At 42.3% G+C, this 72,089-nt stretch overlaps 2 protein-coding genes and 3 non-coding genes across 5 annotated transcripts; 3 read left to right on the forward strand and 2 right to left on the reverse strand.

Moving 5' to 3' along the window:
- Positions 1 to 9,429: 9,429 nt before the first annotated feature.
- On the reverse strand, positions 9,430 to 9,501 carry trnat-cgu (transfer RNA threonine (anticodon CGU)). Its single transcript has one exon. It is a non-coding gene; the product is annotated as a tRNA-Thr (tRNA).
- A 794-nt stretch (positions 9,502 to 10,295) lies between these two features.
- trnai-uau (transfer RNA isoleucine (anticodon UAU)) lies at positions 10,296 to 10,389 on the forward strand. The gene is made up of 2 exons: positions 10,296 to 10,333; positions 10,354 to 10,389. It is a non-coding gene; the product is annotated as a tRNA-Ile (tRNA).
- Positions 10,390 to 13,588: 3,199 nt separating this feature from the next.
- Positions 13,589 to 14,266, reverse strand: LOC148813195 (uncharacterized). Its single transcript, XM_088908430.1, has one exon. The coding sequence runs from the start codon at positions 14,264 to 14,266 to the stop codon at positions 13,589 to 13,591; it is 678 nt and encodes a 225-aa protein (XP_088764556.1).
- Positions 14,267 to 23,432: 9,166 nt separating this feature from the next.
- On the forward strand, positions 23,433 to 23,490 carry LOC148813196 (U7 small nuclear RNA). The gene has a single exon (XR_016086278.1). It is a non-coding gene; the product is annotated as a U7 small nuclear RNA (small nuclear RNA).
- A 21,729-nt stretch (positions 23,491 to 45,219) lies between these two features.
- LOC148813197 (uncharacterized) lies at positions 45,220 to 59,499 on the forward strand. The gene is made up of 2 exons (XM_088908435.1): positions 45,220 to 45,778; positions 54,336 to 59,499. Exons 1-2 carry the CDS (start codon positions 45,484 to 45,486, stop codon positions 56,444 to 56,446), a joined length of 2,406 nt encoding a protein of 801 aa, XP_088764561.1. The 5' UTR covers positions 45,220 to 45,483; the 3' UTR covers positions 56,447 to 59,499.
- Positions 59,500 to 72,089: the final 12,590 nt, after the last annotated feature.

Genomic DNA, 72,089 nt, shown 5'->3' on the forward strand with positions numbered 1-72,089 from the left:
TAGATATAACCATAAATGTTGTTAAGCATATTGTACTTTTGTCGTACTTTTTAAAACATTTAAGCTGAGGACTACATGCAAGACATCTGTAAACGAAGATATAATTACAATAAAATTGGCAATTAACAGAAAACCACAATTTGTATAATATTTTTCATTGATATCGATGATCAGTTGAAGGATTTGAAGAAACTATCAAAGAAACAGCAGATGATTTTGGTTTTGAACCCATCTTTACACCTCAATAATCCATTTGTCCTCGAAAAAAGAAAAGACAGGCATATTTTGAGTCTCATAATTATCCTCTTCTTGATCCAAAAGAAACGTATACATTTGATTGCTTCTGTAGTATTTTGGATTTTCTTACAAAGATCTCACAAAGTATTACCAGGATCTATATTTAGCTTTCGGTAGCGATAACACTGCTGATATTGATTGAGTAAAAATCTATGATGTATTGACAGCTTTATCTGAAGCGAGAAGTCCTCGAACGCCGCTTATGAAGTGTTGGGATTCATACCAAGAAATACTTTTTGTTTTCCCACCCAAAATGCTGCTATTGCATTACACATTATATGAATATTACCAGTTTTGGTAGATTCTGGGTGCGATTTTCCAAAACTGAAACTACAAAATTATTTAAGATGAACCATGTCCGAAAATTGTAAATCATGACTAATATTAATATCAACTGAAATTACTACAGAAAAAAAGATTTAACCGAAATATTCATAAGGCTATGCAAGCCTAAAAGTAGAACAATTAAATTCATATAACTTTTATTTATTTTTTTTTTAAATGGGCTCACACACCTGAAGACACTAACGTTTCTCTCCGTTAGAGTATGTGAATAACAGTTTAACCCAAAATGTTTGTAATTGTGATTTTGTTCAAATGCAATAAATCGTCTATCAGCAGTAAGAAATTATTAAGAAAGTAAGAAATTGTTTTATTTCATAAACTGTAAGACGTGAAGAGAGTTTACAATTCGTATCCTTCATTTTGTCTTTTAACTTAAGCGTTCAGGATCCAAGCCCGTGTGTGGACGGTTGTGTTTCTTGAATCTCTTGTAATCATCAAAAGTCGTTGTTTAGTCCTTCAGTTTTTTCTCGAGTTGTACCATGGATATTTTATACGATGCAGCTTTCAGCTCAGTGTGGAGTGCAGAAGGAGGACTCGCTCGCTGAACGATCTCTCAAGAAATCCCGGGTGAGATTCAACCGGTGGCTTCTTCAACAGCCACGACAAGTCTGAGGACTTCCTCTGAATTTCCTGAATATGACGTTAAATTAGTTCGAATAATTTGGTAGTTAACACAACTAAACGCTTTGGAGGTATATTTAAAACAGCAGAGCAAGACTTCAGGCACTTCGAGTATGCATGAAATTAATTGTGTAAACCTGGATCTATATGAACAAGAGTTCTCTTGTTCATAATATCTTTTTATATTTGTTAATTGAATATATCAATTGAGTATATCTGTTATATTTTTGAATGGGATGGGACTGTACACTGGTGGTTCCCAGGGGAAAACGGGGTTATTGAGCCATTGGACATTCAAATAGTATATGTTGTGTGGGCGAATGTAACCGTGTGAGAAAGTAAAAAAATCGTCTTAAATGATCAAAGAATAAGTTGGGTGGGTGAATGTAACTGTGCTCTAACAATCCTCTTAGATGAAGCGCTACAGATGCAGCCCCTGAAAGTGTATTCGACTTACCTGTATAGTACTGCTGACACAAATGTAGCCTCTACATCAGACAGAAAAGGCAATGTGTTTGCTTAATCGCGTGAAGGATCTCCTTGTGAATCTGTCTCATTCACCAATGGAAATAGAAGCCATTACAATACGATACATGTTCACCTTCAACCCCACAGCTGCCGGACGTGCTTGTTTTGGGACTATTTGCAATGAGTATCGCATTAGTAGGTATGTGTCCTTAAAAATGTAAGGGACATTCAGTTAACGGGACAGAGACAAAGTAATAATCCTATTTTAACGTGTCCTGCATTTTAACTTACTGAACAGATAAATTGAAATGTGCTGATTTAGAGCCCCTGCAGTTTATGCAAATAAGAACCACAACAATACTCCTGAGCCCTGAGCACCACACTGAGCACACGATCAGCTAGGCTCTCACTTGTTCAGCATGACTTCCTGTTGCGGTTGAGCTCAGAGCTGGAGATGATCTCCATATTCTACCACACTAACTAGTCCTAAATGTAGCACACAGTGCACACTTTTTTTAAACAATTTAAAGTATTACACAAAGGCTGTAAAGCACACTCTGAATCGATCCGAATATTTGATTTCCGCGATCTGTTTAGGCAACAACAGACAACGTGGCGCTTCTCCAGCAAAGCATTTCTCAGTTTTGTGAACTACTGGTGCTTTTAACAAAGTGATGTAAGGAGCTTGTCAGGATAGCCGAGTGGTCTAAGGTGTCACACTCAAAGACTCCTGTCTTTCCAATGCTTGGGTGTTCTGGTCTCTGAGTAGCAGTGTGGGTTCAAATCCCACTCCTGACAGCTGCTCTCTCTTCCCTCTCTTGCATTTTTCCCGTCTTGTTGTGCCCACTGACAATGACAGGAAGAGGAAAATGGAGAAACCAGTTTGAGGGCACATGATGGGCAGGGAAATGTTTCGTGAACACTTACACGTTATTAGCAGAAAGTCAAATAGGCTTCGATTTCTGCCTTAAAAACTGTTTGGGGTGCCTGTAATCGAGTAAAGATTTACGGCCAAGCTATGCATTAAAAGGTGAAAGACCGAAATATAAATCCAGAAGAAGATTTATTAAAACGCGCGTGTCCTCCCTCCATTATGACCTTCATACACTCCTCTTAACATTAAGCACTCCTCTTAACTCTTAGCAGAACATTAAAGCTTCACAGACAGAAGCAGTACGCCAGCACAACCGACATTAAAACACAGTACGATTTGCACTGACTGGAAAGTGATCTCAGCAGACGTTGTTCCCTGCATAACGCTAAAGGTGGCAAAGCGCATTTGGGTTGAGAGGACGCAATACAGCTTTTGTTTCCTGCCTTGATGTCAAGCTGACAAAGTATCTCTAAAAACTTTGCTTAGGTTCTCAAGAGACTGTCAAAACAAAATTCCACTGATTGCTTTCCAAGTCAGAAGAAAAAGGGTCACAGAAGCATCTGGCAGCGGTGGGATTCAAACCCACACCCCCAAAGAGACTGGAGCCTTAAGCTAGCACTTTATATAAAATATTCTTTACTCAGCAGCTTATTAAAAACAGCTCCCATGATGTTCAAACCGACACTGACACAGCTTTGTGTTCTGAAACTCTTTTTCTCGTGCTTTTATTTAATGTGGCACAATGCACTGGGATAGAGGTATTCTGTTCACAAACTAATAGCTTTTAAACCACAGCACCCACAATGCTGCAAGTAAGTGTTTTGCACACTAAGCAGGTCCTCTGACTTTTCCCAGCTTTGTTTTGGGTTGTGGAACCTTTATTTTTTTATGATTTTTTGAAGAGAACACTACAGGTAATACACTGGGACAGGTGGGTCGTCTTCATGGCTCAATAGCATTTCAAATACAACAGCCACACTGCTGAAACCAAGTGTTTTACACACCAGACAGGCCCCCAAACCGTTTTTATGATTTTCTGAAGGTTGACTGCTGAGGATAGGGATCCAATGCGGTGCCCTTGGTAGGGTTGGCGCGAGACGCAGGCGTAGTTGGAGTAAACAGGCAGGGGTCCGAGTCCGGGAAGGCGTAGTACAGGCGTAGGCACAGAATCGACAGGCGAAGGCGTAGTTGAGGGACTGGCAGGGGTCGGAGTCCGGGAAGGCGTAGAAGTTGCATCGGTGTGGATTCAGAAGGCAGAGGCGTAAACGAAGAGACAGGCTGGGGTCAGGATCAGAGAAAGCTTAAAACAGGCGAAGGTACAAAATCGAGTGGCTAAAGCGGTAGTCGGAAAAGCGGAGTCGAGGTCCAGGGGAGAAGTCGTAGTAAGGCAAAGGCGTAGTTAGTAGGTAAGCTCCGGGAGAGAATCTCAATCGTGAGCAATGACCGGGGGACAGATGAGGGTTTAAGTAGACGACTGATTGATGTGTGCACGTTTGGTATGGGGAGAGCTCGTGGGAATGCGGGAGCGCTTGCCTGCGTGAGGGAGATTCGTGACAGAACCAACAGAATCAACCTGAACTCATAGAAAAACAAGAATGCCCCCGAAACACCTGCACCCCCCTCCTGGACCACTCTGGTATCAACACCCCCAAACCCATCCATACCAGCTAACAAGACTCAGAATCGGTGCAACCCTTCAACCTGGACCAAGAGCAGGATGGGACAAGAACCTGAACCACACTACGTACACAAGTTTGTATTTTTTGGCTGAAGATGAAAATGTCTAACATAGATTGTTTTGGTTCTAGCAAACAATAATAATAGTTGTTAAAATCCAAACACACATAATGAGATCACTCTCTGTCAGTATGTGTAATATTCTGGGTCTGGGCTCCTCTGTATTTGGGCTAAAGAGAGTTCAACAACATTATTAAATGCACTGACATCATAATCTGACAAGAGACATTGTTTAGGGGAGACTTGACCACCCACTGTCCCCCTGGTATCGTGAAGCTCATTGTCCTTTAGCTTACCAAAACCAGAATCACTTGGGTTCATCAATCATTTGATAATTTTTCAGCATGGAATAAACCTATTACTTGTTCCTTGGAGACAATCTGCTGATAAGATATGATCACTATATTGACCATATACAAATTCTTGCATAAGGAATTCATATTTTGCATACACCGATCCCCCCGGAGTCCCAAGTGATTCTGGTTTTGGTGAACAGAATACCGCTATCCCAGTGCATTGTGCCACATTAAATAAAAGCACGAGAAAAAGAGTTTCAGAACACCTAGCTGTGTCAGTGTCGGTTTGAACATCATGGGAGCTGTTTTTAATAAGCTGCTGAGTAAAGAATATTTTAATCTTCCTGCTGTCAGTAGTATTGTGAATATAGTTGACCCTTACCTGAATGAAAACAGGACGTAAAGGAAGGGTTTCAGAAATCAAACAAAACTTTATTCCCGTGCTTACAGTCTGGGTAATTGGAGACTGCGCTGTTCTGTTTCGTATGGTCATATACGGGTTTTTCGCACGAAGCCGTATTGAACAGTATTTCTCGCGTTGTGAACGTGTGCACACAGCGGTACCCCGGGTTCCAGTTAGTGCGTAATTACGCATCGATGAAAAGCCGGAGGTTTAAAAAAAGATAATTAGCTCACTGATAGTTTGGTGTAAAGGCTGTGGAAATATCCACAAGTCGTGGTCTTTAAAATGCATTTGGTTTGAAGGCGTTCTGTGCTTCCATTGCGAAGATATCGACAAAAGAATATTCGTGCTTGGTCAAAAAAATGTCATAAAAACGAAAAAATAAAGGCTGAGAAAGCATTCACAATGTATTTTATACACAAAGGTAGTATTCTCGCAACTCTAAGAGGTTTCGTGTAAACGCTACAGGCGTGCCAAAATCGTTTTCGAACTTCAAGCTAACTTTACCCCGGTAAAGTGAATTTCCAGAACGCCATATTAAAGTCTCCCATCCGTTCGTTTCAAATACATGAATTAGATGAGTTCGGGTACTTTTCTGATGTATTTTAATAGTTTGGCACTGTGCCTTGTTAAATATGTCACAAGCAAAGTTTATCAACTTCACTTTCATGCGAGGTTTTGCGTGGATACAAAAACATTATATGATATCTATAACACACGTGAAGAGTGAATCTGAATTAATCAGAATGCCTCGCTGCACCAGAATTGTCAGAATACGTATTTTAAAAATACATGTGGTGCATCTGAAGACAGAATAAAACCCAGAAAAGGACGACAGACCATTAAACTGTCTGGTGATATTGCTGCATGGGGCGCAAGATCACAATAGAACACGTTATTGTAAAAAATGTTAACATTCGTGAATGAGAATTTTTTTTATTGTACCAAATGTCCGTTAAATAATGAATGACGTTTTTCAGACCATAAACACTATTATATGAAAAAAAAACATTTACTATATATGCATTTAACTTGCTTTTTTAAAAAACATTACAATACGGTAGATGAAAATTGTTGTTCACGCTCTTGTATTAAATATACTCTAGTCATGTGTCAGAAATAAAGTGTATAAAATTTGCTAAATCAAACAAAACACAAGCGCTACGAAAAAGAAAAAATGTGTTAATCCTGCAATTTTATCTCGTTGAAACGTTTTTTTTTTTCTCTGTGGCACTAACGGGCTAACGGTTAGGATTCCTGGTTTCCTGATTACATAGAAATGTGTCTCTCTTGCCTTACGATGTCCAAATGATCAGTTCAGTGTAGAAAAGAGCAACGTAAAACCCCGTCAGGCGTGCGAAACGTATAAATAAAAGAGATCGCTTTGTTTCTGCCCGCTTTCTCACTGAAGCCCTTTGGTGTGTTAATAGAAGGTTATAACCGCTACACTGCGCGATGTGGGGAGGGGTGACTTGCAAGCAGAGTTGACCTTTGAGAAAGGACTCGTCTCGGGAATATATTTCCACATTTTGAAGAGATTTTCTCCATTTCTGTAGCCTGATTTCCACTATTGCTAGAGAGCTGTAGAATCTGGAATCACCTATCCAGCTCTGGGAACAGTGTGTAGATGACAGGTTTGTGACTTTCTCATGAGCACGGTATATGAATCCATCAGATTAAAGAGACTGTGAGCATTTGAATAAAATTAACGATAGTCTGTCCCAGCTTGCCGCGATGGTATAGTGGTCAGTACTTTGTGCTGTGACCGCAATACCCGCGCTTTGAATCCGGGTGACAGCAGCCCAAGACAAGAGAGTTTCCTTCGTCTATGTTATTTCAGTGAAGGGGGGCATGCGTGTACAGCGAACGATCATCGAGTTGATGTGTTGCCCCATATAAGTAATGTGAACCAACACTGCTTTACAAAGGAGCACGGTCTGATCTTATAGTTGATAATCTGGAGACCAGACCGACCTCTTCTCTGACGAGAAGAAAATGACAGGAGCCGCAGTATTTAATATAAATAAGAAAATAATTTTCTGTGGCGCAACTAGTACCAAACACTTAATCTCGGGGTTGTGAATTCGAGCTCCACGCTGGTAAGAAATCATATAGGTTATGATAAATTTAAAAAGTAATATTATAAAACTTTCCCGATACCAGTTTGCAGGTGACATGTTCTTTATAAAAATAATCTTTAGTATGGGATCAATAACCGCGCCAGAACAAATATCGGAAAGAAATCGCCTGTAACTAAGGAATTTAAGTGAAGTAGAGACATAATCAGAAAACCTACATATAGGAAATGTTAGTTACTTTGTATGTGCTTTAGCGTTTTCTTTTATATACCGAAAAAAAAGTTCAAGGCGTTCTAGTCGCTGTACTCCTCGTAGATAATCTCAACGAAATCACAATACAGTACAGGACACGCAGTGAGGAGCTCACGCAACGAATAGTCTTGAACATGCCAAGCGTAAAGGCACACTGCACATCTGCGAAATATCACATCCTAGTTAAGTTACAGATTATAGACTGAAAGCTAGGAAGTCTCAGATCACTGTTTTTATTAAAGGTTCAAGCAAACCCGAATACCTTTGCAAGAGACATTTCAGAATCTCAGTTAAATCCAGTACGATTGCTGGATCCCTCTAATTCGGCTATATCACAGATCTGCAGTCCACGATTAGAATACTTTAGGTGCGTTGTGTAAGACATACCGCCCAGAGCATTTCTAAGACAGGAAAAACATTTTCGTTACGAAATGAGATATACTGTACGTAGAGTGAAATGGTCTGGTACGAGTCCTAAGTTTGAATAGTTCAAAATAGACGAAAAGGGGTAATTACAGACTCTTTCGAAATGTAAGAACATTAAAGCTGTGCGGACCTTATCTTGATTTACCTAGTTTAATCGTTTTCAGAAAGTGTAATTGTATTATTTTATGTACCCCTGACGATTCTACTGATGTTATAAGTGCTCTTGTTTATATTGAATCTATTTTGTTGTTCAAATAAAAAGTAAAAAAAAAAACTTTCCGGATGCGGCTGCTGTAAAAATAAAATGACATCAAAGGCGTTGTACGTAGAGTTCTGAAGCCTGCTCCACAGAAGAACTAGCTGAGATGAAAAGTTCAATATTCTACTGAGAGGGCTATTCCCGTCAACTCAGTTTCTTTCTGAAACAACGTTTTTCAAGAAAAACTTACACTTACGCAAAATTTGAAATAAAATACTTGCTTAAAAGTGCAGATTATTTTTTTCCCAAAAACTGTAAAAGGAGAAAACCGACCCGTTGGAGTCTCTGTCGTACCATTGCTCAGTGCGGTCAGGTCGGGACTAAAATGATAGTAAGGTGCTGTTTCAAGCACATCTAGGCACGCCTTTCTCACTATTCCATCGTGAACATCATCTAGAGAAAAAGTGGCATGTAATGTTTAATACATTATTGACCTTATTAATAATTTGAGGGAATACAAATGCTTTGCATGTATCGAATTACAGCACGTAACAACTGACTACCTGAGTCGATATCACCGGGCAATTTCCAATAACGACCAACATCAGAAACTTCAAGAAAAATAAGATTCCATATCTTGGAATGTAGGGCGGGAGAATTCATTTATACTCCTGTTGCATCTTGAGCTAAACTTTTTTTTAAAATATGACGCAGATTTGCTCAAGATACTTGTAATCCCCTTAAAGAGAGTTTTCATGAAAACGTACATCGGCTAGCTCTCCACTGTTAATTGACAGAACTTTTGAAGAAACTGTTCTTATATAAGCAACATACAAATTACACATCTTAATGAACATGAAGGGAAATCTATGGAAGCCCGTTTCCGCCAGGGAGTAAAAAAAAAACGCGCTATGGTATCTCATTGTCTGTCCTTTTTTACTTAAAAAAGGTCTTCTTTAGCTCAGCTAATAAGACCTGGGTTCGAGCCAATGCAGTGAGGCACGAACTAGGGTGGGAGCGGCGAAGGCACAAGCCCTAGAACCCGAATCCGTTACAATAACAAAAGGACAGACAATGAAATATGGGCTATTTCGAAGTCGCAAATGTGAGATATAAAGTCGGAATTCTGAGTTGCTAAGTCGGAATTCTGACTTACTAAGTCGGAATTCTGAGATACCATAGCGTGTTTTTTTTTTACTCCCTGGCGGAAACGGGCTTCCATAGAAATCCGGGTTGTGAATAACAACTGTCACTACACACGATTGAGTTCTTGAGGCTGGCACCTAAGACCACTCAGCCATCCTGACAAGCAGTGGAGGATGCCCGTTGCTTTGTCAAAGGATTATTAACTACTACTGACAGTTCTTTTCTTATTATTACAGAAATTTCTACATTGCAAGACAATTGACGATTTAGATAAAGGTAAGTAAACCAGGCACGGACGGGGCTTGAACCCGCGCTCTTCGGTTTACGAGACCGACGCCTTACCACTTGGCCACCGCGCCCACAGTTTAATTTTCTTTCCCATCAAGACTAATATATTTTGAAAATAAATAAAAAAAATCTTTGTGCACAAATTGCAATGGCAGGAGTAAAACAAATATGATTATGATGTACAGTAATTGTTCACTTAGTGAAATACTTTTTTTGGCCCACTGAATATAGTTCTTCTGTGGAGCTGGCTTCAGACTCTGCTTATAGCGCCCGTCAAATAAAATAGATATTTTATTTTTACAGGAAGACGCATTCCGAAATGTATCTCTGCAGTTTTAGAAAAGTTTTGAATGGCATATTTTATACAACGCACAAACCGTATTCTAATTGCAGACTGCAGATCTGTGCAGCAATCGTACTACATTTCACTGTGATTCTGAAATACTTCGAGAAAAGATTCAGGTTTCCTTGAACTTTTAATAAAAAACGACTTCGCTTTCAATCTCTGATGTCACTGTAAACTCGGACGTGATGTTCCGCAGATGTGCAGTGTGCCTTCTTGTCTTATTCAAGTTTACTGGATTTTTGAAACGAAAATACAAACTGGACAGTTTCAGACAGATGAAGACTCATAAATGTCACTACAAATGACAAATTTGTAGTGTAAATCCGCCGGGCTGATTTACCTGTCTGACCATCTCTCTCCTCCCTCTTTTGCAGTGAGCACTATTTTTTCATTTTCTTCCCTTGTAGTTTCCTCGCTCTTTTACTGTCCCTTTCTCCCACGGAGAGACGGAAAACATGCCGAAATCGTTTTCACTGTGTTTGTGCAACGTCAGTGTGTGAAGGGAAAGCAATGTACGCAGCTCCAGTGGCGCAATCGGTCAGCGCGCGGTACTTATACAGCAGTGCACAGCGGAGTCATGCCGAGGTTGTGAGTTCGAGCCTCACCTGGAGCAGTGTAGCCTGCCTTTAGCTACTGAAAGCAACTGTCCACTTTAGTTACTGCTACTTATAGGTCGTCCTTAACACCTTATCTAACGGGATTGTAGCCTGTTAGGTATTTGCTGGAGACCCGGTCTAAATTAACATCAAAGGAACAGGTAAAGGTTTATTCCACGTCACACCCGAAGAAGGGTCCACGTTGTGTTTCCTTCTCTTTTCAGCGTGGAATAAACCTATACTTTTTCCTTTGCAGCTGATGCAGGTCACTACTTAATTTCCCATCAGCTGTGGACCCCCTGCTGGTCTCTACACAGATAGATGAGAGATATCTTCTTAGCCGAGAGGTCTACTGGGACTAAGGGAGCACGATGGGGTACCGAAGACTTGAAAAAGCTCTCGCATTAGATTCTGTTTTTGTTGTTTCCCAGATTTGTTTTTAATGTTATTTTTGTTTTGAAGTTGTTCCGTTAAGTATTTTTTTATTTTATTTTCTGTAGTCGTTAGACTACTACAGTGATTTACCGAGGTTCCCGGAAGGCTTCTTGCATTGTGGTTGTTGTGTTTTTGGGTTACAAGTATTTTTTTTTCTATTGATAGGACCCCACGCATTACTGTGGGACTAGTTAACTTAAGTTCTTACATTGTACCTGAAATTACCACATAAACTACTACTCTGTTTTTCCTTTTTTTTTTAATAAAGGCACAAATGATGTTTTTTTTTTTCTTGTGGCTGATTGGCAATGTCCCTACAACGGGTCATTGCTACGAACCTGGCTGCTGAAATTTGTCAGCAGCTCTGTACTAAACCTGTTCTCAACTGCAACAAACCTAAAATAACATCTGCTGCCCATTAGATCTTACTGATGTAGGAGACTAACTTAAACCACCTCTTCACAGGGTTTAAGTAACTCAGTAGTGGAACAGTCGATCGCTTTTGAACTGTTCTGAATGTAGTGGAAATAATATGGTCACAAAGTAACGAACATACAGTATTCACCACTCGCTTGAAATATTTAGCTAAAATTGTTTTCTAGACACCACAACTATTCACAATGAATTTGATCAGTACATGTCTTTATTAATAAAAGTGTAATTTATTAATAACTAAGATTAATGTAAACCTTTATTAGTAGCTGTATTACCGGTTAATCTGATGAGAATTCAGAACACGAGTCTCTCGCTCAGTAAACACGCTTTATCGTTTACTGAGCTTTCGATGAACGTCTAAGTGAAAGACAAATTTACTATTTTCACTTTTTGTTTAAAGAACACTTTTATCACATATTCTGCACTCCCGATGGTGTTTAACGGTGCTCTTTTCTACACGCCTGATTTGAGGATCCCCAGCTAAAATATTTTTTACTTATCAGGCTGGATTTGAGCGTCTTTACAGAGAGCTGATTTGGAAGCCTCACATATGCAAATGGTGACACTTTATCTTCGCTCCACATAAGAAACTCATAAATCTTTGAATGCTTTCCTCTTCACCTGCAGCACTAGCATTTGTCTACAGTTTGTGGCATCTTTTCAACACAATATATTTCACCATGGACTGAAAGATCAAATGGTTTTGGCAAAAGATAAGGAGATCTCCTGGCCTGTAAGGGATCAAACCCACAACTCTGGAGTTATTAGAACGACAATCGATCCAACTGAGCTACCTGACCACGTACATGTGAGGCTCTCTGTGCAGCATAAAATTTAATTTAGAGAATTATTTTTCCCTCTGAATTTAAACCCTCACAATTATGTGTACTGGCTTTCTGGAAGTGGTGGATATGATGAAAAAGAGATCAGCCTCTGTGATGCAATATCAAGTGACACTGATCTTCTGTTATACCGTTCCCTGCTGCATTTTAACCTATTGGGGAAATACTGGTATCCATGCATGTAAGGTTTCCTCCTTGTCAAATTATTTTCAAGCACATTTTTGTTGTTGAAAATAAACCTTGTGGATTTACATGTTGTGTCCCTCTTCTGTTAGTATCACCCAAATTGATACATTGTGCTCTGGCGATTCTTCAGATCATACCATTTTGTACAATACTGTATCAGTATTGTAGAACTCATATCATTAAAGAAAATAAGGCTTTTTTTGTATATTTTATTATAATTGTATTTATATGTGGAAATATGTTATTTTAATATCGACATGTACATTTGAAAAATTATTTCCCCCCCTAAAAGCAGGCAGCCTAACATTTTCAGCTGACAAAAAATTAGATGAATTTTTAAAGATCCAGACTGAAAGTTTACAAAATATTGTTTTACACTATATGCTGCTGTTTTGGAAGTATACTTATTTTACAGGTGCAACTGTGGTTAACATTGCTGCCATGCAGTGCTGGAGCTCTGTGTTTATTTCCTGACCTGTTGTTCTATCTGAGTGGAGTTTGTATGTTCTCCCCATGTTTGTTTGGAGTTTCCGCCAGGTGCTGCAGTTTCCTCCCACAGTCCAAAAACATTGTGATATCATTTTAGGAAGTGAATTTCATGATCATAAGTTTTCTAATGTCATTTTGTCACACCTGTCAAAGTGTGAATTGTTTGAACTTTCATCTTTCCTGTCATGTGAACCCAGATGCCTTTGTAACAATCTGTAGTTAATATTTCTGCAGTTTTAAGTGAGGTAGCGATGCTGTATATTTCGACAAGCCGTCCCTTCTTGCAGGACGAGGACCCTTAATTTCTCTTGATTTGTAGGGAAATGTAAATAACAGTCAGAATGTCTCATGTTGTGTCTGGATTTGTCCACAGTGGCTTTTCTCCTTTGTGTGGTCCAATGTATACATATTGATAACAAACATTTAAGTTTCCCTTTCCATTGGGGTTGATATTTTCATTGTGAGTTGCCAAGAGCTCCTTCATTTTTAATTGATAGTTTTACAGGATAGTTGGTACAGGGTGTACTCCTGCATCTTATTTATAATAACTCACCTGACAGAGTCTGGACTCTGGGGCACACTCTTTTTCCAAAACTCTCCTCCTCTCCATCTTCTCCTTCAATTGTTGCTTCTCCAAAACTCTCCTCCTTTCCTCTTCCTTCTTCATCTGTTTCTTTACCTCCTTTTCACAAACTCTCCTCCTCTCCTTCTCCTCTTTTGCTTGTTTCTTCTCCTGCTTCTCCAACAGTTTCCTCCTCTCCTTCTTCCTCTTTGCTTGTTGCCTCTCCTCCTCTTCCCAAAATCTCCTTCTCTCCTTTTCCTCCTTTGCTCATTTCTTATTCTCCTCCATGAGCTGATTCCTCCTCTCCTCCTCCTGAGCTCGCCTCCATTCCTCCTTCTCCTTCTGCCTCCTCTCCTCCTCCTGCTGCAGGGGTTTCTCCAGCCCCCGAACGTAGGCCTTCCACCTCTTCTGCTCCTTCTTCTCCCATCTCACCTCCTGCTTCTGCTGCTCCCTCCTGTTCTCCTCCGCCTCCTGGGCACGTCTCCGCTCCTCCTTGTTCACGGTCCTCCTAATTGCATCTGCTGCCTTGGTGCATCTCCTCTCCTGCTTCTCCTCAGTCTTCCTCCTCTGCTCCTCCTCCTTCTTCCGTCTCCTCTTCTCCTTCTCCAGCATCTGCCTCCTGTCCTCTCCCTCCTTCTCCCATCTTCTCTCCTGTTTCTCAAACACCTTCCTCCTCTTCTCCTCCACCTTCATCCTCTCCTCCTCCAGCTTCCTCCTCTCCTTCTCCTCCTGCACCTCCTGTCTCCGATCCATCAACCACCCTTCCTGCTTCTGCCTCCTCTCCTCATCCCGCTCCTGGGTGTTCAGGGACCGGTGCCTCCCGACCCGGACACTCCTGACTTTCTCCACTGGTGCCGTTGTCCTCTTGCCCCCTTGCGGCTCTTTCCATCTCTTCAGCTCTGTAGTGTTGCTCTTATCCTCATCGACCCCGGAACAGCACAGCATCTTGGTGATGGAATGGGAGGAGCTGACCTGCTTTGAGAGAGAGGAGTTAATATAGACACACTGACTGGACACTCCAGTACATTAACACTGCACCAAGAGAGAGAGGAGTTAATACAGACACACTGACTGGACACTACAGTAAAGGTTCACTCCTCACCTCTCCTAGAATCACAGGAGCTACAGGGTCCTCTAGGTGTCTCAGCACCTGTGCTCTGACTTTCAGCAACTCTGGAGGCCTGTCTTCAGGACTTGGACCTTCCTGACTCTCCTGATTCCTCTGCCTCTTCTTCCTCTTTTTCTTAGTCTCCTACACCTCAGTCTTCTCCTGGGAGGTGATGGGAGGGAGGTGAGGGAGGGGTCTGGGGACAGGTAGCTGGCTGGGTAGTGACCTGGGGCGGGTCAGTGTCAGGATTGGAAGAGGTGGACATGTTGTCCTCTTCATCTTTTTCAGGGCTGACTTGGAAAGCACGCCTCTTTGCACCTGGACACTGAAGGCAGACACAGGTCTTTGCTGCTGGGGTCAGTTCTTGACTTCTTATTCTTAATATACCCTCAATATATGCATTGTGACTGTAATAAGATCCTGTACAGGTGAGTCTGTACAGTGTGTCCAATAAGAATCTGTACAGTTGACTCTACTCAAGGACAGAGGTTCTGTTCGCTTCTCACCTGTCTCAGAAGCTCAGGAGCTCTGACGCTCCTTAGAGGAGGGAACTCATCTGGGAGTTGATGGGGGCAGCATGGCGCAGTCACTAGGGGTTTCTCTGAGTTCAGCGGGGTCACAGGTGATCGAAGTGGGAGGGCCCAGGGGCGCCAAGATCCAGGAGAGAGAGGGATGGACAGCTTGGTTTCTTCAACAGCCTCACCAACCTGGATCATGCGTCTCCTGGGCTGTGGAGACTGAAGACACACAGAAGACTTTTCTGTTCCTGCTGAGGCCTGCAACAGGTCAGACTGTCTAAGACAACTACAAAGAGAAAAAATAAACCTGCTATTCACAGACCTCAGCTACAGGGATTCCCAGGTACTTCTGCAGGATGAGGTTGACGTTGACGTCGGCTGCAGACTGGCGAAGCACTTGTCCACCTCAGAGAAGTCACACCTGACTTTCGTGTTTTCAAAGTAGGACTTCAGTGTCTCCTTCGCCTCCTCGTAGTCATCCTGCTTCTTGATTCTTGTGCCCTGGAAGGGAAAATCCCAGGAAAATATGAAGAGAGATTCAGGCAAGATGTCCTGACAATGTCTGCTGCCGTCAAACCAAACCTCCATTATCAGAGCTCCCATTGTGTAGCCTGTTGTCTTCACTGTTTTAATTTTGGGATTTGGTATAATATCTTATAATATCCTCCGTGAAACTTTACTAACTCAGTACCAACTCCTGTACCAGAGAGAGAGAACAAAGACAGTGAATCATCATCATCATACCTCCACAGTGCCAGACAGGAGATGCAACTTAGGGGTGGAACTGTGGTATTTCTAAAGCCAAAAGAGAAGGGGGGGGGTCACCACAATGTTGATAGAGCCAATAGAGAGAGAGAGAGATACACCCCACTGTTAATAGAGCCAATAGAGAGAGGGGAAGTCTCCCCACTGTTAATAGAGCCAATAGAGAGAGGGGGAGTAACCCCACGTTGCCATCGATGACCAAGAGTCTCACCGCTCACTCTGTGATGCCCCCTAGTGTTGATCTGTAAGCGGTCTGTCTTTCAGCCACCCACTTGAAATAGAGTCCCAGCCCAGCTCCTGTCTCTCTCCGCTGGGAGATTTCCAGGTTGAGTGGGGTGACGCAGGTATCTTGGAAAGCTGAGGGGGTCAGGAGAATCGCCCCAGCCCCTGTACCGCCCTGATACCACAGTGTGAGCTGGACAAGGGGGAGGGGTTTCAGGGACTCACCAATCCCACATATGCTGCCTCCGATCCAAACTTGGCCAGGACCACATCGTACAACTCCAGGCAGTCCAGCTGGATGGAAGACATCGCATTCTGATCCCAGGTCTGTATCCAGCTCTCCTCAACCTAGAGCAGCCCCTCCAGTTCGACCCGCAGGCCCTCCCTGAGCCACCACAGGGCAGCCAGGGTCTTACCTACACTCTAACCTACAGTTACACTATAACTAACACTTACACAAATACTGCTAATATTACAACAGTAACACTGCAATTAAGGCTTATAGTTTCATTATTACTAACAATAACACAAACTTAGTAGTACACTAATAATACCAATAATAACAGTAATGCTATCAAAAGAACTAACATGACAATGAGTGTTAATATTCTGACACTAACACTATGATTATCACTAATATTAACATGAATACTAGCATTAAAACTAAAATTAAAAGTAGCTCTATCATCACTTATTCTCACATGAATACTAGTATTCAGTAGTGCTATCATCATTAATACTCACATAGACACACAGACACTACACATACAGACACACACCCACACACATCACACACTCACAAACACCCACACACTCACACATATCCACACACTCACAGACACCACATACGCTAATAGTGATAAAAACACAGCACTCACAGATTTCTGTTCATTGGTCTGGACTCTAGAAAGTTCTAAAGTGCTCTAGAAATTCGCAAGCGACTCTGGACCTCAACACCTGTTGATGGGTCACTTCTGTCAGACACAGCATTGGAGCCCAAGCCCACCTACACACACATTTACACACACACTGACAGATATACACCCACAAACTCACACATATTATGACACACTGACAGAGACACAACCACACACTCACACACATTCACACACTGACAACCACACACTCACACACATTCATACAGACACTACACACACTCACAGATACACACTCACAGACACACATTCACAGACACACACATAGACACAACACACACTCACAGGCACCACACACATTTATACACACAATCAGACACTCACACACATACTCGCACACATTCACAGATACACACAATAGACACTACTAATACTTACAGACACACACCCACACACTGATAGACACCACATACTTGCAGACACACACCCACACACTAACAGACACACACATACACAATGACAGATATATCACACTGACAGACACACATTCACACACTGACAAACACCACACACTCACAAACACCACAAACTCACAGACACACTCTACATACACTAATAACCACAAATACACTATAACTAACACTAACACAAATACCACTAATATTACAACACTAACACTATCACTACGACTAACACTATCAATATCCCTAACAGTGATACAAACTACTACTACACTACTAATACTAATAATAACAGTAATGTTATCACTAAAACTAACATGACCACTAGTGTAAATAATCTAACAGTAAATCTATAATTTGCACTAATATTAACATGAATACTAGCATTAAAACTAAAATTAAAAGACTTACACTATCATTATGACTAACACTGACACAAACTACTTATAATAACAGTAATGCTATCACTAAAACTAACACTACTGCTACTGTTAATACTGTAACAGTAACACTATAATTAAATTTAATATTAACATTAATATGACCATTAAAACTAAAACTATCAGTAGTGCTATCATCATTCTCACATGAATACTAGCATTAATATTAATACTACCAGTTGTACTCTCACTAATATTAACATAAATACACTAGCATTAGTATTAGTTGCTGTCTGTGACATCACACCACTCTTTATGACCTAGCCAGGCACAGTGACGTGCCGCGTGTCGCCATGGTTACCATACTTATGATTTGTAAACAAATGGAAAATGCATTTAAACTGTTACTTACACAAATTTATTAACTTTGAATATATTTTTCTAGCTCTCAGATACAATTCCTAAATAATAATTTGAATGAATAATTCTTTAATTTCGGATTGAACATTATTAACACAAAATGCACTATGTTAATTAATCGATATTGACTCTATTCTAGATTTTAAAATGGGTCAAGAACGGGAAAAGAATCAGTGCTCACTAATCAGTGAAGTTAATCGATTTTTCTACTGTTCTTTAGTTGAATTAATTGCTTGTCGATAGATAAGTGATCAATAACTCTCCTCCGTGCGCTCTTCGCTTCTTCCGCGGTCTCGCTCTCTGATCCCGGCGCTATGGCTGGTGTCTGTGACGTCACAGCGCTCTTTCTGACAGAGCAGAGCGCGTCTCGGCTGGAGGAGACTCCTGTCCGGAGCCTGGGGGGCTTTTCTTATAGATATAACATCTCCCCCCAAAAAACACAGGCTGTTAAGAGAAGCGATTCATAACAGCAGGAGGAGAAGAATGACATACTGAGGAATGAAATTCATTAAACAGAAAAAAAATGTTTACTTCACAGACTAATGCGTTATAAAGCATACTCCTGTGGAGCAGAAGAGAAAGAGCACAGGTCTCTATAATAAGCGCTTTTAAGCGTTTTACACGAATCTCCACAGAATAGAAGCCAGGAGGATCAGACTCCTGATCCTGGAGGTTGAAGAGCATCTCTTGGTTTTATTTCCACTCGAGCTCTCAGTTCCTCAGCTTGATTATTTAACTAGCTGTATAACTGTTATCAGACTCTCTTTAACTTTATATTTATAAGACTCCCCATGAGAGACGTGTGGGAGATGCTGAATTCCAGGGCTGGTGTGGAATCACACACAGACAGGTCTTCTGTGTGATCTGAGTCCCACTGCTCAGAGCTACAGACTGGTCAACTAGTCACTATTGTAGACACGACCATCAGTCTGCTGCTGCTGATAATCATATTATACTCATAAGAGTGGCAATACTGCTGTTCATTAAATAAGTAAAAATAATAATAAGAGATAATCACATATTGCTCAATTGTCAGTCAAACACTTCTGACAGATGCTTGGAGGCTGACTTACAGTAAAAATAATGAATCACTACAGTAATACTGAAGGGCTGGAGGTCCTGGAAAGGGTTAATAGAAGCTTCTTGCTTCTGACCTGGAACAGAGCCCACAGCTGCCAGATCAGTGACCCCTGAGCCCAGTTCACAGAGAGGGGAACCAGCCACAGCCTCACAGTACAGCCTGGCTTCCTGTGCTGGAGGAGCTCAGAAGAGCACAAACCACAGACTCACTGCAGAGTCTGACCTGCAGCTCCAGTGAAGCTCTGTCTAATATCACCGCTTTTAGGCTGTGTAAACAAGGAAAGATTTTTAAAAGAAATCATCATATCATTGCTTTTTCAGACTGACTCTTGCACTTATGCTCCTGCTGCTGCAGTTATTATGGTGAGGCTGTAACACAGGAGCTCTGCTATATTGAACAGGAAAGTTTAAATACAGCATAACTACTAATACTACTACAGCTATTACTACAACTACTCCTGCCACTGATACTACTGCTACCTACTATTACTATTTATACCTACTACTAATATTTTACTGCTCCTCCTACTGCTACTGCTACTACTACCGATAAGAATAAGGAGGATGAGCTGAGCTGTGTCCTCACTCTGTTCAGACTGGGGGTGTATCAGTGTATAAGTATTAGTTCAGCTCCACTGTGCTGTTAGAGAGTCTCAGTCTCTTCCTCACAGTCAGCTCCACTCAGAGAGACTGGGGCCACAGCTGAAGGGGCTGGAACATCTGTGTGGACTGGAGCTGCACAGGGACAGACTCAGAGTCTGAGGGACTCAACTGGAAGAGCTGCTGTCCACCAGGCTCAGTACAGAGGGGACAGTCACTGCTGGGCTTTTCTTTCTTTTTCATTTAAATTATTTGGCTCTGTTCACATCCACAGGACACCCAGTTCTTATTCAGTCCACCTTGTTTCTGTATTCCTGGGCTGACCTGAGTGACCTCACTGCCACAGTGGAAGAAACAGTGATGTGGCTCTGATATATATGGAGAAGACTGAAAGGGCCCTGTCTGATTTGTTTTATTTGTTATTGGTTTTATTTCCACCCGGCACTCAGTTCCACAGCTGGACTGATGATTTATTTAACTGTGTTACTCTTACCAGACTCAGAATCATGGCTCTGGAGCCTTCTTTGGGTGTAATACAGAATAAACATTTACTTGTTTCTTTTCATGTTAACTGAGACCTGATCTCCAGAAAATCGTCAGTTGCTTTCAGTAGCTAAATACACAGGCCACACTGCTCCAGCTGAGGCTCAAACTCACAACCTCAGCATGACTCTGCGGTACACTGCTGTATAATGGAGGACAGGCTGAGGGAGAGCAATGTGAGAGAAATGTGGAATGGCATGAGGAAGATCTCCGGATACAAGTTGTCCGGCGGCCAACAGAGTGAGGGAGGCCTGGAGAGGGCCAATGAGCTGAATCTTTTCTTCAACAGATTCGATACAGGGTCCACTGTCCATTCACCTCACAGGCCTTCACCCCAGACACCCTCTTCATGTCCTCAGTCACCCCATCATGTGATCCCTCCTACTCCTACTCCATCTTCCCCTGCCCTCCTCGGCCTATCCATCACAGCTGACCAGGTCAGAAGGGAGTTGAGGAGACTCCATGCAGGGAAGGCAGCGGGTCCTGACGGTGTCAGCTCCAGGGTGCTAAAGATCTGTGCGGACCAACTGGGTTCAGTGCAGCAGTACATCTTCAACCTCAGCCTGAGATTAGAAAAGGTTCCGATGCTCTGGAAGACATCTTGCCTGGTGCCAGTACCCAAAAAGGGGCACCCTAAAGTCTTGAATGACTACAGACCAGTGGCACTTACATCACACCTAATGAAAACTTTGGAAAGGCTTGTACTGGACCACCTCAGAACCCTGGTGAGTACAGCACTGGACCCCCTGCAGTTCGCCTATCGGTCACACCTGGGAGTGGAGGATGCAGTCATCTATCTGCTACACAGAGCTAACTCTCACCTGGAGAAGACGGGGAGCATTGTGAGAGTTATGTTCTTTGACTTCTCCAGTGCCTTTAACACCATCCATCCACCTTTACTGAGAGATAAGCTAAGGGCGGCGCAGGTGGACACTCCCCTGCTGTCCTGGATTATAGACTATCTGACCTGCAGGCCACAGTATGTACGGCTACAGAGCTGTGTGTCCGAACAGATTTTTAGCAGTACTGGGGCTCCACAGGGGACTGTCCTTGCTCCATTCCTGTTCACCTTTTACACCTCTGACTTCAGGTACAACTCTGAGACATGTCATCTGCAGAAGTTTTCGGATGACTCTGCAATTGTGGGGTGTATTAGAGAGGGGAGGGAGGAGGAATATAGGAGCTTGATTACCAATTTTGTGGAGTGGCGTCATCTTAACCATCTCCAGCTTAACACCAGCAAGACCAAAGAAATGATTTTTTAAACTTTCGAAGGAATAAGTCTCCACTGAACCCTGTTTCCATCCAGGGTGAGGACATAGAGGGCGTACATTCCTACAAGTACTTAGGGGTACACCTGGATGATAAGCTGGAGTGGTCTGGTAACACTGATGCCCTGTACAAGAAAGGTCAGAACCAACTCTATTTTCTTAGGAGACTCAGGTCCTTTGGTGTGTGTGGAACATTGCTACACATTTTTTATGAATCAGTGGTGGCGGCGGCCATCTTCTACGCTGTGGTGTGCTGGGGCAGCAGCATCATGACAAAAGATGCAAATAGGCTCAATAAACTCATCAAGAAGGCTGGCACTGTGCTGGGGATGAGCCTTGACCCCATGGAGGTGGTGGCTGAGAGGAGAATGCTGAACAAGCGCACAGCCATCATGAACAACACCTCTCATCCGCTTCATGGGACTGTTACTGGGCAGCGGAGCACATTTAGCAATAGACTGCTCCAGCTACGGTGTTCAAGGGAACGTTTACGCAGGTCTTTCCTCCCGGCGGCTGTCAGGGTGTATAACGCTGCCCTAGGCTAGGACTGTTAGCCCTTCATTTGCTCCTCTATGGACAGCATGTTTACTCCATTGTACTTTTTGGACAATCAGTCTGTATAAACCTATGCACATTTTGCACATATTTTATTGTTTTTACAGCGACTATGATCAGCACATTTTGCACACACCTATGTATTTATTTATTTTTATTTATTTTGTTTGTCTTTTGTTTTATAACTATTCTGATGTCTGTTTTGCTTGTCTTGGGCTGGACTGCTGTAACACATCAATTTCCCTATGGGATTAATAAAGTATTATCTATCTATCTAGTCAAAGTCCTGACCTGAATCCGATTGAGATGTTGTGGCATGACCTTAAAAAAGGAGTTAAGGCTCGAAAACCCTCCAATGGTGCTGAATTACAACAATTCTGCAAAGATGAGTGGGCCAAAATTCCTCCACAGTGCTGTAAAAGACTCATTGCCAGTTATCACAAACGCTTGATTGCAGTTGTTGCTGCTAAGGGTGGCCCAACCAGTTATTAGGTTTAGGGGGCAATCACTTTTTCACACAGGGCCATGTACGTTTGGATTTTTGTTTTCCCTTAATAATAAAAACCTTCATTTAAAAACTGCATTTTGTGTTTACTTGTGTTATCTTTGTCTAATATTTCAATTTGTTTGATGATCTGAAACATTTCAGTGTGACAAACATGCAAAAAAATAAGAAATCAGGAAGGGGGCAAATACTTTTTCACACCACTGTATTTATTACAGTTTCCTATTTTGTGAATATTTGTATTTGTTTGTGAAATTAAAATAAAGTTCTTAAAAATAAAAAAAATAAAAAAATGGAAGGTTTTCTGAAGTCAGAAAGCCAATTTATTTGGTGGAAAAACAGATTGGTGAAGCTCCTCCTCTTCCTTACCTTAGAAGGAGAATTACAAGGTCATCTCCAGAGCTACAATCTAACAGTTGCAGTCACAATCCAGTGTATTTGTTTACATTTTTTGTTTCTGGAGTAGCTGTCATATTAATTATGCTAATATGTAACCTAACTCCAGCATGAATAACTAGAAGAGGAGATCAGCTCCATTCCAGACCACGGGAGACTTGTGATTGGCTGGGCCAGGTCTCTCATTTGCATATTGGATTTGGAAATATAACACTAAACCCTCTTCTTACATGGATTTAATGTACACCCAAGAGTCACCTACTGTGTATTGCCACTTCAGTTTTTTATGAGTAGTTGGGATTACCGGTTGACAGGTTTTATTTGTTGAATTTTAAATCGTCTTGTATTATCACCCTGACTGCCTGTACTCAAAGTTTGGTAAGGTACATGTGTTTTCATTTCCTTTACCAAGTGGAATTTTTGCTCTTTTAGTATTTGTCTCGAAGGCTTTCTGAAGTCAGGAAGCCCATTTTTGGTGAAAAAAGATATTGCACTTTGATATCATGATAAAGCTGTATTCCATACAATCTAGTAGTTATGGTTCCTGGTATTTGACTGTGATTCCCTGGGTTCAACCTTAGGTGTGGGAACATGTCTTTTTCGCCTTCTCGTTTTCAATTGATCAGCACAGTATAGAAAATAGACCCATAAAGCAACGTCAGCAATGAAAAATGTGAGAAAAGTGATCACTTGTTTTAGCTTGCTTTCAAAAAGAAACCCTTTGATGTGTTAAGAGAAGGTGATAACCACTACACTGCGCAAGGTGGGAATGAGTGACTTGCAGAGAGTGTTGAACTTTGAGAAAAGGACTTTTCTAAGGAATATATTTCCACTTTCTGAAGAGGAGATTTTCTCCATTTCTGTAGTCTGACTTCCTCTATGCTAGAGAGCTATAGAATGTGGAGTCACCTATCCAGTTCTGGGAACAGTGTAGGTAACAGGTTTGTTACTGCCTGATGAGCACAGTAAATTAATACAGCAGAATAAAGACACTGTGAGTATTTGAAGAGAATTAACAATCTTTTACGTCTTGACACGTTCAATGCTGCTGTCATTTCTGTAATATTGTGATTATCATGTTCATCACACATGCGCAAGATCCCCTGTTTGAAATCGGGCAGAAACAGGTGTCTTTTATCCTCTCACATTTTGCACTTCTGCCAGTGTTTTATGGATCTTGTTTTGTCTTATTGCAAGAACTCGCATTTCCTGTGTCATTCATGATCACGTCAAACAGCCAGCAGATCATGTCACCTTTCAGATAGTCATTCTTCTGCTTCCTAAATTTCCAAGAGACAGGTCATTTCAGCAGAACTGACAAACTTGGCAAAGCAACTTGATAAGACCAGGTCCTAGAAGTCACTACTCAGTCAGTCACTGCTGCCGAAATGCAAGCTCTTCCTCCAGCCTGAAGAAGTTGATCCTACATTACTCATGAGGAAGATGTATCTACCAGACCTCAGAGAGCTGAGCCGGATCACTTCCCTTCTGAATGACGTTGCAGTAACACTCTACCACTCCTCTTCATGCATTCATGCTGGAACTTTAGGAGGCTACTGTAGACAGCAGAGGTTGGATCATACACGGAGGTTGAAATAGCTCGGCTGAGAAAGCCTTAGACTGACGCTCTAAAGGTCCCTGGTTCAATCTGGGGTTTTGGCATTTTATTTCATTGCGCCATTTGTTCCTCTCTACCATGCCCTGTATCCAAAGTCACACTTCCCTTTCTCAGCCTGAATCCCAAACTAGAGTCTTTGTGTCCTTGAGTCCCTCTTTTACCGACGCTGATGAAGTACAGAAATAACTTAACATGTTTTGCACTCCTTATGGTGTTTTATGGTGGGACCTGTATTTCTCTTAGTGACAGCCCATTTGTTTTCAATATATTTCTGGTGCACTTATTACATCAGTCTCCCCTGGTGGCCTGTTTTCATATCCCACTTCTGACAATGACTTTTCTTATGTCACTTTGATGGGAGTACAATTGGAAAAAAAAAAAACTAAAATGTGTGTAGTTGTTTCCATGTCAAACCCATCTTCCATTTTATACAGTATTTCACAGGAGTGAATCAATTCCTTGTTTAATTTTGCAAATGACCCTGTTGTCAAAAAAACAAAATTCCCATGTAGCCAAGGGGTTGCTGAAAAGCAGCTTCACTTTGATGTTTTGTGTTGTTATAACAAATTCATCTCATTTAAAAAAAATGATTTCAGTAGGAAGAAAGGTGTCTCACACTACAGTTTAAATTGTAAACAGGTTGTAGAAAAAGCTCCTTAGCTCCCTGTCAGGAATCAAACCCCACTCTCCTGTATGATAGGGAGGGATTCTCACCATGGTTAAATTGCAACCGTAATATCAAAAACATTAATAAATGCATATATAATTGAAATTGAAAACATATCTAACACAGCATCTTTTCTGGTTATATACCACAATGCATTGCTGATATTCGTTGTTTGCCATTTTGGTTAAATACGTTTTTCTGAGCAATCCTCTTTTGATGAGTAAGTATAAATAATAATAATACTATTTGAATACATACAGGTCTTACTTAATATTATTTTGATTAAAAATAGTATGTTAATAAGCAATAAATGGCACATAAAAATAGTGTGAAGGTGCAGAGCATACAAAATCAACTACAAATGTGGAAATTTAACATTTTTAGGATTATAAATTCCATGTAGCACATTAGCAACACTACAGTTATGCTAATGTAACAATAGTGTAAGAAAATCCTGACCTAATTCCTTTCAAATGCTGATACAAAATGTGAATGATTTCAGAGTTTTGGGTATTGGGTCTCCTGATAGAGATCAGAGGATGAACTGAGTTGTGTGGGAAAGTGTACAGAACAGGTGGACTCCCAATTCCACATCAAGAGGCTGAGCACAATGGAAGAGTTCTGTACACACAAGCGAGTCCTTGACAATATGGACAATCAAAACCTACTTGTATGATATTATATTCTCTCTGTGGTGTGGAAAATATCCACTACTAGTATTCCAGTTTACAGATAGGTCATTATATGACAGCTTACATCTGATTAATAGGATCCGTCTCTGGCATACTTTCTTATTTTTAGTTTATAATGTATAATCTTGCTGATCTTTTAATGCCAAAATAAAGTGTTTTACAAAAAGCTCCATGTTCTAAAAAGTTACTACAACTTTTGAACTTTGAAATATGGTCACTTTGTATTCTAGGACTGAGCAAAGACTGCAGAAAAGTGCAGTTAATGTTTGAAAATGTGTAATGGGTATGTCTGATTGGTTGATTAGTGAAGATCTAGTAGCAGTTGATGATTAGCCATATGTTGATTACAATATTGTATATAATGTACTATAATTTGAACTAGATATTTTTCAGGTGTGAATGATTGTATATTTACAGAATAAATTTCTAAACCAAATCATTGGCTTGATTTACTTGTTTCTCTGCCTATAAAACTTTTAAAACTAAAACTAAAACTAAAATCTTTGATGTATAATAGATCTCTATCCATATGTGTATAATAGTCCTCTACAGTTAATTGTATAATAGAACTATATATTGTATAATAGAACTCCAACCATATATGTATAATAGTCTGCTTAATTGATCCGTACATAAGAACTCCAACCATTTATGTATAATGAACATATAATCATAGATGTATAATTGACGTATAACAACATACGTATATTAGAATTTCATTCTAGACAAATTACGACCACATTTATAATTCTAAGGTATGCATTTAATAGACTTATATTCTACATCTTTTGCCCACTGGGGAGACACTTCAACAGGTAACACCCCGTGCGAAACATCATGAGCATCTGTAAAATCTCTCTACCTGCCCGTTCTTCACAGAGACGTGACGAGGGTCTAAAGGGACATTTTTGAGCCGTAGAAACATTTTATTATTCCGTACTTTCCTGTGCAGTCAGGCCAGTTCCACTTCTTCTGCGCTCGTTTTGAAAACACGAGAGTAAAGGGACACTGCACGTCTGCAGAACATCACGTCCGAGTTTAAGGACAGTAACATCAGAGATTGGAAGCTATGGAGTTTCAGGTCTGTTTTTTATTATAGGTTCAAGAACGTCTGAATACATTTGCAAGAAGTATTTCAGAATCCCAGTCAAATCCAGTACGAATGCATCTTTTGGAATACGTCTTCCTGTAAAAATAAAATGACTTCAAGGGCGCTATAAGCACAGGTTTGAAAGCCCGCTCCACAGAAGAACTATATCCAGAGGTGCCAAAGTCGAGATTTCACCACGTGAGAGAAAGCATCTCAGAAAATGAAGTTGCAGTCGCTTCCACGTGTCATAACACCACTAGGTCAGACCACAAGAGCTGAAGAGCCGCTGTCGAGAGTAACGCGGCCGAGCGCTCTAAGGAGCTGGATTAAAGCTCCAGTCTCTTCGGGGGCATCTGTTGGAATCACACCGCTGCCGCGTATCTCCTTGTTAAGAATCCCTTTTTTGTTGTTGTTGCTGCCTCCAGGCGATGTAAAAAAGATTCAGAAACAAATAATTTGAACAACATTAGTCGCCTGCTTGTTTGAAGGCGCGGCGGCTAAGTGGTAAGGTGTCGGTTTCGTCAACTGAGGATCATGGGTTCAAACCCCACCTGTTTCGTTTGTCACCACTTTCCTTGAGTTTCAGTGTCTTTAAAAAACACGCAAAGTAGGAGTCTCTATAGTAAAAGAATGTAACTGTCGCCAGTGATGAGTGTTCTTGCATATCCTGCCTTGTTCTTTAGTCGACAAAGCCTGTCTCTCTTCACACCCATCTTCCGAATGATCGTCTCAGCATTGGGAAGGAACGGGCATTTGGTACAGCCCCCCCACTCCATGGTCTGATCACAAACAGATCGAGTGAGCTGTCAGTCTAGGTTGGAAGTAACGTCCGAAAGCACTAAAAATCTGATTAGGAACGAGAAGACCGTGTTTTTTTAAAACGAGTAAACGATAAAATTATATAATTAGTGGGACAAAACATTGTCTGCCTGCAAGACTATGTCATGCTAAACGCCACAAATTGTGTTCGTCCAGTCGTGTCAATCGTCCTAAAGTTACGGAAAATCGGATGCAACTGGTGCATTCGGTGTACATTTCTTCAGGATAGTCGCGTGGTTTAGAACAGCGGATTCATAGATTCGTGTCTTTTAAGCTTTGTGTTCCGCTCTCCAGATAGAGGCGAGGGTTCAAATCCCACTCCCGACAGTCAGGCGTTTTACCCTGTCTTTACACTGTTTCAGTCTTGTGCTCGCTGACAATCACAATACGAGGAAAACGGAGAAACTGCTTAGCAACAACATAATGGACAGAAAAAAGCTTCGTGAACACGTGAATGTGATTAGCAGCAGTAACGTATGCATTCAAATGTTGAAGTCCGAATTATAAAAACAGCAGAAGAAAGGTGCAATTTGTGAGAATTCGCGGGTTTTTATGCTGCTTGGACTTCTTTCAAGCCTACGAAGTGACTCCCGTTTCATTTTCATTTTCAAACTTCAGAACCGAATAACAAAATGGCAAATACCGTTTCCACGATGTATTCAGCGACGCGAATGAAATATTTTAGTGCTGGCTCAAATGCGAGGAATTTCAGAAAAACCTGGAAAAGCAATGCTTGCAATAAATGACATAAATTTAAAGCGTGTAGTCAGCATGAACAGAACAACGCAATGCTCTGTAAAAACGATCTGAAGCCGCAATTACTCTTTTATCCGGGCAGTTCATTCCGATACGATGTTTCTGCAGAATAAATGAAATGCCGAACTCCAAACATGTTGTTGCCATTATTGTTACTCCTGTTGCTGTAGTTTTAAACTTAATCAGTGGGTATGTAATGTTGTATAGGGGCTGGACTACTTTGTTCCGTCCAAATTCCATTATGTGAATTTATGCTTTTTTAATATAAGTATTTACAATACAACGCGTGCTCAAAAACCGTTACTTGGTAGCTTAAGAAGCGGCAGTGTTTTGACAAAGTGTGGTATTCGAACAGTAAATGCTGAAGTGTTTAATACTTGCTTGTGAGCGAATCTCCCTCGATTTAGACAAACTCTTGTTAGGCCGATGATTTCAGATCAAAATCTGAATCAAGTGGAAAGAAAGCTGAATTACGCAAAGGTCACAAGGCACTGGGTATCACTGTTACGCCATCGGGTCATGCTAGGAGGATTGGAGGGATCAAATTGACACAGAGGGACCCAACGTGGGGGCTGAACCCACAGTTCTGAGATTAAGAGATTCATGCGCTCTCGACTGCGCCTATATAACTCTTGTGCTACAGCAGTAATGTTTCTGGGTGTGGATGAACATGACATAATAGGCTGACAGCAGGAACACGTGGCCCACACGCAGTGACAGTATCGCTATCACATTTGTCTGCAGTATATTGTTTTGGGAGCAGCAACAACTTTCCTGCAGAGATGGGAGTGCCTTTAATACAGCTCTTTCAATCGGACAGAGTAATAGGAACCGACCTAAAGTTTCGGCTGTGGATCCATCTGCACATGGGGGAAGAGACAGTAAAAAAGCGACGAAGAAACAGAAAGAATTGTGCTCGCTGCAAAGTAGGAAAGAAAGAGGTGTTAGGACACGTAAAACAGCTTGGCAATAATTTGCAGCGACAGTTTTATGTTATTTAGTACACAGATTTCTCTTCATGTTCCTTAAGATGTGTAATTTGTATGTTGGTTGTATGAGAACAGTTTATTCTAAAGTCCTGTCAATTAACAGTGGAGAGCTACCTGGTGCACGTCTTCAAGAAGACTCTCTTTAAGGCGATTACAAGTTTCTCGAACAAATCTGCGTCATATTTTTAAAATAGTTTAGCTAATGAGCAACGAGAGTATAAATGAATTCTCCCACCCTCCATTCGAAGATAAAACTCCATGTGTGAGTCGAAGTTTCCTTGAAGCTACAGATGTTCGTCATTATTGGACATTCCCCGGTGATATTGACTAAGAAGCTCAATTCTTACGTGCTGTAGTTCAACGTGCGCAAAACACTCATATCCCCTGCAAATATCGGCAAGGTCAACGATATTCTCAACAATTTGTGCCAGTGCAATTCGTGCCATACTTTTTCGCAATGTATTCTGACAAGCCAAGATCAGAGGGTCATATTTGGAAAATGGTGCATTAAAATGTCTTGTACTTCAGGATTTTGATAGTCTATTACATTGTCTCTCACACCTCGGTGTCAGAATTGTGAGACGTTTTTATAATCAGGGGGGAGGGCCGTAGCAATAAGCAGAAAGCACAATCACCTTTTTCCCAGTGCAAGTCCATGTTATGGTGAGTTTTTAAAATTGGTTTGCGATTTTCTAAAATATACTCCATACAAAAATATAATTTGGACAGTCGCTATTTATTTGGATATTCCCTTTCACTGAGGATGTCTACAGTATTCCAGCCAAATTAGTACTGATCGAAGAGAGCCATCTACAGGCGAAAGGCGACATAACATCACAGCAGCAGCATTTAAGGTGGAACGATAAACGCGAATAAGAAGCTGGCGAATAAGAAGCCAACTTCAGCCTCGTAGCAGGCCCTGAGAGGCACGCTCAAAATAATCATCTTTCCCAGTACTTCAGAGTCATATTTAGATCGCTTTAATGCAATTTTATTTGATTGATGGGAGATGTGAAGCCATCGAGCCTGTACTGCGATTCACATTGAAATTGAAGCCGTTTCTCATGCTTTCTCTCAGTGTCGGGGCTGCAATTGCGTGTAAAGGAGGCGACATGAAAATGAAACGTGTAATCACCTTACAGAGGGTCTTCACGACGGGGTGCGTCAGCTAGTTCTCCATTATTGTCAATTTACTGGACTTCTGAAGAAACCTGTCGACATAGAAAATACAAACTGCACAGCTTAAGGCACATGAAGAGAAATCCGTGTGCTGATTGACTCAAAAATGTCGCTACAAATAATCCGCCGGGTTGATTTTCTTGTCCGACCACCTCCCTCCGTCCCCCTTTCCTGTTAGCACAATTCTTTCAGTTTCTTTTCTTGTATTTTCCTTGCTATTTTACTGTTCCTTTTCCTCATCTGGAGATGGATCCACAACCGAAACCGTTTTCACCCTGTGTTTCTGCAGCGTCAGTCTGTATGAGGAGCACATCTCGCACAGCTCCAGTGGCGCAATCGGTCAGCGCGCGGTACTTATACAGCAGTGCACAGCGGAGTCATGCTGAAGTTGTGAGTTCAAGCCTTATTTGGAGCAGTGTCTTTAGCTACTGAAAGCAACTGTCGAGTTTAGATACTCAGGTATTTGATGGAGATAAATTAACATCAAACGAACAAGTAAAGGTTTATTTCTAGTCACAATCAAAGAAGGCTCCACAGCTGAAACATTGTGTTTCCTTCTCTTTTCAGCATGGAATAAACCAGCATAGAATAAACCTTTGCAGCCCACACATGCTTATGCAGCTCCCTACTTAAATTACTATCAGCTGTGTACCTCCAGTTGACCTGTACACAAATATATGAGAGAGGTCTACTGAGACGAGAGGAGCACTGAAGATTTGATAAAGCTCTCGCATTAGACTCTGTGTTTATGTTGTTCCCCAGATTTGTTTTTAATGTTCTTTTTCTTTTGAAGTTGTTGCGTTTGGTTGTTTTTTTATAGTTGCTAGACTACTACAGGGATTTACCTAGGTTCCCGGAAGACTTCTCGTTTTGTGTTTGTTGTGTTTTCGGGTTACAACTATTTTTTTTCTTGATAGGACCCCACGCATTACTGTGGGACTAGTTAACTTTAGTTCATAAATTGTACCTGAAATTACCACATAAACTACTACTCTGTTTTCCTTTTTTTTTAAAAAAAGGCAAAACTAATGTTTGTTTCTCCTTGCTTCTGATTGGTAGCTACAACGGGTCAGTTGAAACAAACTGGCTGCTGAAATTTGTCAGCAGCTCTGTACCAAACCTGTTCTCAATTGCAACAAACCTAAAATAACAGCTGCTGCCCATTAGACGTTACTAAAGTAGGAAACTAAGCAGACTAAGCGGAACAATAGATCACATTGGAACTGTCCTGAATGTAGTGGAAATAATATCGTCATTAAGTAATGAACAATTGCTTTCCAGACACTACAATTATTCACAAGGAATTTTATCAATACATATCTTATTAATAAAAGCGTGATATCTTAATAATGAAGTTTAATGTTATCTTTATTAGTAGCTGTATTACAGGTAATGCATGCACAGAGTTTATTATGCTATAATGAATTTTCAGGTATCCCGGGGAGAGAACTGAAATGAAGGAAATACATATTTAAAGGGGTGTAAGTCTTAAATGTGTTCTGTCACATAGGAGTGTTAATTGAATAGATTTGTTGTATGATTTAATATGATTTGACTCTACACTTGTGTTTCTCAGGAGACAGCATTAATATTGGGGATTTGCAGATACAGATAATAAGTTGTACTATACAGGCAAATGTACGGTTACCTTAATGAAAAAAAACTCTTATCATTACCCTTTTCAACATTATTATTTAAGACAGTCTTTCAGAACAGTATTCTCGTATTAGTGGCTATAGTCTAATGATAATGGTGAAACAGGCGAAATGTGCGGAAAGAATTGGAGATGGAACAGGAGACTCATCCAGTCGATAGAAAGGTTGGGAAGGACTGCACAAACACCGTGCCAGTGCTTAGTAGCGTCATTCAAAAACAATACGTGGTTTAACAATATCAACTGCTCTACTTTGAGCTCAGCTCCACTGCTAGTAATACATTGCCCAAATGTTCTAATTAGATACATGTGTTTTCTATGTGTATTTAATTAGTATTTCTTTTGTTTTAATTGATTTAAAATAGAATCTTTATAAAACAGACAAAGGCTGTGAAATTCACACACAAGTAAGGAAAGATATCGCGTTTAGGAAGAAATCCAGAGTGGAGACGCCGGCGATTGAAAACAGCCATATACATGCGAGGTACTGTACTGTATGTGCTCTACCACTGAACTAAACTCCCGACAACTACTGTATCTTTATCTGCGGCACTTTGTTTTAGGAAGAGTGAGGAGTCTACAAGCCTAGAAAATGTTAGAAGAATTCAGAACAAGAGGCTCTGCTTCACCGTTTACTCAGCTTTCGTTGGACAACTAAGTGAATGACAAATTTTCACTTTCTGATTAAAGAACATAAAAAACACCTTTCTTCCAGCCAGATTCAAACCAGAGAACAAAGAGTTCCCAGCTGTTTCCACTATATTCCTCCGCTCTTACAACTGAGTAATCGAAAACACAGGAAGCCCACCTTTTGTCTTACATAAAGCACAATGTAGTGCAGCGTTCCTATTTATTTAAATCCCAGTTCAAAATCAAATCTCATTCCCATAGTCCTGTTTAGTTTGAATTTAAGCAGATAACCAGGCTTCTACAGTATACACTCCCAGAGATATTACAAAATGTTTGAGGGACATCATTAGATATAGAAATTGACTCTTTTTCTAGTGGGATCACATTAAACCTTTCTTTTGGATTGAGAACAGGATCGTCGTGAGATTCAATACACATCTGCCTTTGCTTCTTTCGACGACGAATGGATTATTGAGGTGCAAACATCGGTTCAAATCAAAACAAAATTGTACTATACAGTACTTCTGTTTCAGCTACCAAAATTTAGCCTTAGTTGTAAAATTCCATATTAATATTCAACATTAAGTGGATTTAAACATGCACAGTAGAGAAACAGATTAAATCTCTTCCTCCCTGGGCCACTTGCCCGCTTCTCTCACTAAACCACCATTCCGTCTCTTCACAGCTGTTCCAAGACCCTCTTTCTGTCACACCTCTCTACATCTATTCTGACTTCACACCTCTTGATTGGCCTCTCTTTCTGTCCCCTGCTCCCACCTCTCACTCCTCCTCCCTCCCAGCCTTTGTTCTCCCACTACTTTACCTTTGCCTACTGCCCTGTCTCTCTCACACCTGAAGAAGGCTCCACGGCCGAAACATTGTGTTCTCTTTCTTCTTTTTTTCAGCATGGAATAAACCTATCTGTCAGAAGTGTTTGACTGACAATTGAGCAAAATGTGATTATCTCTTATTATTATTTTTACTTATTTAATGAACAGCAGTATTGCCACTCTTATAAGTGTAATATGATTATCAGCAGCAGCAGACTGATGGTCGTGTCTACAATAGTGACTAGTTGACAAGTTTGTAGCTCTGAGCAGTGGGACTCAGATCAGACAGAAGACCTGTCTGTGTGTGATTCCACACCAGCCCTGGGATTCAGCGTCTCCCACACGTCTCTCATGGGGAGTCTTATAAATATACAGTTAAACAGAGTCTGATAACAGTTATACAGTTAATTAAATAATCAAACTGGCTGAGGAACTGAGAGCTCGGGTAGAAATAAAACCAAGAGCTGCTCTTCAACCTCCAGGATCAGGAGTCTGATCCTCCTGGCTTCTATTCTATGGAGATTCGTGTAAAACGCTTAAAAGCGCTTATTATAGAGACGTGTGCTCTTTCTCTTTCTCTTCTGCTCCACAGGAGTATGCTTTATAACGCACTATTCTGTGAAGTAAACAATTTTTTCTGTTGGTGTTTAATGTATTTCATTTCTCGGTTTGTCATTCTCCTCCTCCTGCTGTTATGAATCGCTTCTCTTAACAGCCCAGTGTGTTTTGTTTCTGGAGATGTTATATCTGTAAGAAAAGCCCCCCAGGCTCCGGACAGGAGTCTCCTCCAGCGGAGATGTGCTCTGCTCTGTCAGAAAGAGCGCTGTGATGTCACAGACACCAGGCAGAGGGCCGGGATCAGAGAGTGAGACCGCGGGAGACGCGCAGAGCGCACGGAGGAGAGTTATTGATCACTTATCTATCGACAAGCAATTAATTCAACTAAAAAAACGTAGAATAATCGATTAACTTCACCGATTGGTGAGCACTGATTCTTTTCCCGTTCTTGACCCATTTTAAAATCTAGAAAAGAGTCAATATCGATTAATTAACATGCGTTTAGTGTTAATAATGTTCAATCTGAAATTAAAGAATGATTTATTCAAATTATTATTTAGGACTTGTATCCTAGAGCTAGAAAATTACATTCAAAGTTAATAAATTTGTGTAAGTAACAGTTTAAATGCATTTTCCATTTGTTTACAAATCATAAGTATGGTAACCATGGCGACACGCGGCACGTCACTATGCCTGGCTAGGTGTCTCGCCTTCGTCACAAAGAGTGGTGTGACGTCACGGACAGCAACTAATACGAATGCTAGTGTATTTATGTTAATATTAGTGAGAGTACAACTGGTAGTTTTAATACTAATGCTAGTGTTCATGTGAGTATTAATGATGATAGCACTACTGATAATTTTAGTTTTAATGGTCATATTAATGTTAATATTACATTTAATTATAGAGTTACTGTTACAGTATTAACAGTAGCAGTAGTGTTAGTTTTAGTGATAGCATTACTGTTATTATAAGTATAAGTGTTTGTAGAGTGTGTCTGTGAGTTTGTGGTGTTTGTGAGTGTGTGGTGTGTGTGTGTTTGAATGTGTGTCTGTCAGTGTGATATGTCTGTTATTGTGCAGGTGTGTTTCTGTTACTGTGTGGGTGTGTGTCTGCAAGTGTGTGGTGTGTATCAGTGTGTGGGTGTGTGTCTGTAAGTATTAGTAGTGTCTATGTGTGTGTCTGTGAATGTGTGCAAGTATGTGTGTGAGTGTCTGATTGTGTGTATAAATGTGTGTGGTGCTTGTGAGTGTGTGTTGTGTCTATGTGTGTGTCTGTGAATGTGTGTCTGTGAGTTTCTATCTGTGTGTGTGTTTGTGAGTGTGTGGCTGTCAGTATGTCATAATGTGTGTGATTGTGTGGGTGTATATCTGTCAGTGTGTGTGAATGTGTGTGTAGGTGGGCTTGGGCTCCAATGCTGTGTCTGACAGAAGTGACCCATCAACAGGTGTCGAGGTCCAGAGTCGCTTGCAAATTTCTAGAGCACTTTAGAACTTTCTAGAGTCCAGACCAACGAACAGAAATCTGTGAGTGCTGTGTTTTTATCACTATTAGCGTATGTGGTGTCTGTGGGTGTGTGGGTGTTTGTGAGTGTTTGATGTGTGTGGGTGTGTGTCCATGAGTATGTGTAGTGTCTGTCTGTCTATGTGAGTATTAATGATGATAGCACTACTGAAAACTAATATTCATGTGAGAATTAGTGATGATAGAGCTACTTTGAATTTTAGTTTTAATGCTAGTATTCATGTTAATATTAGTGATAATCATAGTGTTAGTGTCAGAATATTAATATTCATTGTCATGTTAGTTGTTTTGATAGTATTACTGTTATTATTGGTATTATTAGTGTACTACTAAGTTTGTGTTATTGTTAGTAATAATGATACTGTAAGCCTTAATTGCAGTGTTACTGTTGTAATATTGGCAGTATTTGTGTAAGTGTTAGTTATAGTGTAACTGTAGGTAAGAGTGTAGGTAAGGCCCCGGCTGCCCTGTGGTGGCTCGGGGAGGGCCTGCGGGTCAAACTGGAGGGGCTTCTCTAGGTTGAGGAGAGCCGGGTGCGGACCTGGGCTCAGAATGCGATGTCTTCCATCCAGCTGGACTGCCTGGAGTTGTACGATGAGGTCCTGGCCAAGTTTGGATCAGAGGCAGCATATGTGGGATTGGTGAGTCCCTGAAACCCCTCCCCTTGTCCAGCTTACACTGTGGTATCAGGGCGGTACAGGGGCTGGGGCGACTCTCCTGACCCCCTCAGCTTTCCAAGATACCTGCGTCACCCCACTCAACCTGGAAATCTCCCAGATCCAAGGGGAGAGAGACAGGAGCTGGGCTGGGACACCAGCCTGCTGTTATTTCAAGTGGTTGGCTGAAAGACACACTGCTTATAGATCACCACTAGCAGGCATCATAGAGTGGGTGGTGAGACTCTTGGTCATTGATGGCAACAGTGGGGTTACTCCCCCTCTCTCTAATGGCTCTATTAACAGTGGGGTGTCTCTGTCTCTCTATTGGCTCTATTAACAGGGGGGTGACCCCCCTCCCTCTCTCTTTTGGCTTTAGAGATACCACAGTTCCACCCCTAGGTTGCATCTCCTGTCTGGCGCTGTGGAGGTATGATGATGATTCACTGTCTTTGTTCTCTCTCTCTGGTACAGGAGTTGGTACTGAGTTAGTGAAGTTTCACAGAGGATATGATAAGAAATTTTACCAAATCCCAAAATTAAAACAGTGAAGACAACGGGCAACACAACGGGAGCTCTGATAATGGAGGTTTGGTTTGACAGCAGCAGACATGGTCAGGACATCTTGCCTGATTCTCTCTCCCCTTTTTCCTAGGATTTTCCCTTCCAGGGCACAGGAATCATGAAGCAGGATGACTAGGAGGAGGCGAAGGAGACACTGAAGTCCTACTTAGAAAACATGAAGGTCAGGTGTGACTTCTCTGAGGTGGACAAGTGCTTCCGCCAGTGTGCAGCATAGCTCTACCTCATCCTGCAGAACTACCTGGGAGTCCCTGTAGCTGAGGTCTGTGAATAGCAGGTTAATTTTTTCTCTTTGTAGTAGTCTTAGGACAGTCTGACTTGTTGTGGGACTCAGCAGGAACAGAAAGGTCTTCTGTGTGTCTTCAGTCTCCACAGCCAAGGAGACGCACGATCCAGATGGGCGAGGCTGCTAAAGAAAACAAGATGTTCATCCCTCCCTCTCCTGGACCTCGGAGCCCCTGGGCCCTCCCTCCTCAATCATCTGAGCTCAGAGAAACCCCTGGTGACTGTGCCATGCCGCCCCCATCAACCCCTGGAGGAGCCCCCTCCTTTTAGGAACTTCAGAGTTCCTGAGATTCAGAGACAGGTGAGAAGTGAACAGAACCTCTGTCCTTGTGTGGAGTCACCTGTACAGGCTCTTATTGGACACACTGTATAAACTCATCTGGACAGACTCTTACTAGATACACTGTATAGTCTCACCTGGACAGACTCTTATTGGACACACTGTATAGTCTCATCTGTACAAACTGTAGAGACTCTAGGAGGAAAAAGGAGGAAAAGAAACAGATGAAGCAGGAGGAGAAGAGGGGTAAAATCATGGAAAAGGAGGAGATGAAGAGGAGGAGAGTTTTTTGAAAAAGAGGAGGAGAAGAGGGGGGAAATCTTGAAAAAGAAGGAGATGGAACAGATGAAGCAGGAGGTCGAGAAGAGGAGATGGGAAGTGGAGAAAAAGAAGAGAGAAATGAAAGCTCAGAAGAAGAGAGTGAAGGAAGAGAAGAGCAGCCTCTAGGTATGTCCAGACTGTAGGTTTAGCAGGAACAGCAGTAGATACAGCTGTGATATTATTCAGAGCACTAGTAGTGTCATCAGTACTATAAACATAAGGGGGGAATTTACTGTTGTAAGCAGCAGCAGTTAGCATTAGTAGAAGAAGCAGAATTAATTATTATTATTATTTTAAAATTGCAGAAACTGCTCAAGGTATTGTTTGGAGCCTGACTTCTCACCAGACTAGAATGAAGAGAAGAAGGGATCTGAAAAAAATTCTGAAATAAAGTTGAGAATCAAGCGGAAAGGAGTCACTACACTAGGAAGAGAGAATCGATAAACCAGAGTGTAGATAAGAAATAAAGGAAGAAGGGAGATCAATGACTTATGTTGTGGATTATTCTATATTAAATCTCTGTCAGGGTGACGAGGCAGTGCAGTGGTTAGCATTGCTGGGTTCATTTCGTGCATTCAATCTGCTCCCTGGGTATGTGCATGTACCCTTGTTCGCTTGGGTTTAGTTAATTAGCTTCTGGGAAAACCAGCCCTGGTGTAAGTGTGTGTCTGTAGTGTCCCATTCAGGGTGTATCCTGTCTTGTGCCCATTTAATGCTGGGATAGGCTCTGCCTACCCCGCTACTCTGAATTGATTGAAGCAGTTACAACAATGGAGATAGTATTTAATGCAGAGTCCCTGTTAATACTACAGTTATACAGTTGTTCTCTCAATAATATAAATACTCTACAACAAATACATGAGCTCTATCAATAATACAGATAAGATAATATATCAATAATATCAATCTGTAAGATCAAAATAGACTAGATAAGAAATTGAAATTGAGATTTTTTCCTGAGTGTACATGGTTTACTTGTGTGTGAACATTACTGTGAAGAAAGAAGCTGGTCCCACCCTGAGCATGACAATAATGATTCAAAATCCAAACCCAAAAGTCTATTAAGTACCGAACTTGTAAAAACACAGAATACCCTCATATCAAGCTTCACTTACATTTTTTATTATTTTTTTATAACTACAAAGCAGATGGAGCCACCCCTTAATTGATTCAAACACCAGATTAGTTAAAATACCACATACCTATTTATATTTATTTCTAACAGCACCGGAGAAAGCTGAGTCAATAATGTCAAAAACAGTTATTTTACAAACCAGAAACATATTTTAAAAAGGACAAAGAAACAAAGGAGCCCACAGTTTCTCGTACTTCTAGTTTGAAAAACCGGATTGATTAACCAGCACACAAATGGATAAACTCCCCAGTTGATTGAAAGCAGGGAGGGCTGTGATTCGGTGAAAACTACCAAGAATGAGAGCTGAGACTGTGATTGGACAATTCTTTGTAAATAATTGGGAGCCATACAGGCTTTGATTGGCTAAGGCTACCAAAAACGAACTGAGACCCAGGGCTGCAAGTTTATAATGTGGGAAGATTTTCATCAGGTGTATCTGTGTTCAAGTCCTGGTGTGAATATGTTGAATGCAGGTGTGGCCTTCTGTTTAGACTCTGCAGCGCTCTGGTTGTCAGCTAGCTCTCAAGGAAGCACGGCATAGAGACAGGAACTACAATTTGCCTGCATTATGCACAGAATGACTATGTTGGTCTAGCAGTTAGGATTCCTGGTTTTCACCCAGGTGGCCTGGGTTCGGCTCCCAGTATAAGAACGCCTCTCTGTTGCCTTTTGGTTTCCAAATGAGCAGCTCAGTTTAGAAAAGAGCAGTGTAGAGCACCGTGAGGTCTGCAAAAATGTGTAATAATAGCGATCGCTTGTTTCAGCCAGCTTTTGTACTGAAGCCCTTAAATTTTGCCAGGTGGGTAGGGGTAACTTGTATAGAGTATTGAACTTCAAGAAATTTACTCGTCTCGGTAATATTTTTCCACATTGTGAAGAGCAGATTTTCTCCATTTCTCCACTTCTGTAGCCTGACTTTCTCTATTGCTAGAGATCTGTAGAATCTGGAGTCACTTATCCAGCTCTGGGAATAGTGTCTAGATGACAGGTTTCTGACAGAGGCCAGCAGGTTTTGTGCCAAAATATCTTGATATTTGGAGCTAGTCATTATCCTATCTATTTTAACTAGAGCCCCTGTCTCAGCTGAAGAAAAGCATCCCCAAAGCATGATGCTTCCACCACCAAGTGGTGTGTGATGATGGGCTGTGTTGCACCAAACATATCTTTTAAACTTAAGGCCAAAAGGCTTACCCTTTGTCTTATAAGACCATAAGACATTTTTTAGGGTGACTGAATGCATTTTATTGCAAAATTTAGATTTATTTTTTTGTGAAAAATGGCTTCTGTCTTGCCTCCTACCCTATAGCCCAGACGTGCAGAATACGGGAGATTGTTGTCACATGCAAGGAGTGACCAATACCCACCAAAAATTGCTGCAGCTCTGTAGGCCTCTGTAGCTTTCTGTAGGCCTCTTGGTAGCTTCCCTCATAAGTTTTCTCCTTGTCCCGTCATTAACTTTGGAAGGTTGTCCTGATCTTGTCAATGTCCCTGTGGTGCCACATTTGATGATAATCTTCAGAGGGCTCCATGGTACATCCAATGCCTTTGATATTCTTTTATACCCCTCTCCTGATCAGTACCTTTCAACAATAAGATCCCTTATATTTTTAATCACCTCCTTGAGGACCATGGCTATCCCAGTAGAATCACTTTCATTAATGGCAGGTGTATGCTACTTAACTTTAGACATGATTTTGAATGTGATTGGTTAACTCTGAACACAGCTACAGCCCCCATAATAAAAGGGTGTGCACACTTATGCAACCAGAGTGTTGTAGGTGTCATGCCCTCTGCAGCCAGAGGGTGCTCCTTCTCTGTTCTGTCTCTCATTTCCGGTTATTTGCTGTCCTTCCGGTATTTCTCTCTCTCTGGGGCTATATATTTCCGGGTCTTGCACTCTGCCCTGGCTCAGCATTGACGTTCAGATGTCCTGAGACCCGCCTAGCACCAGGTCGCCCCACGTCCGCTACCTGAGGGCATTGGTTTCTATACGGCACTCCTGAACTCTTTGCACGAACGAGCCCGGGCTAGCTCCCCATTCCGCCGCTACGCATATGGGTCTTTTTCCGCTCTCCTGCTCTCCACGGTTAGTCCTTTTGGATGTCCATGACAGTAGGTTTTTTAATTTCAATTATTTTTCCTAATAATTATCTGTTTTCTCTTGAATTTTGTTGGTTGCAAGGTCACATTAAAGATGGAAAAATGTCTGACATGATTTATCTTGATTTCTGGTAACAGTACAGAACAAGCAGTGAGCAGCTCGCATAGCTTTCAACTCAGTGCGGAGTCCAGAGGGAGGCTTCGCTCGCTGAATGATGTCTCAAGAAACCCCGGTTGAGATTCAACAGGTGTCTAATAATCACGTTCAAAAGGGTGCTGAAAAGTTTCTTTTTTAACATAACCTTACATTTTCCCGTACAGTACAATGTATTTTCTGTACCCTCAAATCCCCAATGTTACTACTTTCTCCTGAGAAACACAAGTATGGAGTGGAATCACAATAAATTATACAACAAATCTATTCAAACGCCCAGATATGAAAGAACACATTTAAGACTTTCACCCCCTTTAAATATGTATTTCCTTAATTTCAGTTCTCTTCCCTCCCCAGAATACGGGAAAATTCACTATTGCATATTAAAGGCTGTACAGTACGTACTCAATTGTTTAACAAAAACAATCACATTTCTTGCAAATATCAAGTGGGTTAAGATTTTGCTAAGAAATCCAATTAAGTAGAGATGAGATTGAGATTAAGTGGAGATTCTTTATACCACCCCCTTAATACTTTTCTCTGAGATGCTTTATGTAGCAGAGAGGTAATTAAAGCGATTAAGGATGTGCAACATTTCTGCTTTTACATGAAATATATTCAGCTACAGTAGACTTATTTAAAATCCAAGATTTACAAGAATCTATTACAGACAGAGATTAAATGTTTCTAACTTGATTTTCCAAAGTTATTGACTGAGAGGATTTATAATTACTGTTCGAAATGTTTGAGCATTTGTTATTTACTTAGAGGTTGAGTGTTATAATGTGTAAATGAAGGTAAAATAAATTCTGATATAACATGCCTTAGTTCCATGCCTACAAATTGTGATATTTGAAAAAAATTGGGAAGGACTTCTACAGTTAATATATAGAAAAGAGTAACATAAAGTATAAATGCAATATCAAGAAAAAAATATCTGATGCTTTTTAAATGTTCCAATATCTAATAATTGAACTGGTTCCTCAATGTCAATTTGGGGTACCACAGGGATCAGTGCTGGGGCCAATATTGTTCTCTCTGTACATGCTGCTGCTAGGTAGGATAATACGAAAACATAATATTAACTTTCATTCATATGCTGATGACACTCAAATAAACATTTTGTTTACACCTAACAACAACTCGTCTATTATCACTTTATTTAATAGATACTTTATTGATCCCGTGAGGGATCAATAAAGTATCTAATTGCATTAATGAAGTAAAGACTTGGATGTGTGAAAACATTTTGTTCCTCAACTCTGATAAAACAGGTTCTGTTGTTTGGTGGCTACAATACTGATAGGACTACTATAACTTCAGCACTTTACTCAGAGCATTCAAAAATTTGCCTCAAAGACTCAGCACATAACCATATTAGACGCAAGGCTCTCGTTTAACTCTCATGTTAAAAGAGTATCAAAACATACTTCCTACAGTTGAGAAAAATTGCAAAACTAAGGCAGTTTCTCTCCACTCAAGACACAGAGAAATTAATGCATGCTCTTGCATACAGCAGGTTAGACTACTGCAATGCCCCACTATCAGGTAGCAAAGACCTTTAGAGACCGCCGTGTATAAGCCCCACATAAGTGATGTGAACAAACAGCATTTTACAAAGGAGCTGCTTTGGAGTCGACAAAGCTCATCTTGGTCTCTCTGCACAGCCAAATTTCAAGTGATCAGCTCCGTGTACAGAAGGAAAGTGCATTTGGTACGAGATGCCATGAAACACCAGAAATACATTGAGAAAAGATGGCCTGTCGCTAGGGACCTTTATGCAGTTGAGAAGCATGCGAATAAAGGTGGTTTGTTTCCGCTTGGGAAACCTTTCGTTTAGGCGAAACCACTACAGAATGGAAAGCTGCAGGCACTACTGCTGCTGCTGCTGGTGACTCTTGTTGTGAATGCAAGGAGCTGCATCTCCAACATCCCTAACTTCCACTCGATAATCTACTGGACACACCTGCCCCTCACAGAGTCAGTGGAAAGACCCCTGAGTGGGAGTAACGGAAGGCAAAAGAGATAGGGGTCTCTCTCTTCTTCTCACAAGCTGTGGGACACAACAGACATACAGAATTTGCTGCAGCACCATTTTCATAAAATGCAATTATGTTGGATGAAATTGTCGAGCTGCTTCAACCTCTGGGGCAGGAAAGGCAGCCTCAGACATACCCACAGCCATGCCGGCTCGAAGTGGGGAAAGATTTTTCCCCAAACCACATCCAAGACCGGTGCCCTGAACTGCTTTGCCACAACCAGCCTGTGGAACACGATGGTGGTGCACCCCAGAAGGCTCACCCCATGGTCCCCCGTCTTCACTGTCATCTCCCTGAGCCATGCACCTGTCACAGCTTCTCCAGCCAGCTGTCCAGGAGGCTGAGTTTGAGTTGCTCAAAGTCCTGCAGGATCTAACTGCCAGACAGCTCATCGTCAACCTCCCGCACAGTGTCGACAATAGCTTGAGCAGGTAGAAAGCCATCCTTTATTTCGTAAAGAAGATCCCTGAACTAAGACAATTCAGCCTCATAGAAACATGTACTCCATCGAGACCTGAGCCAGGTGGTTGAGGAACAGAGGCTGCTCAAGCAGTATTCGTCCCACAATAGACACTTTTTTGGGAAAAAAAAATTGAATTGATGTATCATGTGAACCCTTGCTCTTAAGATGGAAAGAGATTGCATTTGGTATTGCATGCAATTAGATGCTAATTATTTTATTTACTTTGCCCTCTTGTTAAGATGTGTTACATCAGGAAAATAAAGTATATGCTCAGTAGAGGGGTTGTCATATTTTGTCTGTTAATCAAACATAATCAACAATTATGGACAACCATTTTTTGCCATGGTTGTGAATTATAATGCCTTCAAAGTCACATTTAAACTTTCTGTAAAATTAAAAAAAAAACAGAAATAAAAGCGGGCACTGATTTGTGTCCAGAATACTCCAACGTAACAAATCCTGCTCCAGAAATGGTCTCTTCTCCCCTTTTGAGCCACTGCCCACCAAAAGGTCTCTACGTGTCTCTGTTAGGAAGATGTCAAGATGCTGAGCCTGTGCTGTGCTTCAGTGGCGGGTGTAGAGGACACGCTGTTGTACATGGAATGCAAATTGAGCTCCTTGGACATGAAAACTGACAGATGGTATAAACTTCTCTCAATATACAGGAGATCCTGTGTCTGAAATCCTGAGGTGCCTTTCTTCCTGTCTTGTCATACAGAATGTATCATTAAGGACAATCACATATGGCTTGATTTTGTTACTAGAAGTATTTATTTCCTTTCTTGGAACAACGTGTTTTTCGAGAAATTCATACAATTTGCGAAATATGAAATACAAATCTTGCTTATGTTGCAGAATAAATACTGCCAGCTGGGAAGAATATGACAGCATTTTTTTTCTTTAACCAAAAACCTGCAAAGGGAGACGTTTTCGTTGTGGAAGGGCAAAACAGTAAATATGTTCCGTTTCACAAAATTCACACTTACGAACGGCGCAAGTCGCAGGTGATTCACTCCTCTTGACTAGGTGGCGCTAGGAGGTGCAGTTAAGTTTATATCAGGCTGCAGAAACTCCTCTTTCTCAGCTCCGCTTCTCGATTGTTTTGAAGTCGCGGCCGCGCTAACGAATGACGTCATCACACGGCGCTACACAACATAGCTGTGGGTGCTTGAATGATTTTCTTTCTATAAAGAAGAAAGTTGTTTTTTTTAATAACTTCAGTTTCTGAAAACGTAGCATCTTGTCAGCTGTGTTTATGCTTGAACAGAGCACAGCCCTGACAACAGAATCTGTGAAGAATAAAAATAAAGAAGCTGTTCTGTTTAAACATCGCAAGTCAGCCTTTGTTTCTGATCGACTCTGAAGAAGGATGGCGGAGTACTTGTTAAATCTGGAAATCCAGCTTGACTCGTTCATGCACGTTTTGCTCAAATCGATCGTGTATGAAGTGTCAGAAGTTTTTGGAAACAGGATGTCTGACTCAGAACGAGTTTGAAAACAAACTCCGCAGCGTCTCCCAGGTCCTGGTGAGACGGGCCGTGTTTAAAATCACACAGTGTGTGCAGGACATTGTCGGGAGTGAAATGGCGCAGCTGAAGAAGGAAAACGAGAGCTTGAAGTGGAGATTGCAGCTGTGGGAGGAGGATTCGGGAGCAAGAGGAGATCAGGGTACCCAGACGCTTCCCTGTGAAGTCACTGCAGAAATAAAAGAAGAAATGGACATGAAACTGTTGTCAGGTCAGTGTGGTGACGTGTATGAAGTCAGAGTATGTGTGTGTGTTTAAAACCAGTGTCTATAACTTCCTCACTGGTGAGGTCTGTGTCTGTATTAACTCCTCTGGAATATTAATCCACTATATCTGTATTAATCCCTCTCTCTCTTAGTGCATTGTTTATGTACCGTACTGTGAAGTAAGTATGTCTGTATTAACCCCTCTCTCAGTGCAGTGTTAATGTACTGGAGTGTCCAGTCAGTATGGCTGTATTTACCCCTCTCTGTCAGTGCAGTGTTAATATGCTGTAATTTCCAGTTTGTCCTTGTTTGTATAAAGTGTTAATGTACTGTAGTGTCTAGTCAGTATGTCTTTATTAAACCCTCTCTGTCTCAGTGTAGTGTTAATGTACTGTAGTGTCCAGTCAGTGTGTCTGTATTCACCCCTCTCTCTCTCAGTGCAGTGTTAATGTACTGGAGTGTCCAGTCAGTGTGTCTGTATTAACCCCCCTCTCTCTCTGCAGTGTTAATGTACTGTAGTGTCCAGTCAGTGTGTCTGTATTAACCCCCCCCCCCCCCCCTCAGTGCAGTGGTAATGTACTGTAGTGTCTAGTCAGTGTGTCTGTATCAAGCCCCCTCTCTCTCAGTGCAGTGTTCATGTACTGTAGTGTCCAGACAGTGTGTCTGTATTAACCCCCCCCCCCCCTCAGTGCAGTGTTCATGTACTGTAGTGTCCAGTCAGTGTGTCTGTATTAACCCCCCTCTCTCTCTCAGTGCAGTGTTAATGTACTGTAGTGTCCAGTCAGTGTGTCTTTATTAAACCCTCTCTGTCTCAGTGTAGTGTTAATGTACTGTAGTGTCCAGTCAGTGTGTCTGTATTAACCCCTCTCTCTCTCAGTGCAGTGTTAATGTACTGGAGTGTCCAGTCAGTGTGTCTGTATTAACCCCCCTCTCTCTCTGTGCAGTGTTAATGTACTGTAGTGTCTAGTCAGTGTGTCTGTATCAAGCCCTCTCTCTCTCAGTGCAGTGTTCATGTACTGTAGTGTCCAGTCAGTGTGTGTGAATCAACCCCTCTCTCTCTCAGTACAGTGTTAATGTACTGTAGTATCCAGTCAGTGTGTCTATATTAAACCCTCTCTGTCTCAGTGTAGTGTTAATGTACTGTAGTGTCCAGTCAGTGTGTGTGAATCAACCCCTCTCTCTCTCAGTGCAGTGTTAATGTACTGTAGTGTCCAGTCAGTGTGTCTATATTAAACCCTCTCTGTCTCAGTGTAGTGTTAATGTACTGTAGTGTCCAGTCAGTGTGTCTGTATTAACCCCCCCTCCCCTCTCAGTGCATTGTTAATGTACTGTAGTGTCCAGTCACTGTGTCTGTATTAACCCCCCCCCTCTCAGTGCAGTGTTGATGTACTGTAGTGTCCAGTCAGTGTGTCTGTATTAACCCCCCCCCCCTCAGTGCAGTGTTGATGTACTGTAGTGTCCAGTCAGCATGTCTGTATTAACCCCTTTTTCAGTGCAGTGTTAAAGTACTGTAGTGTCCAGTCAGTGTGTCTGTATTCACCCCTCTCTCTCAGTGCAGTGTTAATGTACTGTAGTGTCCAGTCAGTGTGTCTGTATTAACCCCCCTCTCTCTCAGTGCAGTGTTAATGCACTGTAGTGTCCAGTCAGTCAGTGTGTCTGTATTAACCCCTTTCTCTGATTGCAGTGTAGTGTTAATGTACTGGAGTTTCCAGTCAGTGTGCCTGTATGAACCTCTCTCAGTGCAGTGTTAATGTACTGTAGCGTCCAGTCAGTGTGTCTGTATGAACCGCTGGAGAGGTGCGTTCTTGCGGTTGGGAAGGTTGTGGGCTGCAGGAACATCAAGTCCGCTTCCCGCATGAGTGGAGGGATAGTTATTTTCCTGCAATCTATTGATCTGGCAAATGCCCTGGTGGTAAAGTGGGTTGTCCTGGACGGCACCTTCACCCCGGTGCTGCCGTTCACAGCCCCAGCTCGGAAGATCACCCTCTCCAATGTGCCTCCGTTCATGAGAAACGAGCTGCTGTAGAGGGAGCTGTCCTGTTACGGACAGGTGGTCTCTCCGATCAGGAGGGTCCCTCTGGGCTGCAGGGGACTTCAACTGAAGCATGTCATCTCTTTCCGAAGACAAGTCTACGTGATCTTAAAAAAACCCCATGGAAGAGATCAATGTGGATCTTAAATTTCGGATTGACACCTGTGATTATGTTGTATTCGTGACTTTGGAATTGACGAAGTGCTTCAGGTGCGGGAGCGAGGGGCATGTGGTGAAGAATTGCCAGGAGGCCAGGAGACAGTGTCAGGCAGCGGGGAGTGGAGCAGTGCAGGGAGGCAGCAGGGAGGCAGAGCCCACGGCCGGGGTGCAGGAGAGGAGATCGCTGGAGGGGGCAGGTGAGCCCGAGCTGGTGGTGTCCCATGCAGGAGAACAGATAGCAAAGAGTGGACCACCTCAGCCCTCAGATGGGAGCTCCCCACACCGGGGAGCAAGATACGAGCGCTGGCGGAGCAGGGGAGCTGCAGAGCCCCGCTGCTCAGGAGAGTCAGGGAGAGAGAGCAGGCAGTGACACCGACGGAGGAAAACTCGTCACAAGTGGCAGCGAAAACTGTAGACACAGTGTGGGGAGGAAATTAATTAACATCCAGAAAAATAGACAATGGTTTTAAGACACCGTGGAGAAAGCGCACGAAAAAATCTATGCAGAGTGCGGTGCAGAAAAAGCACAGCACAGAGAGCTCGGTGGAGGGCGGCTCTGTCGCCGGCCCAGGGGCCGCGAGTGACTCCGACACTGGGAGAGTAAGGACGCGCTGGAGTGTCCTCGCCGCCGCCGCCCGGAGCTCCTCGGAGTCCGGGAGCAACGATGACGAGGGCGGCTTCCCAGACTCCTCTCTCGCCTCGGGCTCCTCGGCCCGGCAGAGCTGCAGAGTAGGCTACAGTTTCCAGAGCATCAGGGAGTTCTTAGAGAAGACTAAAGGTAAGAGGGGAACTGTGGTCGAGGACTTTTTTCCCGACACTGAGCTCTTTGTCCTCTCCGCGACCCACCATCTGAAAAGGCTCAGGTGCGAATGACTTCAGCGATCAAGAGAGATGGTGCCTGAAGAGCTTATTGGGTAAGATCAGGGCAGGACCGCGGAATGCACCTCAGCACGAATGAGTCCCGTCTCTTACATCACATCACTATCCGTCTGCGTGCTATGTGTCTGTTTGTGTTTTATGTTGTTTCTTTTTTTCTTTTCCGCAAACATGGGCGGCATTAGAATAGGGAGTTTGAACACCAATGGGTGCCGGAGGGCTTTGAAGCGAGCTGCGGTGTTGGAGGTCATCAAAGAAAACAGCCTGCAGGTGACGTTCCTGCAGGAGACCCACACCGACAGCTCCAACATCATTGCCTGGCAGCGGGAGTGGCAGGGGGACATTGTGTACAATCATGGGTCCCCTGTGAGCGCGGGGATCACGGTGCTGTTCTCTGTGGGGTTCAAGCCCCTCTCTATCGCCGTCCATGAGGTTGTGAAAGGTCGCCTTTGACTCATGCGAGTAGTTTACAGGAAGAAAACCTTTGTTTTTATTAACATTTACGCATCCACAGACGGCGGAGAGAGGGTCACCTTCTTCAGGGAGCTTGAAAATGCGCTGGTGACCTGCCAGCCTGAAGAGCTGGTCTTCCTGGGGGATGATTTTAACTGCACAGAGAGCAGCACACTGGACAGGAATTATGCAGGAATCACGGAGAGCCACATGGCCTGTCGGCCAGGGAGCTGCGCAGGATCCTTGTCAAATCTGACCTCACTGACATCTGGAGGAGATGTCATGGGGACACGAGGCAGTACACCTGGGCCCAGGTCTGAGGGAACACCCTCTCTCTGGCCAGGCTTGACCGCATCTACTGCCGTAAACATCATTACAGCATCGTCAAGCAGTACTCCCATCTGTCCAGTGGGCCTGTCGGACAACTGTCTCACCATCTGCACAGTCGTCGTCCCATCAGTGAGGTCCCGCAGTGCCTACTGGCACTTTAATACCCAACTGCTTGACGATGCTCACTTCTGTGACTGCCTCGTGTTCTTCTGGTAGCAGTGGAGGAGTCAGAAAGCCCACTTTGTCTCCCTGAGGCAGTAGTGGGATACTGGGAAGGTGCAGATTCGCCAGTTCCACCAGCAGTACACTGGAATTGTCACGAGAGGTATCCGTGAGTCCATGAAGGCTCTGGAGAGAGACATTCTGGAGCTCCACCAGGCTCTGGAGTGTTGTGCAGACAGGAGGCTAATTGATAACCTCCACACTCAAAAAGAATCACTCATTGGCCTTCTGGACACAAAAGTACAGGGAGCTCTAATAAAATCTAGGGTTCAGAGTGCATCACAGGTAGACGCCCCGACTCGCTACTTCTTTGGCCTAGAGAAGAAACCGGGCCAGAGCAGGCAGAACCTCTGCCTGCGCTCGGAGACAGGGCAGGAGCTGCACGAGGCTGGGCAGATCCAGGAGAGGACCATGCAGTTCTACAAGACACTCTTCTCCAGCGAGGCAAGTGAGGACTTGGTCTGCACACGCAGGTTCCTTGAAGACCTTCCACAGGTCCCCGAAGAGGAGGGGGCATGGCCGGAGAGGCCTCTATCCCTGGAGGAGCTCTCCACTGCACTCAGTGTCTTGAGTAATGGTATGACCCCTGGCCTTGATGGCTTGCCGGCCAAATTCTACTGTGCCTTCTGGGCCGTGCTGGGACCTGACCTGCTGGATGTGTTCTCGGAAAGTCTGGAGCACGGGGACCTGCCACTGAGCTGCAGGAGAGCTGTTGTCACCCTGCTGCCTAAGAAAGGGGACCTGTGTGACATTAAGAACTGGAGACCTGTTGCCCTGCTGTGTGTGGATTATAAAATCCTGTCCAAAGCTCTGGCCAACAGGCTGAGGGTGGTGCTGGGATCAGTGGTGCAGTCCGAACAATCGTACTGTGTACCCAGAAGGACAATCTTTGATAATATATTTCTGATTTGAGATGTTGTGGCCACCTCCAGACTATTGGGTTTAGATACTGGTCTCATTTCGTTAGACCAGGAAAAGGCCTTTGATAGGGTTGAACATCAGTATTTGTGGAGAACCATGAGGTTTTTCGGATTCAGCTCTGTCTTTGTTGCCATGATTCAGGTGCTGTACAGTGACATCTTCAGTGTGCTAAAGGTCAACAGAGGGCTGAGTGCTCCGTTTCCAGTGCAGAGGGGAGTCAGGCAGGGCTGTGCACTCTCAGGAATGCTCTACTCCCTTGCCATTGAACCTCTGCTACATCAGCTGCGCCGGGTCATCAAGGGGCTGTCCATCCCGGGCTGCCCCAATTCTACTGTCAAGATGTTGGCATACGCTGATGACATCATGGTCGTGGTCGGAGGAGAACAGGATGTCAGGGCGCTACAGACAACTTTGAATGATTTCCAGTGGCTATCATCAGCCAAAGTAAACTGGGCCAAGAGTAGCGCCCTACTCCTGGGAGAGTGGAGCGAGACGGGTCCCCCAGTCTTGCCAGAGAGGTTCAGCTGGACCAGAGGAGGACTCAAATACCTGGGGTTGTACCTGGGGGACAAGGCCAGTGTGAGGAAGAACTGGGAGGGGCTCCTCGAAAAAGTGAAAGGTCGGCTGGACCGCTGGCGCTGGCTGCTCTCCCAGATCTCCTACAAAGGCCGGGTTCTGATTGTCAACACCCTGGTGGCTTCAATGTTGTGGCATTGCCTGCTGTGCCTGGAGCCAGCAGCTGGACTGATCGAGGAGCTGCAGGCCACGCTTCTCGACTTCTTCTGGGATGGACTGCACTGGCTGTGGAGGGGTGTCCTCTATTTGCCCAGAGAGGACGGAGGACAAGGACTCGTTGACATCCGGAGCCGGGTGGACGCCTTTCGTATGCAGGCAGTACAGAAGCTGCTGTATGGCCCGGCCTCGCTGTCCTGGAAGGAGCTGACCTTCACCCTGTTGCGTCTAGCAGGACACTTCGGGATCGACTCTGTTCTCTTCCTGATGGACACCAGCAGGGTTGACCTGTCTCCACTGCAGCCTTTCCAGCGTAGTCTCCTGAAAGCCTGGCGGCATCTGCACGTGCGGAGAGAGGAGGAGCGGCCCAGTCTATACTGGACACTCTGAGAGCCACTAGTACACAATCCGTGAATGGACACAGAACTGGGCCGCTCCTTGGACTTTACCAGCAGACTGGTCCGCGCCAATGTCACACAACTCCACCACCTGCTTGACGTGGATCAGGACTGCTGGCGCAGCATGGAGTGGGCATGTGACGCTCTGGGACTACACTCGCGGCGGTGTGTGGACGGGTTTCTTACTCAGCTTTGCTCTGCTCTGCTCTGCCTCTTGAGGAGATGCTGCTAGTCCAGGATCTGTTTGAGGAACGCCACCTTCCAACCACACAGCCTCCTTTCCCTGGTCTGCTAGTGTCTCCTGCACTCAGTCCCGGGCCGACAGGATCTCTCCTTGAGTCCCTTGCTTCAGAGGAGAGGTCTCTGGCTGGTGTTGGGGGGAAGTGTCTATATAGACTAGTTGTAACATCTAGACACCAAGCCCAGCTGTCTGCACTCCCTGACACTCCCTGGAGGGCTCGTCTGGGGGTGCCAGATGGTGTCCGGCCTGCCTGGGGTAGCCTCTACAGATTTCCCCTCAACAAAAGGGGCCTGTCCCTTCTGCGCTCAGAGGGAGACGGTGTTCCACTACTACAGTGCCTGCCCCCACCTGTCGCCCATGTTTGCCGTGTTGATTTGGCTCTTCATCAACCTTGGCCTGGCCTTCAATTACATTATTTTCATGTTCGGGGTGGGTCATACGAAAAAACAAAAAACTCAGACCCTCCTCGCCAACTTTCTACTGGGCCAGGCCAAACTCACCATCTACAAGACTCTGAAAAATAAGATCTCTGGTTCCGGGTCTGTAGACTTGGTGAGGATGTTTGAAGGGTTGGTGAAGAGCAGGATGTCGTTAAAATATATGTTTTATATTATCTCATAATGACTGTGGAACATTTGAAAAGCATTGGTGTTTTGGAAACGTGCAGGATTGTGAATAAAAAATTAATATTCCAATTATGATTTTATTTTAATAATTTTTAAGGTGGGGTCCTAAGAATCAAGATTCATACTTTCTTTATTTTTTCTGTCAATAAAGATTGATTGAACACTGTCTCTCAGTGTAGTGTTAATGTGCTGTAGTGTCCAGTCAGTATGTATGTATTAACCCCCCTCTCTCTCAGTGCAGTGTTAATGTACTGTAGTGTCCAGTCAGTGTGTCTGTATTAACCCCTCTCTCTCAGTGCAGTGTTAATGTACTGTAGTGTCCAGTCAGTGTGTCTGTATTAACCCCTCTCTCTCAGTGCAGTGTTAATATATTGTAGTGTGCAGTCAGTGTGTGTGAATCAACCCCTCTCTCTCTCAGTGCAGTGTTAATATACTGGAGTGTCCAGTCAGTGTGTTTGTATTAACCCCTCTCTGTCTCAGTGTAGTGTTAATGTACTGTAGTGTCCAGTCAGTGTCTATGTATTAACCTACCTCTCTCCGTGCAGTTTTAAAGTACTATAATATGCAGTCAGTGTGTCTGTATTAATCCCTCTCTTTCTCAATGCAGTGTTAATGTACTGTAGTGTCCAGTCAGCATGTCTGTATTAACCTGTCACTCAGTGCAGTGTTAATGTTCTGTAGTGTCCAGTCAGTGTGTCTGTATTAACCGCTCTCTCTCAGTGCAGTGCTAATGTACTGTAGTGTCCTGTCTGTCAGTCTGTCTGTATTTACCCCCCTTCTCTGAGCAGTCCATGGCTGTATAAATGCCTCCGTCTCAGTGCAGTGTTAAAGTACTGTAGTGTCCAGTCAGTGTGTCTGTATGAACCCCTCTCTTAGTGCAGTGTTAATGTACTGTAGTGTCCAGTCAGCATGTCTATATTAACCCCTTTCAGTGCAGTGCTAATATGCTGCAGTGTCCAGTCAGTGTGTCTGTATTTACCCATCTCTGTCAGTGCAGTGTTAATATGCTGTAATTTCCAGTTTGTCTAGTGCAAGTATTCACATTACTCCTATCCTGGAGTCCTTGCACTGGCTTCCTGTCAAGTTTTGTGATGCTTAACAATCCTCCTGCTTACCTATAAGGCTCTCTATGGCTTGGCACCTCAGTACCTGTCTGAGTTATCGCCCTACTCCCCACCTCACAACCTTCACTCTTCTAATTGTGTTCAACTATTTGTCCCCCAGTCCTTCTACACTCTATGGGTGACATGGCCTTCTCCTGTTTTGCCCCAAGCTCTAGAACTTTCTCCCCAAGGATATCAGAGTCACTTTCTCTAAGCTTCTTCAAATCCAGACTCAAAACCTTCTTCTTCAGAAGAGCCTTTATTTATCTGTTCTTTACCCCTCTGCTCCTACTGGACTTAGTACCACCATCTACTGACTCGTCTAACTATATTCTCATCATGCTTATATTGTGTCTTTTTTGTTGTTGGCCTTCTGTAAAGTGCTTTGAGAAGCCACCTTTAAAGGTGCTATATAAAATAAAGTTTATTATTATTATAAAGTTATTGTTTTCTTTTCCTGTATTTACAGGCACAGAGACCAGTGCTCTCTCTGATGCTGGGGACATGGCTCCTCTTGAACAGCAGCACAGTGAGGAGGAGTGGGGCTCCAGTTTGGTGCAGGAGAGAGAGCTCACTGTCGCAGAAGGGAAAGAGACACTCAGTGAGCAGCACACAGAGAGCAGACAGAGTGTCGAGGATCTGGACTCTGTGACCATGATGAAGACAGAGCCTGAGAGTGAGACACCTGGGCTCTTAGTATGTGATGATTTTATAGATAAGATTAATAATCTGGACTCGAACAATATTACACAAGGTTGTAATGAACTGGGCTGTGTCTCTGTACGAGAGCACAGTGAAGAACTGGATGTTTTAAATCTTACAGAACAGGACATGAAGTCCAAGTTGATTGACGCTGCAGAGCAGCAGACTGATGTACCTGGTGAAGAGAACAGTACTGAGTCACAGCACACAGAGAGGAGTCAGTACAGGGAGGAGCAACAGCAGCTCCTACAGGGCTTGATAATTAGGCCTTGTTCTGTTCAAGTGGAGAGACTGTCATTGCAGAGACTCAAACAATCATATGATCCCTTAGTATCTGATGGCTTTACACACAGGTTTACTAATCTGGTTACTGAGAAAATTGTTAAAAGTTTTAATGAACTGGAGAGTAGGTCTGTTCTTGGGCAAAGAGGAGAACAACTGAATGAACTAGACAGTTTTAGTCTCAGAGAGCTGGAGAAGGAGCCCCGGATGATTCACACTGCTGAGCAGCACACTGAAGGACATGGTGGAGAAAACAAATCTCAGCACACGGAGCAAGACCATTCCATGGAGCATTGGCAGAATAAGAGACCCCAGTACAATCAGAGAATGAGGAAGAATCACTCAAGGCCTTGCTCAGATGGAGTGGACAAACTGCCATTATGGCACAGAGAGGAGCAGCGTTTCTGTCAGTCTAGCAAATCAAAACCCGACCAGCACCTTCAAACGGGAGAGAGACCATTCAGCTGCAGTCAGTGTGGGAAGAGTTTTATTCAGTCAAGTGACTTTAAAAGACACCAGCGTATTCACACGGGAGAGAGACCTTTCAGATGTAGTCATTGTGGGAAGAGTTTTAGTCACTTGCAGCTCTTAAAACAACATCAGCACATTCACACAGGAGAGAGACCGTTCAGCTGCAGTCAGTGTGGGAAGACTTTTAGACAGTCAAGTAATTTAATAACCCACCAGCGCATTCACACAGGAGAGGCACCATTCAGCTGCAGTCAGTGTGGGAAGAGTTTTAGTCAGTCACATGCCTTAAAATCCCACCAGCACATTCACACAGGAGAGAGACCATTCTGCTGCAGTCAGTGTGGGAAGAGTTTTAGTTGGTCATGTAACTTAATAACCCACCAGCGCATTCACACAGGAGAGAGACTGTTCACCTGTAGTCAGTGTGGGAAGACTTTTAGTCAGTCAAGTAATTTAATAACCCACCAGCGCATTCACACAGGAGAGAGACCATTCAGCTGCAGTCAGTGTGGGAAGAGTTTTAGTCAGTCAAGTAGCTTAATAGCCCACCGGCGCATTCACACAGGAGAGAGAGCATTCAGTTGCAGTCAGTGTGGGAAGAGTTTTAGTCAGAAAAGCCACTTACAATCACACCAGCGCATTCACACAGGAGAGAGACCGTTCAGCTGCAGTCAGTGTGGAAAGAGTTTTAGTCGGTCAAGTAGCTTAATAACCCACCAGCGCATTCACACAGGAGAGAGACCATTCAGCTGTGGTCAGTGTGGGAAGAGTTTTAGTCAGTCAAGTAGCTTAATAGCCCACCAGCGCATTCACACAGAAGAGAGACTGTTCAGCTGCAGTCAGTGTGGGAAGAGTTTTATTCAATCGCATGACTTAAAAAAGCACCAGCGCATTCACACAGGAGAGAGACCATTCAGCTGCAGTCAGTGTGGGAAGAGTTTTAGTCAGTCAAGTAGCTTAATAGCCCACCAGCGCATTCACACAGGAGAGAGACCGTTTATCTGCAGTCAGTGTGGGAAGAGTTTTATTCAATCGCATGACTTAAAAAAGCACCAGCGCATTCACACAGGAGACAGACCATTCAGCTACAGTCAGTGTGGGAAGAGTTCCAGTCAGGTGACTTAAAAAAACCAATTTAGTCACCAGGTTTTTTATTTAATCATAGTCTAAGTCAAGTCAACTAAAATGTCTTTAGTTCAAGTGGGTAGGTGCGTCAGCATGTGACATCCGAAGAAGGCTCCACAGCCGAGACATTTATTTTCTTCTCTTTTCAGCATGGAACAAACCTTTACTTGTTCCCAAAATGTCTATTAGTCATAGTCACTTTGTAGTCACCCAATTTTGAGTTCGTCTGGTCAGTTAAATTTTGACTATACTCTTATTTACAGTTGACTAAAACAGAAATAGTTCTTGTCACAGAGTTTAATTTATGTGGATAAGAGAGCATATATATCAAATACAAGAAATATTTATGCAATAAAGGGTAAATAATAAAGAATAAGATACTGTATGAATCTCTTTTAATAAGAAAATCTATTTTGGCACCGTTAGTAATACTTCAATTTTTTTTTCAATGCAACTGCAGACAGGACAAGCTATATATACAGTGCCTTCAGAAAGTACTCACACCCCATTGTTTATTTCTCATTCTGCTGTGTTGCAAAGTCAAATTAAATCATATTTAAATGTTTTTCTCCACTCCTGTAGAAGCAATTCTTTATAATGTTCAAATGAAATTAAGTATTTATAATTCTGAAGACATCTATTAAAAATAAAAATGGAAAATTACTTAATTGATAAGTATTCACTCCCTTTGTTTCAACAACCTAATTTGGGTCAATTATCTTGAGAGATCACACTAAATACATTAACAAGGTACACCTGTGTTCATTTCAAATTCACCGGTGTTCAATTGCTTGATTGCACAATAGATATCACTGACTGTGAGGTCTCACTGAAACAGCAGATCAGATCAGTCCTGCTGTCATGAAGACCAAGGAGCTACCTTTGGAACTTTGAGATGAAGTTGTTAGGAGGAAAAAAAACTGGAGAAGGTTATAAAAAGATTGGCAAAGTTTTGAACCTTCCTAGGAGCACCGTTAAATCCCATTGTAACTAAATAGAAAAAACATGGCAAAACCCAGACACTACTAAGATCAGGCCCTCCTACCAAATTGAGCAACCGGACAAGAATGGTGATTGTCAGAAAAGTGACCAAAAGTGGCCAGCTCCAACACTGACAGAGTTGCAGAGCTTTTTGGCTGAAATGGGAGAAACTGCAGACACAAACAATCTCTTGTAATACAATACTTTTGTAAATGAGAAATGTAAATCTTTCATTTTGAAAAACAAATGTTCTTGAATAAAAAATATTTTTGATTCATAAATGTGTTGAATTTAGTGTTCTTAAAACGAGGAAAAAATGTTAAAATGTGGAGGTGTAATGGGAACAAAATGCAACAAAATTCCACTGGGTGAATACTTTCTGAAGGCACTGTATATACACTCATCTACTGTGACAAGACCCTGCTGACACTACCCTGACTCAGGTAATTCACACACACAAAAACACAAGACAAAAGGCATTTTAAGGTCAAGCAGGATTTAACACAACAGAGTGTAGAAGAAGCTACACCACTCCATAACCCTGCTTCACAACAACTAACACTCATCTTCTAACTCTGCTGGTATTCTCAAGCTAACCCTGTCAGCCTGTTGAAGGTGTAACTGACAGGTATCACATGATGCACAGTTTATATGCACATCCTATTCACTCCCGGAAAGATACCAGTGTGCAGCATTAATGTATCAGCTACTACCAGAAATATTTGTTTATGGATAATGTCATAATGCATTTATTTTACATTGTTAGAGAGTGAGACTGCAGGGAGGAATAAAGATTTCATGATACTATTACTGTTACACCTGTAGCGGCAAGGCTTATTAAAATACAGGAATTAAGTTTTGCGCTCTCTTGCCAGTGAGGCCCCATCTCTCTCTTCATCTCTGTGGTGCAGCCACAGATAAGCTATTCATGCAGGCTGATTTAAGGTTTCTTTGATAAGGGACAGCTCCCAAATGGGGATGCACTTAGCTAAGCCTGGCTATCATGATCAATGGTCATCCATTGGCGCCTATCTGTCTAGGGAGTGCCAGATGGACATCTGGACTGCATTCCTAAGTGTCAGGGGTGAGTTACTCACATCTCACCTTGATCAACCAATCAGGAACTGGTAGGGCCGAGTAACCCACGTGGGTCTCTGATGCCCATTAAACTTTCAGCCAATGAACGACCTGAAGTTCCTCCAGGTAAAAACAGGCAACACAGAGGGCCTGAAGAAGAATTCCAAAAAGAACAATTCCAGGGGTGTGAATGATTCCAGGACAGGACGGCCCGCAGGCCAGAACAGTTGGGAAGTGCAGGACATTCTCGCAGCACGCCTCCTGACCATCCTGAGACTCAGCCAGGACCACCATGTAACGGCCAGTGTGTCCGAGTGCCAGAACTTTCCTTGTTCTAAGAGTCTAGAGCGGAGGTTGCCAGCGCGTAACCAGAGGATCCACCCGAGGTTAGCACCAGCAGCAGGCCTCGTGAACAGGTCGGAACTGTGGACAGCTGAATCAGTATTCAGAACTAGCGTTTCATCAGGAACGAACCGTTCTTCTTCCTGACCAGCTGGGACCCACAGTCAGTTTTCTCCTGTGCACAAACTTTGCTAGTTAAAGCCAACACTAACTAGCCGGTCTTCAGAGAGCAGCGCAGCAGGAATCTCTCCAGCCGCACCGAGCACCGCTTGGCACCTAGCCAGAGAGCACGGATTGGACAGCAACAAGCCTGCAACTGTTTCTTTGTCCGGGGGAGATCTGAATCCCCAGAGATTGGATGAGTATTCAACTTCACTGCATTACTGCTCGAGAATTCAATTGTTATCCCAACCAGTTGATATCAATTTAATTCCTAAGAGTTATGTACTTGTTTTGAGTATCTAATGTAGAAGTTGTAACCAAGTTCATTCAAGAAACGGTCTAAATGAATGATATACTGAATGTATGTCCTCTTGATATGTGTAACTCTTTGTAACTGAATGAATATATACCTTTTGTTTTCTGCTTACCCTCACGATAAGATCTGTTAGATTTACATGCACCTTCTATGTATTAATAAATGTATTTTAGTGTATTAGTACCTGTGTGTGTGCGTTGTTTGAGTTATACCGCATGGTTGGATTCTAAGGCCATTAAAAGAATCATTTTGCGATTTACTGCCACAATTAATTATTGTCCCAGTAAATGCCCAAACCCCTACAGAACTGGTGCCTCATGAGAGCACACTACAACAGCATTCTGACCTTTTTTTTATTTGGTAGCTAGTACTGAATTGATCCCAGGATGTCATCCATTTGTTTCCTGAAAGAAAACTATCCCACCACCCTTTGTGTGAGCTACTGTCTCCCATGCTCATTTTTAAATGTACTTCCCTGTGGTTTCCATTTGTGAAACAACTTGGATATTTAGCTTGTTCCATGCTCCCACATCCCTTTGTGTAAAGGAGTGCCTCCCTTCCTGACTGGAGGACCTCATCTAGCTGTCTTGAATGAAGTCAGGGTATCGGCTTCAACACTATCACTGGGCAGCATGTTCCACACACCTACAGCTGCTTTCGTAAAGAAGCCAATTTGAAATTCACTTGTGCCCTCTAGTGTACTAGTACAGTGTACAGTAACACTTTGGTATTTATGAGGGTTAGGTGCCTTGAGGTCTCCTCAGATGGTGAATTTTCAAACATGGAACTTAATGCCTTGCGGGAAAATATGTGTGGTTCCACAGTTCACAAAACCATAATTATTTTTGTTATAACTATATCAGAAATAAGTGATATTAGTTATTAGTATTTTTAAAGAAAATTAGTACTGAAAACTTCAGAAAAGCATTCCGTCCTCCCTATAATTCTAATTATTGTATGTGCAAACTAATAAGATCACTGCTATATAACAGATTACCATGTACTGGACTAAGTTTTTCTTTTCATTGTTGTGTGCATTTTCTTTCCTTTTAGATCTTATTTTTATTATTGTTAAAAAATGCAGCACTATCGTCTTGTAATGACGTTTATTACCTCACAGGAATAACTGACAGGAAAGTAAATTGAAATTGATAGTTTAGGGATTCATGGAAGATATTTGTTTTAATAATATTTCTTTTATCTGGCAACACAACACTGAGTCGCGCACAGGCACTGCTCTGGTAACAGGTCCACATACAAGCCACTTCTTACGCTTTCCTGAAGGAAACTGAACAACTGAAGCATTACCCAGGATGCACTGCTCCAGAATCATGTTAAGTCATGTTAATGCAGTTGTGCCTTATAACATTGTAAAACCTTATAACACTTTTGTGCAAAGAAGCGAAATCATGAATATTGAACACGGTTTTACTACAGAAAGTTGGCTGTTAGTAGCTTAGAGTTTAATGAATAAACCGCCTTTTCTAATTTTCTGAATTTTAATTTTCTGCCAGGAACTGAAATTAGTACTGGGTCCATCTCCAGGAATTGTGTGTGCCCTACCAGTTGGATTCAGTAAGGTGGTTACTCTAAGGAAACTGTACTTGAATATTACCATACAAGAGGAAGACGCTATATTAGGTAATATCAGATTAATCCATCCATCCATTTTCTAAAGTGCTTTATACAGTACAGGGTCATGAGGAAGCCAGAGCCTATCTAGCAAGTAACAGGGGTAAGTCAGGATACACCCTGGATGGGATGCCAGCCCACTGCAGAGCAGACAGATACAAACATACATGCACACTCAGATCAGGGTCTGTTCACCTACCAGCACTGCCAGTGGAATGTGGGAGGAAACCCACATGAGCACAGGGAAAACATGCAAACTCCATGCAGACAGCACTGAAATTGAACCCAGGGCCACTGCGCTACAAGGCTAACCCTAACCCTGAACTGGAATAAGTGGTTAGAAAAAGGGTGGATGGATGAGTCAGACTAACAAAGATCTATTGGAATGAATGGCTACTCCTGACCAAGACTGGGAAGCAGTTTTTAGGTGATCAAAACATGATTCCAGAAATATTGTGCCAGAGCAAACAAATATGGGTGTTTGGACTGCATTTTCTTCTAAAACATCAAACCATTTTATCTTTAAAAACACTTAACATGACCGAACAGATGTGTTCCTTGGAGCAATACGAATGCAAAAAATATTGCTGCATGAATCTAAATATCTGCCTTAACTGCATTCCATCTTAAATTTCCAAACTTATTTATGTAATCAACTACAAATTTCCCTTTATAAATGCGATAGTGTGTGACAAGTAGAAGCTACATTAATGCTTACAAATAACCAAAATGTAAGTCTTACAAAAGTACTGATGGAAAGTTAAAGGACGAAGGAATAGAGCGCACTTTGGGAGTTGTCACAGCATTGTTTGAAAAGGCACAAGCAGATAAATTAAGAATACCAATACCAAAATGAATCAAGGTAAGGACAATGCTGAGGTCAAATCAATATACAGTAATTATTATTGGGAAAACTCCTACTGTATTATTGCAATGTGATTGCACTGCCCTTCTTGGTGAAAGAACCAGAGGCTGTGGTTTTCAGGAGGAGTGACCAGTCATCGTCTGCACCAGTAACAGTATGAAGCTGCTGATGGGTGGTTTTTGTTTTTTTGTTTCTGTTTCAGCGTGGCTTTTCACACATTTCCCACTCTTGTCCAGCTTTGTATTGGAAAGTGACTCCTGTCCTGCATTGGAAGGCATCATCAGCCCCCTGCCTTGCGCTAGCCTGCAGGAGCTCAGACTGGGCTGCATAGCGTTCACCGGTTCTCAGCTGAGCTCTTTTGGTGAGCCGTTTCCTTCTGCCAATGAGTCTGTGCCATGTTCTGATGGATCATATTCCAGATTGTTGTTCTAGCAGTTCTTATCCACACCAACGGGTTTTAAAGAGTTTATCAAAACTAGTAACCCTGGCCTAGACTTTTTCACATATTACTGACAAAATAATGTCAAAATAACAAAAGTCTACAGCTCATCCCAAATCAATTAGAAATCTAAGACAGAATGTAACTTGCATGAGTAGTTCACTGCTTTTGCTATGAAACACTTGAATCCAGGGCATTACCCTCAACAACATGCCTGGGTATCTTGTTCTGCACTCTCATAGTTTCCTTCTGTCCTCTTTGGTTCACATTTCACTGTTCATTCTGAAGATGTCCAGCCAGTGTTTCTATCTCATTTTCATTTGAAATTACTGTTTAGAGTGTCTGACCATTTGTTTTTCACTTGGAGGACGTATTTTACAGTGTGTGAATAAAAGTAAAATAAATTGTGATTCTAGGTTTATTTCCCTTGCACAACCTTTTCACAGATCAAACTGTACAGAAGGTATTCTATTTCTGGACATAATAGAAGAGAAAATGTAAGAGGTCTTTTATCAAGTAAACAATCACTCTAACAGTTGTAGTTGTGATCTCTGCTAATTGTAATGTTTTGTTTTTTTTCTCAGTTGCACAGCTTGGAAGATTCACAAATCTGAAAGTGCTGAAGCTGTGTAATGAAGTGTTTGAAACTGTGGAAGTAACGCCAGCTTTCGGTAGGTGGAAACTAACTTCTAAAAAGCCAGGCACTTCTCACTGAGTTATTGAAGCTTTCATGTGAACGACTCGTCTTATTGACAATGTGACTGTAACATATTTATGATTTGATCAAAAGTTCTTTGAGTTTTTTAATATAGGCGAAATGATTGTTTGCTCTGCAATTCAGCTCCAATTTCTTTGGGATGTTGGGCATGATTGTGTTGACCTAAAACCAATTAGCTTGCTCTGTCCATGGGTGGCACGGTGGCTCCCTGGGGTGTATTGCTGGGACATTGGCATTGCCTGTCATTGCATTAGCAGTTCTGGAGCCCTGGGTTTAATTCCGGTCCTGGGTTCTGTCTGTGGGGAGTTTGCATGTTCTCTCCGATTTAGTGTGGGTTTCTTTCAGATGCTCTGGTCTCCTCCCACAGTCCTCCCACAGTGGTAGGTTATATAGGTATGTGCACATCTAGATACATCCAGGATGTATCTGCCAGGCACGTGTTTCTTGCTGGGATAGACGCCAGCTGCCATGCAGCTCTGTACTGGATAACATGGCTAGAAAATGGATGGATGAATTTGGTTGACAGAATTATCAGTTTTTTCAAATACATTGCATAGATATTGTATTGTATGTGTGTCTATAAAACATTAAAATATCTACAGCTGGCATCTATATGTGCCCTGTGATGGAAAACCAAATGATGAAAACATTTGACTGTCCATTGGACTTGCTGTAACAGTCTTTAAACACAGGCTAATGCAGAGAAACAGACATGCACAAATACAGGCATAAGGCTCAGAAACAGGACTGTTTATTTATAGTGCAGGGAAATAAAAAACAAACTCCAAAGGAATAATCTAGCTCCTTTTCAGTCTCTCACTATCAGGAGTGGGCAGCTAAGCTAATTGCCAGCCTTAACTGAACAACTCTTAACTCCAGTCTCTCTCTCTCTGTGACTCTTCACAAAAAACATGTGACTTTTGGTAGCTTGAGCTTCCTTCTTTGTGATCTGACACCTGACCAATAATCTTCCACCAGCAGGTCTTGTGACAGCGGGCAGCAGCTCACACCCCACAGCATTCTGGGAAATGCGGTCCAGACAAGAACCTCAAGTTTGTCTTGACTCACTCCCCTCTTGCACATATTTGTACAGTATGTATAGTAAAGAGACTGAATGTCCTGAAGGGATAGGCTGAGGAGGATAGGATAGAGCTGAGTAAATAAGTGCTGCTAATTATCTGTGTTCTCACCTTGTGCACTGCAGAAACTTAAAAACCTTGAAGTCTTGCATCTGCCGTTTGGAAAAGGCATTAAAAAGGCAGCTGAGATGATTATTAAAGTTTGTCAAACTGCCGTGCTTGAGGTCCCTTCGAATGCACTCCTGTTTGAAAGATGACAGTCTTGTCACATTTGGTAAGTTGTACAGAGATCCTTTATGTTTAGAATAGATCTAGAACAGAATAAGTGCTTGTTATGACAAGTCTACTGTATGATTTTCAAATGGTGTAAAAATAAGAACTAAATCAAACCTGTCAGTGCTGGGGCCCTGGGTTCAGTTCCTAAGATGCTATCTGTGTGGTGTTTGTATGTTCTCTCTGTGTTGATGTGGGCTTCCACCCACATGCTGGTAGGTTAATTAACCCTGCTGTTTGTGAGTGTGTGTTCGTCTGCCCTGTAATGGACTGGTGTGCCATCCAGGGTGTATCCTGCCCTATGCCTGTTACTTGCTGGGATAGGCTCCAGCTCCCCTCCGACCCCGTGTGGGATATCCTGGTTAAAATAAAATAGAGCTTTTTCTAATTTTTGATAAGCTGCATGCCAGAATTGTTATCCTATTAAGTTAGGACTGTGTTGTAAGAAAACAGTAGTTCTATTTCTAACAATAGTGCATTTCATTTTTCAATGCAATTGAAGTTTTTTTTATTAGATATATATATAAACTTAGTAGCATTAGTATTCTCAAAAAATAATATTGTTTAAACCTATCTATCAGGAAAACATTATCTTGGTTGATACTACTGTTTTGAAACGTTCCTGGAAATGACATCCAAATGAATTAAAATGCTTGATTAGCTGTCCTTACCTACAGCTGTGATACCACAACTGTATTCAGCCTATGGGAGGAGCGGTGGCTCTGTGGCTAAGGGACTTTGCCTCTGGCTGGAAGGTTGCTGGTCCAAATCCCGCGGCCGGCAGAGGAATCCTACTCTGTTGGGGCCCTGAGCAAGGCCCTTGACCCCAACTGCTCCAGAGGCGCTGTACAATGGCTGACCCTGGGCTCTGACCCCAAGATTCTCTCTGTCTGTCTGTCTCATGGAAGGCAAGCTGTGGTATGCGAAAAGACAAATTCCTAATGCAAGAAATTGTATATGGCTAATAAAGTGATCTTATGTTATCTTATTCCATGTAATAAATAAATATAAATATTTTTTTTAGCAAAGGCAACTCAAAATGGCCATTTCCTTGGACTTCATAAACTCATTATAGATCACAGCATCAACACCACAGAAAGAGGTTGGCAGGAATTATTCCACTGTCTGGGGCGCCTGAGTAACCTGGTGAAGGTGGACATCTCCAGACCCGTGTCTCATCTGCTGAAACCTTCTTCCTGCCTGGTCGTCGCCTGTGTAAGGGCCATCGCGCATCTCCCTAGAATCCAGCATGTTCTTCTGCCGGGCTGGCTAGATAGATAGATACTTTATTGATCCCGTGAGGGAAATTGCTGGACGAAATGGACTGGAAGCTGTTCGAAGACACGAAGAAGAGGCATCCTCAGTCACGACACATTTGTTTGACCTACAAGATCCACGTTCAGCCAAAGATTGTAGAAAGCGTTTGAACTTTAGTTGGCAACACGTACCACAACTTAAACAACAGAAATCAATCCCCGTTCGACCATCGCTTTCGGACGCTGTTGGCACCCGGTGAAGTACAGGTGTACTTGAAATGAAATGAGATGTGTACTTGTACTAATTAACTGCTGTCACTGTGTTTTTCTATTATTGGAAAATAAGACTGCAAAACCTGAGACCTCTAAATATATTCATATTAATTATATTTACATTTCCCTGTGCAAGGTCTGAAACAACTCCTTAAGCCTTGCAATCTAACACTGTTCTTGTATCTTATGTGGAAATAGAAAGGGCAAAAGGGTCATGATCTGTTTTGTAACCAAATGTATTCTGTAAAAGGATGTGATGAACTGTCTCCGGTCATTCGTCCTGCTCTCCTAATATGGACTAGCTGTAGATTGCTGTAATAGCTCTCACTATGTTGTTGTTACCGAGGGACTGTTGTTCGCTGTAATCTGGTATCCCATGACACCAGTTAACTGAGGCTCACACAAGCACATCACCAGTTGGGTCATCTGTCATTCCAACATCCCAACGACTGGAGTTACTTGTGGGAAGTAACTGGTGAGAAGGAGCCCCAATTGGAAATGGCTTCACCCAGAGGTTGAATGAATATTCAAGTGCTTGTGAAGGGCAGGGTCTTTATTAACAGCGGTTCATCTCTGATATCCACAAAATGTGTCCTCTTAGACATTTCCGAAGGTGTGTGTCCAATGTTGTACACTGGGCCAAGGAAATGTCGGGGAATGACGATGCCTAAATAAAGGAATTTCTTTTATTTTGTAACTGACCGCACCGCCTAGCAGTTTGAGAGGGTCCCAGGACTCTCTGGGGAAAGCAGGGATATTGGGGATTTGGGGGTACAGAGAATTAAGTTGTGGTGGCAAATGTAAGGGTACGTTCAAGGAAAGAACCTTCTACGTCTTTTTAAAAGTGATTATTCATGATAGTTCGTAGGAACACTGCCCCTTCTCTGTCCTGTGGCTGTGGTCCAGTAATATACAGCCAGAGTGCTGATAGTCTTGCAGATGGAAGAGGAGGTTCATCCTGTTGATATCAAGGCGGTGTAGGACTGCACACGTCATAGTGACTGTGCAGCTCCTACTGGACTGGTCCGCAGAGCAAGTCAGAGGCGAGCAACACGCTGTTCTGAATTTCCTAAGACTCATTCCCAAGGTCAGAGGAGCAGCACTGAGCTGAAATGACCTGAAAAGATCTGTTACAGAAGTCTCTGAAGTTTATCTTTTTAGAGCTGCAAATACAATTAATTTGCAAATATAATTTCTGTTTTACTTATAAGTCAAAAATGCTACAGAGGAGAGACCTCTGTAACTACAGTGAACTAAAATGACCTGAAACAATCTGCTCCTCTGACTTTGTGAGTGAGTGAGTGAGAGAAGTGAGAGTGTTCAGAACTGTCTTAAATAATGACTTTTAAAAAGAGGACATGTCCTTACACTGGCCTACAAACGTTATACTCGGAATCCCCAAATCCTATCCCTTTTCACTCTCAAAAGTGTAGAGTACCATCCTAATGAAAATTTCAACAAATCTATTAAATTAACAGCCAGAGGGGCCAGATCGCATTTAAGACATACACTGAATTTAAATATGTATTTAATTTTTGTTCTTGTTGCTCCCCAGGAATTCTGAAAATTCACTATTGCATATTAAGGCTCTACATCTATTAGCTGAAATATCGAATCTTATAGACATTAAAATACATTGTTAAATTGCACTGATTAATAAACAAGAATTAATTAAACTTCACTGTGTATATTTCTGGTGTGTCTTTATAGCAATTTTAGGGAAATATTACAATAAAATTCAAGCGACTGATGCAAGTTCATTTCTGACTGAGGATATTATTTCCACTATATTCAGGAACGTTCTAATATCATCTGGTGTTCTGCTTAGTCACCTACTGCACCAACGACTACAGGGCAGCAGCTGTTACAGTGGATTCCTTACAAATGAGGGACCTCTCGCATCCTCATAACCTCATCATCAGAAAGTTGTGAGTTTCGGGGCAGGGCCACTTCCTCTCTTGCTCTTTTCAGACACTTGCGGCAACTGTTCTCTCATAACCACGTCTGGAACGTGTGACCTTTACATGGGGGAGAAGCAACGCCGCATCCCTTTCCTGAAGAACATTCACATTCAGAAATAAGTCAAGAAATTTGCCATTACTTTCTTTCGCGCTGCTGTCAGGCTGCCCATGTTGCCCAAAGAAAGATTCACTCGGCGTCAACATGACAGAACAGCGATCCTTTCAAAACAATGTTCCACACTCCGTAAGCAAGAACTTCAGTGTTTGCAGTCACCCGATATGCCGATGGTCAAAGGAGCGCAAAACACGAAGCGTCAAAAGACAAGATGAGTTGATGGAAAGAGCATTGTATTGATGAGCACAAAAGTTCAGCTTGTACAATAGGCAATGAAGGTCCCGGCGTTGTCATCGCACTTGAAAGGACTGCCTTGCAGACTAAGGGCAGTGGGAGGTTGCTGTTTTGAGACGGGGGCATTGGGATGGTGGGCCGAGATCTATTCTTCTTAAGGAATTCTTCATCGTGAAAGATTGGTCCACAGGTCATCTAAAGAACTCACAATTGTTTTGGACTCAGGGAATCACGTGCTACTGAAGGGAGTGAAGTGCTGAAACACATGACATGCCCCCTTGATCTCACATGCACAATTCTGCTGCAACATGCACAGCTACCGTCCACACCAGGCAGTGGGGCTTCAGCAGAATTTGCTACGCCACCTGCAAATACACATCCAGCTGCACACATATACATGGCCTCTCTGGCCTTTTCAGGATCTCAAAAAAAAGCATAGCGTGGTTTTCCTGCAACCTGATTGACCGCATCTCTCTCAGAATGTGCCCCGCTGCATTCATTGCTGAAGCAGGATGGAGGCTAACGGACATGCCAGAACAGTGAGGTTCAGCGATCTCTCTGTCTATGGACACTTCTGTAGCAGCAAGGCGTATTTAAAATACAGGAATTAAGTTTGCTGCTCCCTTGCCAGTCCCTCTCTCCCTCATCTCAGTGCAGCTGGATACAGAGAGGCCATTCCATCTGGTTCACATTTAAGGTGTTTTTCTAGCTGATAGAGTTTCCTGATAAGGAACAGCTCCCAGGGCTGAGATTCACCAGCCACCCTAATAAATGGTCATCTCTGGCACCTTACTGTCTGGGAGATTCCATGGGAGAGTCTCATCCCAAGGTTTACAACCCTAAGGACAGAGGTCATTGTTACTCATCCTCCACCTCAATCAGCCAATCAGGAACTGGTAGGGCAGGGTAACCCCACATGGGTCTCGAATGCCCGCGGAACTTTTAGCCACTGAACTACCGTAGGTTAGCCCAGCTGACAGCCTCGTGAACCACCGGTACTCCACCGCCAAAGCTTGCCTGATCAACGAGTGAACTACGGTCGGAACTGTCGACAGCTGAATCTCAGGATTCAGGGCTAGCGCTACATCGGGAACGAACTGGTCTTCTTCCCATCTAAAGAGTGTGACTGGCTTGGACCCGCAGTCACTTTCCATGTGCACAAGCTCTGCTAGTTTCAGCCAACACTAACTAGCCGGTCTTCAAAGAGCATCAGCAGCGCATCGCAACAGGAATCTCTCCCTCCTCTCCTTCTCGCCAGCCGCACCGGCCACTGCCTGGCACCGAGCCAGAGAGTGCCGATTGCACACAGCAACAGCCTGCCACTACTTCTTTTGTCCGCGGGAGATCTGAATCCACACAGATCGGATGAGTATTCAACATTCTGCATTACAGCTCGAGAATTTAATTGTTACCTCAACCACAATTGATATCAATCTAATACCTATGAGTGATGTACTTGCTTTTGAGTATCTAGTGTAGAAGTTGTAATCCCAGTTCATTTACGAAACAGTCTAAATGAATGGTATACGGAATGTATGTCCCTCTTGGTTTGGAACTCTTCATGATTTAATATATACCTTTTGTATTCTGCTAACCCACACTCTTAAGATCTGTTATGTTTATATGCACATTTTATGTATTAATAAGTGTATTAGTATCTGTGTGTGTGCGTTAATGAGTTAACTCACAAGGTCGGTTTTCTAATAGCCATCAAAGAATCATTTTGTGACTTACTGCTACAATTAATAATTGTCCCAGTAAATACACAAAACCCCTACACATTCATGGAAACCAATATTTACCTGCTAATCCAGAATGCAGCAGAGAACAGTTGGACAGAAGGTTAGTATTTGTCGATACTGCATCACAGAAGTCAGTCTCTTCCCCCTCATTATGCAGGCTGACTTGTTGAACGATGAACTGTCCTCCAGTGACTGTCAGCTGCAATCACTGACTCAGACATGGTGTTGATCCATTGATGGCACTTTGGCTGATTTGGTTAACATGCTTTCCTCTTAAAACAGGAGATGCTGAGTTCAAATCCCAGCAGTGCTTGTCTTACAAAATGAATCACTATGGATGATTACGTACAGCTTGATTTTGTTTAACGCAACTTTTCATTTTCTTTCTGGAACAACTTGCTTTTCATGAAATTCATACAGCTTGTGAAAGATGAAATACAAATCTTGCCTTGTATATCGCAGGCTGGTAAGAAAAAAGCATTATTTTCTTTTTTTAAGCTTGCAAATGGAGAAAAGGGACACATGTGAGTCTCTGTTAATTGAAAGGTTAGTGGTTTGAGCCCACCCAGAAATGCACTTCTCATTATTGCAATGTAAACCTCATCTCTACTTATTCGGATTTCTTAGCAAAACCTTAACCCACTTGATATTTGCAAGACATGTGAATGTTTTTGTTAAACAATTAAGTACGTAAGTCAATATCACTGGGAATGGCCAATAATGACCAACATTCAAGGACATCATATTCAGCCAAGGACTGAACGGCTGGCAGAAGAATTCATTTATGCTCTTGATGCATCCTTAGTTAGAATATTTAAAATTAAATTACAACACAGATTTGTTGGAGAACTTGACAAGCAAAAAAGATAGTTGGACAGCATGATTATGTTAGGACTGTACATTTGTATTTCAATACTTTTGTATATTTATCTTAATTTTAATATACATGTAACCATAAGTGCTGTTCTATGTAAATAAATTTTGTTGTATTTTATCATATTTTAGCTGAGGGCACAAGGGGGTATATTATACCTTTCGAAACTTCCAAGACAACTACAGTATAACAGAGGCTCATACTTTAATATAATTTGCTTTAAAAGAAAACCACAATTTGTACGATATCATCCCTCAATATCGACGTTCAAATGAAGGATTTAAAGAAGCAACAGCGATAGGAGAGTACATTGATTTTGGACCAGTGTTTGCATCTGAACAATCCTTCCTCCTGGAAAGAAGAAAAAACAGGTATGTTTTGAGTCTCATGATGATGCTCTTCTGGATAAAAAAAAACAGTGCGAATTTGTTTCGGATGTATTTTGGATAAAATTATAACTGTCATCGAAGAGAACTTTGATCAGTTGAATGCAGTTGAAACTTTTGACATTTTATATGATGACAGGACGTACATTTAGGACTCAGTACCGATAACGCTGCTACTATTGATGGAGTAGAAATAAGTGTATTGGCAATTTTATCTGAGGCAAGAAGTACTAGAACACCTCCTATAAAAATGTTAGGATTCAGAGCAAGAAATATTTTTCCACTTCACCCAATGGTATTGCATTAACGAGGCTGAAGCTGGCTTCTTATTCGCCAGCTTCTTCTTCTGCCTTAAATGCTGCTGCTGTGATGTTATGCCGCCTTTCGCCTGTAGATGGCTCTTTACAGTAATTTTTAAAAGTACTAATCGGGATGGATTACTGTATTTATCCTCAGTAAATGGGAATATGTAAGTAGTGACTATCCAAATAACATTTTTGTGTGAAACACATTTCAGAAAATTGTAAACCAATTTTCAAAACTCACAGTAACACAAACACAATAAGTAAATAAGACAAAACAGAAGTTCACAGGCACTTTCTGCATATTTACCACGACCTTGCCTTCTGACCATAAAAAGTCTTAAAATCTTGCATTTTACAAGAACTTTTTAATATAAATGGGACGTCTAGAACATGGCATATGAGAATATATGGTTAACCGAGGATGAGCAACGGGTGATGGCACTTTCTGCTTCTTGCTATAAACCTACCCCCTGGTTATAAAAACATCTAAAAATTCTGACACTGAGGTGTGAGAGACAATGGAACAGACTATCAAAATCCTGAACTTTAGGAAATTTTACTGTGCTATTTTTTTAAATATGACCCTGTGAACCTGGCATGTCCCTCCTTCCTC

Source organism: Atractosteus spatula (assembly GCF_055471065.1).
Source record: "Atractosteus spatula isolate fAtrSpa1 chromosome 10 unlocalized genomic scaffold, fAtrSpa1.hap1 SUPER_10_unloc_10, whole genome shotgun sequence".
Lineage (NCBI taxonomy): Eukaryota > Metazoa > Chordata > Actinopteri > Semionotiformes > Lepisosteidae > Atractosteus > Atractosteus spatula.

Bases quoted from the DNA above. Each gene is read 5' to 3' on its own strand.
- LOC148813195 (XM_088908430.1), bottom strand. From the start codon at position 14,266: ATGCTGTGCTGTTCCGGGGTCGATGAGGATAAGAGCAACACTACAGAG.
- LOC148813197 (XM_088908435.1), top strand. From the start codon at position 45,484: ATGAAGTGTCAGAAGTTTTTGGAAACAGGATGTCTGACTCAGAACGAG. The intron at 45,779-54,335 runs GTCAGTGTGGTG...CTGTATTTACAG, and splicing joins GGACATGAAACTGTTGTCAG to GCACAGAGACCAGTGCTCTC.